Source organism: Trifolium pratense, linkage group LG2, assembly GCF_020283565.1.
Source record: "Trifolium pratense cultivar HEN17-A07 linkage group LG2, ARS_RC_1.1, whole genome shotgun sequence".
Classification (NCBI taxonomy): Eukaryota; Viridiplantae; Streptophyta; class Magnoliopsida; order Fabales; family Fabaceae; genus Trifolium; species Trifolium pratense.
In genome coordinates, this window is record NC_060060.1 from 66,462,124 (window position 1) to 66,530,742 (window position 68,619).

The 68,619-nt window shown below is 32.2% G+C and overlaps 8 protein-coding genes and 1 long non-coding RNA gene across 13 annotated transcripts; 6 read left to right on the top strand and 3 right to left on the bottom strand.

The window, feature by feature from the left end:
- The first annotated feature begins 1,721 nt into the window (after nucleotides 1-1,721).
- On the top strand, nucleotides 1,722-4,906 carry LOC123906371 (cytochrome P450 81E8-like). The gene is made up of 2 exons (XM_045956280.1): nucleotides 1,722-2,655; nucleotides 4,073-4,906. Exons 1-2 carry the CDS (start codon nucleotides 1,768-1,770, stop codon nucleotides 4,679-4,681), a joined length of 1,497 nt encoding a protein of 498 aa, XP_045812236.1. The 5' UTR covers nucleotides 1,722-1,767; the 3' UTR covers nucleotides 4,682-4,906.
- Nucleotides 4,907-12,574: 7,668 nt separating this feature from the next.
- LOC123906372 (cytochrome P450 81E8) lies at nucleotides 12,575-15,288 on the top strand. The gene is made up of 2 exons (XM_045956281.1): nucleotides 12,575-13,524; nucleotides 14,597-15,288. Exons 1-2 carry the CDS (start codon nucleotides 12,637-12,639, stop codon nucleotides 15,203-15,205), a joined length of 1,497 nt encoding a protein of 498 aa, XP_045812237.1. The 5' UTR covers nucleotides 12,575-12,636; the 3' UTR covers nucleotides 15,206-15,288.
- Nucleotides 15,289-19,560: 4,272 nt separating this feature from the next.
- Nucleotides 19,561-21,997, top strand: LOC123906373 (cytochrome P450 81E8-like). Its single transcript, XM_045956282.1, has 2 exons — nucleotides 19,561-20,500; nucleotides 21,108-21,997. Exons 1-2 carry the CDS (start codon nucleotides 19,601-19,603, stop codon nucleotides 21,717-21,719), a joined length of 1,512 nt encoding a protein of 503 aa, XP_045812238.1. The 5' UTR covers nucleotides 19,561-19,600; the 3' UTR covers nucleotides 21,720-21,997.
- A 4,152-nt stretch (nucleotides 21,998-26,149) lies between these two features.
- On the top strand, nucleotides 26,150-28,428 carry LOC123906374 (cytochrome P450 81E8-like). The gene is made up of 2 exons (XM_045956283.1): nucleotides 26,150-27,296; nucleotides 27,413-28,428. Exons 1-2 carry the CDS (start codon nucleotides 26,403-26,405, stop codon nucleotides 28,022-28,024), a joined length of 1,506 nt encoding a protein of 501 aa, XP_045812239.1. The 5' UTR covers nucleotides 26,150-26,402; the 3' UTR covers nucleotides 28,025-28,428.
- A 53-nt stretch (nucleotides 28,429-28,481) lies between these two features.
- Nucleotides 28,482-29,781, bottom strand: LOC123906375. Of its 2 annotated transcripts, none has more exons than XM_045956284.1 (3): nucleotides 29,378-29,781; nucleotides 28,989-29,150; nucleotides 28,482-28,676 (listed from the first exon to the last, which is right to left on the bottom strand). In XM_045956284.1, the coding sequence occupies exons 1-3, from the start codon at nucleotides 29,723-29,725 to the stop codon at nucleotides 28,635-28,637; spliced, it is 552 nt and encodes a 183-aa protein (XP_045812240.1). In that variant the 5' UTR covers nucleotides 29,726-29,781; the 3' UTR covers nucleotides 28,482-28,634. The 2 variants fall into 2 exon arrangements, with proteins under 2 accessions (XP_045812240.1, XP_045812241.1); XM_045956285.1 differs by lacking the exon at nucleotides 28,482-28,676 and adding an exon at nucleotides 28,830-28,926 and having other exon boundaries at nucleotides 28,961-29,150.
- Nucleotides 29,782-33,299: 3,518 nt separating this feature from the next.
- LOC123906377 (cytochrome P450 81E8-like) lies at nucleotides 33,300-35,612 on the top strand. The gene is made up of 2 exons (XM_045956286.1): nucleotides 33,300-34,480; nucleotides 34,597-35,612. Exons 1-2 carry the CDS (start codon nucleotides 33,587-33,589, stop codon nucleotides 35,206-35,208), a joined length of 1,506 nt encoding a protein of 501 aa, XP_045812242.1. The 5' UTR covers nucleotides 33,300-33,586; the 3' UTR covers nucleotides 35,209-35,612.
- A 68-nt stretch (nucleotides 35,613-35,680) lies between these two features.
- LOC123906378 lies at nucleotides 35,681-37,132 on the bottom strand. 4 transcript variants are annotated; one of them, XM_045956288.1, is made up of 4 exons: nucleotides 37,026-37,132; nucleotides 36,577-36,899; nucleotides 36,188-36,349; nucleotides 35,681-35,875 (listed from the first exon to the last, which is right to left on the bottom strand). In XM_045956288.1, the coding sequence occupies exons 1-4, from the start codon at nucleotides 37,048-37,050 to the stop codon at nucleotides 35,834-35,836; spliced, it is 552 nt and encodes a 183-aa protein (XP_045812244.1). In that variant the 5' UTR covers nucleotides 37,051-37,132; the 3' UTR covers nucleotides 35,681-35,833. The 4 variants fall into 4 exon arrangements, with proteins under 4 accessions (XP_045812244.1, XP_045812245.1, XP_045812243.1 ...); XM_045956289.1 differs by having other exon boundaries at nucleotides 36,577-36,896; nucleotides 37,026-37,113; XM_045956287.1 differs by lacking the exon at nucleotides 37,026-37,132 and having other exon boundaries at nucleotides 36,577-36,959.
- Nucleotides 37,133-58,853: 21,721 nt separating this feature from the next.
- On the bottom strand, nucleotides 58,854-60,560 carry LOC123906379 (transcription factor MYB44-like). Its single transcript, XM_045956291.1, has one exon. The coding sequence runs from the start codon at nucleotides 60,283-60,285 to the stop codon at nucleotides 59,239-59,241; it is 1,047 nt and encodes a 348-aa protein (XP_045812247.1). The 5' UTR covers nucleotides 60,286-60,560; the 3' UTR covers nucleotides 58,854-59,238.
- A 3,564-nt stretch (nucleotides 60,561-64,124) lies between these two features.
- Nucleotides 64,125-64,690, top strand: LOC123906380. The gene is made up of 3 exons (XR_006808866.1): nucleotides 64,125-64,229; nucleotides 64,348-64,430; nucleotides 64,648-64,690. It is a non-coding gene; the product is annotated as an uncharacterized LOC123906380 (long non-coding RNA).
- The last annotated feature ends 3,929 nt before the right edge of the window (nucleotides 64,691-68,619 follow it).

Below are 68,619 nucleotides of genomic sequence, written 5' to 3' on the forward strand. Positions count from 1 at the left end.
TTCAAATATATAGCATTAAGTAGTTTTATTGCAAAAAGATAAGAGTAATTCACACCCTTAAAATACAAAAAGAAAAACAGTTAAATAAAAACGTTACATCTAACGTTAAAATTAAAGACTCTTATAATGGGAGGGGAGGTGTGAGATTTTAATTAAATATATGTTTAGTTTATATGGGGAGAGAGAGGTTTTAAACACAGAGGTTTAAGGAAAAAAATTCATCCACCCCTACAATTTAATTTGAACGAACCAATTTGCCCTCGTATACAAACCAAAACGTTACTGGAATGGAGTTAAAACCCGGTGCCACTCTGTCGTGATATAGAATCTGGTATGCTAAAATGCACCCCCACTCCCCCCCAGAAAAAAAAATCTATGTTTCTTTTAAACCTACAGACACATAGAGACCATTCGCCTATATATCTTTCATGCCTACCTGGGTGGAGATATAATACGGTAGTTAATATGGTTTAATATATGTTTCATTGCACAATCATATTATCAATCTGCTCTTTCTTCACAGTTTTCGTTCAAAAGAATAGGTAATGTGTGAAGTTTTAACCTTTTTCAATTGTTATTTTTGCAATTTTGAAAGTTGTACTACGTGGTACCGATTTATATCTTCCGATGGGCTTAAAATAATTTCTTTTCCATTATTCTATTGTTCTTTGTATTTTAACTATTTTTTTAATCTTTGATATGTGATTTATTTTAGAGCAAAAAACTTATTTCGTTTCATTCATAATAATTGAATAAATACATGTTAAAATATCAATATAAATATGGAAACTAGCTAAATATAGAGTCGTCTTGGCAAGTCTATCAGCAGTTTTATTTGATTGTCTCCTAATAAATCTAACATGTGAGTTCACAAGAGTAGTTGCTAATATAATCTACTTCAATCTAACTCTAACTATAGCACCAAGGTCGGAAACATAGTTTTTCTTGCTATAAAGCCTATCCACCGTCCGTTTGCAATCAACCTCAAAATCCATATCCTGTATTCTGTCCGGTACAATCCTGTTCTTTGAATTTCCTAATTTTAAGTTAATCCTCACAATAACCAACGTATGAATAAGTAACATGTCTATTTTAGAAGCTTAGAAAGAAGAAACAAAAGAACCTAACTTAATAACAGAGAAGGAAAGAAAATATAGTAAATGAGTTACTAAAATACAAAATACTCTTTAAAGGGGAAACAAGGTTAAAGCATAAAGAACCAGCTGTCTAAACTTTTTAAAGAAATTTCTTTGTCATACTATGAAGAATGAAGAAAATAAAAAACACAGGAGAAAGAATTGGACCTTATGGTTCTTTATTAGTGTAGAATTTTACTTGACATTGAACATATGTTTGATCAAAAGTTAAGTCCCTATTAATAGAAAATTGCCTGCACTTCTACATGGTAATTCTTAAGTTCACGTTTTCACCAACGTTGTTACCTAGATCTCTAATTTGAATCTAACATCCTTTTTTGGTTATCCTCTCTAATAATGTTTATGATAGGTACAAACTGTAAAATTTATATAAAAAATAAAAATAAATGTCTTGGATCTATTTTTTTTTATGGAAATGAGCATTAGCTTTTATCTAGCATTCCTAATCCCTTCAAATAGAAAGAAAATTACGTAAGCTCATACGTAATATGGAGTAAAATTTAATAGAAAAGAAAATTACGTAAGCTCTATATATATATTACCATATACTTTACAAACTCCTTCATAATTAATAAACTCAATCTAAGTGTTACACATAATAAACAAAAAAATGTTCACTCTCTATCTCCCACTTATCTCTTTCCTTTTCCTTATCATCACTTTGAAGTTCTTCATCCACACAACAAGAACTTTGAAAAACATTCCTCCGGGTCCACAATGTCTTCCTATAATAGGAAATCTTCATCAACTCAAACAACCACTCCACCGTACTTTCCACACCTTGTCACAAAAACACGGCAAACTATTTTCGCTTTGGTTTGGTTCTCGTCTAGTTGTTGTTGTTTCATCCTTAGAAATCGCACAAGAATGTTTTACCAAAAACGACATGGTTTTAGCAAATCGGCCTCATTTTCTGAGTGGCAAATATATTGGTTACAACAATACCACGGTGTCACAATCACCTTATGGTGATCATTGGCGCAATTTGCGCCGAATATTATCAATTGAAGTGCTCTCATCTCATCGTTTGAATTCCTTCTTAGAAATTCGAAGAGATGAGATTATGAGGCTAATACGAAAACTAGCACAAATGTCATACAATGGTTTTTCGGAAGTGGAACTTCAACCTATGTTTTTGGAAACGACATTTAATACTATAATGAGAATGGTGTCGGGGAAAAGATACTATGGTGATGATTGTGATGTTAGTGATGTTGAGCAAGCAAGGGTGTTTAGAGAGATAATTAAGGAGTTTGCTATTTTAGGAGGAGCTAATAACGTTGGTGATTTTTTGGGGTTTTTAAGGTGGTTTGATTTTGATGGTTTGGAAAATAGGCTTAAGAAGATTAGTAAGAAAACTGATTCTTTTTTACAAGGGCTTATTGATGAACATCGTATTGGAAAGAGGAATACTAATACTATGATTGATCATCTCTTAACTCAGCAACAATCACAACCTGAATATTATACGGATCAAATCATCAAAGGACTTATTGTGGTAAGTAATAATACTATATGATTGATCATCTATACCTGAATTTTAATTATATTTTTATTTTTGTAATTTAATAATATATAATTTCGTGCACGGCTATTGTGGATAGTTTAATTAGAGTTTATCATGCATTTAATTAATTTTATTTGATTAAAATTTTAACATTATACCACAAAATTTGATCTTAATGGAACAAATGCATAAGTTAATTTATTAAAATAAAAATGAAAATGAAAATACATAAGTTTAATATACAGTTACACAAGGTTATTGGATAAGTTTGAAATAAAATATAGTACTAAATATGTTTTTAGTCCAATTTAAATATATAAAATTTTATTTTTAGTCTTTTTGAAAGGTCCCTGTTTTTTTTTTTCTTTTCAAAAGTTAGTGTATCATATTCGTGATGACTTTTTTTGAAAATATCTCACTATTAAGACTTTATAATACTATTAGTTCGATAATTTAACTATTTAGTATTTAATTTTTGTTAGTTTATCAATAATTTCAATTAAAAATTAAATTGTTAAATTAAATATTAAATCATTAAACTAATAATATTTTAAGGTCTTAATAATAATATATTTAAAAATAAAAAATCATTTATAAGTTTATAACACACAGTATGTGAACTTTTGAAAAAAAGTAGGTGTTTGAATTGAAAATTTAAAGCCTAAATTTGAAAAAATAAATAAATAATAGAACTAAAAATGAAATTTTCTATATTTTAAAGTACTAAAAACATATTTAATACTAGAATATATAAACAAAATCAAGAAAACATGTAAAGATAAGAATGGCATTAACTATTGCAATGTTGATGGGTAAGTGCCACACTCTCTTGCATTTGTGTTAGTGACCGATACAGAGAGTATTGTCGAGAAAAATGCATGGATTGGTCTAGTTGTATGAGTTTTATAACTTCTTTAAGTAAATGGTTAGAAGTTTGATCACAAATTCTTGTGTATAAAAAAAATTATTAAGAGGGGAGAACTCATCCTGTATATTTTACATAGATTAATCACTAATAAATAACGGTAAAAATTTTGTATCAGTAATATGGTAATCGAAAAAAGAAAGAGGGAAATATTCATACTTTCATTAGATCTTTACTAAATTGGACTAAAAATGCATAAGTATTTACTCATTTGTAGTATTATAATTGTTGAGTATGGTTCATATATGCAGGGGTATTTACGACATTCTATTATTATTATATATACCGCTTGTAACACTGAAACCCTAATTCATTCTTTCATCTAATAGAAACGAGCTGTAGCGAATTCTGCAGCCGGAGACGTACCTAAGGGGAACTCCGTTATCAAACTTCTTGTGTTCTTATTGTTTGCAATTTCGTTATTATTACCTTCTGTTACTATTTGTGCACAACAATATTGATTTTTTTGTGGACTTGTTGTAGGTCATGCTACTTGCAGGATCTGACTCATCATCTATAACTTTAGAATGGGCCATGTCCAATTTATTAAATCATCCAGAAATATTGAAGAAGGCAAAAAATGAGTTAGACACTCACATAGGACAAGACCGCTTAGTAGATGAGCCAGATATTTTAAAACTTCCTTATCTTCAAAGCATTGTTAACGAGACCATTAGACTACATCCAGCAGCTCCATTATTAGTGCCTCATTTCTCTTCAGAAAAATTTACCATAGATAAATATAATATCCCACAAAACACAATTTTGTTGGCCAATGTTTGGGTGATTCATAGAGATCCAAATTTGTGGAGTGATCCTACATGTTTTAAGCCCGAGAGGTTTGAGAAAGAAGGTGAGACAAATAAACTACTTACATTTGGGATGGGAAGAAGAGCTTGCCCGGGACAAAATTTGGCCCTACGCAATGTGAGTCTTGCTTTGGGCTTATTAATTCAATGTTTTGAGTGGAAACGTATAGGTGAAGAAACAATTGACATGACCGAAGCAAAAGGAATCACAGTGGGAAAGAAAATCCCCTTCAAAGCAATGTGTAAATTGCATCATCCACTAAGAATTAAGGATGTTTTTTAGATTTTTTTTAAGAGTCAGAAGGTTAACATCAAAATAAAAAGAAGTGTGTTTTATTAGTTTATGAAAGTTTTTAATTTGTTGAAAACATGTGCATAATGGAAACATTTGTTAGTTGTCCAACATAAGCACATGTGGTGTATTCCTTTAAAAGAAAGCCAACATGGTGTATTCCTTACAAAGAAAGTTATGTATATAAAGAAGTACTAGCAACACTCATATTTTTAATGAATACTTTGTCATTTTAATACACTATTCCTATTGTTCTAAAATTACTTAATTTTTTATTTTGTAGTTTGAAATATAGAAAAATTTGGTTTTATTAAGATGTGAGTTCGGTTCATTCTTGTGTTTGTTTACCTATAAATATGTCAAGACACTATAAAAAAATTGCTTTTTAGCCACGGTCAAAATCGTAGCTAAAAACGGTATTAACCGTGGCTAATAGTTTTTGCAACGTAAACATTGAGGTGGTTTATCCCGACGTTGCTAAATTTAGCCACGGTCATATTAGCCTTTTGTCACTCTTGAGTTGCTTGATGAACATATCTTGTGACTAAAATCAAAATGATTTTCATCAAAAAGAAATTAACACGTTATTTACTTCTTAAATAAATATAAATATAAATTCAAATCCCTATATCTTGTAAAAATGGGTAAAATTGAAAAGTGAATTACTACAATACATTCATAACTCGGCCATTATTTTCAATCTACGCCAAATTAATATTTACTAGGGTTGAGCTAGGGATGACAATTTGACCCATATCCAGAGGGTACCCGCAAAAATTACCCACAACGAGTATGGTAAAAACCCGCATTTTGGGTACGGGCACGGGTATGGGTAATTACCCGCAAAAATGAACGGGTATGGGTGCGGGTACGGGTACCTTAGTACCCACCCAGCCCCATACCCGCATAATATATATTTATTTATTTTATTTATATTATTATATTATAATATATGTAAATCAATTTAAAACAATACAACTCTACTAAACTATTACATATTTTTAATAAAAATGTTTATTTATAACATAATATAAAAATAATGTGAATATTTAACATAAATATGAACTTTAACATAAGGTTAGTAATAATTTTGTTTATAATTTTCATTAGTCCATATTAAAATCTTTGAAATTTTTTTAATTCAATTAAAATTATATGATATTTTATAATTGAGCAATTTATTTTTAGTAAAAATGCGGGTAACAGGTACGGGTATGGGTATGGGTACCTAGGTACCCATAGGGTATGGGGACAGGGGCAAAAGTTGTTACCCACGCGGGTATGGGGATGGATACGGGTATTTTTTCAATCCGCGGGTATGGGAATGGGTAGTATAGTACCCTACCCATACCCTACCCATTTTCATCCCTAGGTTGAGCAAGAGACAAGTTGAAATGAGTTATAATCAACCTTAACTATTTTTTAAATTTTGATCGGACAATTTTGAAGATCCTAACTAAACCCTAAACTTAAACAAACATGAAAATCTATGGATCAACTTAGACTTATTTTATTTATGATGAAATCGATTGACCCGACCCAAAAGGTATGTAGAATATTTTTTGCTATTGTTTTATGCAAAAAATTATTTTAAGTACAATTGGGTTTGGATAAGTACTTTTTCTTTAGAAAGGGTTTGTATAAGTACTTTACTTTTAATGTTCTTGCTTCCGCTTTAATTGCTTCGTTGCTACCTCTTTCTTGCTAAGTTGTTGTTGTTGTGACTATGTCTTTGTTCTCCTTTATGACATAGTTATGAAGTCCCGATATCAGACACGATATCGATACGATACGATACCGATATGGTGATACGGAAATTTTTTCAAAATACTTGATACGATACGGCCGCGATACGTTATTTAAAAATTAAATTTAAAATTAAATATATATAAATGCACAATATACAAACATAATTAAAATCGATAATGATAAAAAATTAACATTCAAATGACTCAAATTGAGCAAAAAAGTAACAATTACATATCTTAAGTTAAGTATTATGCAAAAAGGGGAGTGGGATGGGTAACTTAAGGAGTTGGAGATCCAAGGTTCATGTAACATCCCGAATTTTTATCCAAGATATTTCTTAAAAATCATATTTAGTTAGAAAATGTGGCGCTATTTTTTTTTTCTTTGTCAAATAAATAGTTATAAAATAATTCAAATAGAATTCTTGGAAATATAAACTTAATTAAAAATGAGCAATAGTCTGAAAATTCCAGCGGAAGAAAATACAACGACGAATTATTTATTACATAAAAATTCTCAAATTTACAAAACCCAATTTTTCTCGTACGTACGCGCTTCAAGCATCACATTCAAACATGTCTTTCTCCTTTAGTACCTAAAATGTTGGTCGTAAGGGTCAATTTCCTTATCCATATTGAATCATACTCACCACAAGAAAATGTCATAAAACAATAACAAAACACTTCACCTTATGAAAAATATAATTATTAGTTTATTATAAAAACTTTTGGTGATACACATATACAAACATAGGCAGCATATAATTGTTAAACGGTAGTAATAAACAAAGCAACATAATTACACATATTACAAATTGCACGGCAAAATCAAATGAAAGAGGAGAAGGCAACGATCACCGCTTTACCATGGACTACTGTACTTTTTCTTTGTTTTTATTATAACTGTAATAATTATTTACTATTGTATTTTTTTTCTCCCTTTCTATATGCGATGCAATGCAACTAAAACAATCCTATACGAGACAATGATTTGGATAAGAAAATCTGCCACACAGGCTTCTGCCACACAGGCTAAATAGTAAATTCTGCCACACAGACTAATAAAAATAAGTTCTGCCATACAGGCTAAAAGTAAGTTCTGCCACACAGGCCCTAAAACTTGCCATAAAGGCACTTAACTGACTCTTCTATACTTATATGATGTATGTCTCTATGACATAAGGAAATCCTTTTTCTTAAACCAACCCAAGCTACCATATAACCCGTCCCCACATTTTTTTATTCATACTTTCCTTAGTTTAATCAACGAGAGCCGTTGACTATATTTACTTATTTAGGTATACTAGACCCTTACCTTACCCGTGCACGGGTATGATGCGATTGTTTTTATTTTACAATTGCATAAAACTGAAACATTAAATATTATCAAAATAATAATAATAATAATAATAATAATAATAAAATAGAGATGTGACAAAATCTAAGTCACACAATTGACATATAAAATAGTGACAGAATTAGAAAAACTCAAATAAAACAAATAAAATTAAAGGGTACATACCTTTTAAAATTATTCCAAAGGGACATATGTGAAGAGCATCAACCTCACAGTTCAGTTCTTTTGAGTAAAAGATGATGACCCAAAGCTTAAAATCAAAAATTATAAAAATAAGTATATCAATAAAAAAATGAACAAATAAAAAAGTAAAGGAAAGTAAAACAACTATTACATAATTCAATTAAAAATAAAGTATATATTATTTAATTTGTATCATAATAGAAATATGAATACACATATACAGAAGTACTTAACTAAACCTATAAATCCTTAAAAAAAAAAACTAAACCTATAAATGACGTGCAACACAAAAGTTGAATGTATGATCTGCAACAAACAAAAAATGTCAAATTCTCTTAATTTTATTTGTTATGTAAAAAGTTAATTTTAGTAAAAAATAAAATAACTACAACAAATCATGGTTTTAGAAAATAACATAAGTATTTATACCTGATGCACAAAATATGAAGAGGCAAGATAATGGAAAGAGAAATTGCACATATAAGACATGAAAAAATATATTCTCACATTCAACCGAAAAAACAAATGGTAATCTTGTTAAACACATGATTGAGCATCAGGGGATGCAAATATTTGTTTCTAACATTCGTAATGGTTAGTTAGGAAAATATGAATAGGATACAAATTAAAACAATTGTAACCTATATATTAAAATATTGGTAGAAGAGTCCAATGGATGAAAATTGAATGATGACTTAAGAGATGAAAAATATATTACCGGGAGTTACAAAGTTAATTAATGTGTATTTTTGTATTCTCCTTATTATAATATAGTAAGCAAAAGTTATTATATTCGCCAAAAAAAGTAAAGGCTAAGTAAAGGTTTGAGTGAGTGTATATTAAAAAGCCATAAGTATATAAATGTAGAATATGAAAAGTATAAAGATGACAATAATAATAATAATAATAATAATAATAATAATAATAATAATAATAATAATAATAATAATAATAATAATAATAATAATATAAGTAGAAATGATGTGACATTGTAGAGTGATTTAATTGGATTTAAATGGATGATGTGGCTAAATTAAACAATTTGATTGATCTAAGTGGATTAGGGTTAGGAGAACTATTTAGGAATTATATATATAGATAAAGTGATCAAAATTTTATATCCTTTACACTGTGGTAAAAACAAACGAGGTACTCACACATAATTGGATATTTTACATGGCAAAATTAAAAACAAGCAACCGGCATACCTGATGACCTATTCGCAAGTATACGAATTCGCCACGTAGTAATAAAAAGAGTTGTCGATCCACAGGGATTGCGCGACTAAACAAGTAGATTAGTGTCTATAAACATAATGCAATAAGCAAACATAAATTGGGGGTTTGGTTGAGTAATTTGACGGTAAGAAAAACGTGCTAGTTCAATTGATAGAAAAGCGAGGTAGAATCATCGGAATCACCTAGTCTATAGCTAATCACATGCAATCTAACATATCATATAGAATCACTCAAGTATTCACAACTAGATCAACAATATGGTGAATCGCAATCTCTTGTCAAAATTCACCCTATCCGTTGTCGATACTCCTCCGATCTCTCGGATGTAAGCTACCGACAACGAAGTATTTGAAAACGCGTTGATCGTTCGCTACACTCTATGTTTCAATCTCTCGACCGGAAACACTCAAGTGCCTAATGCAATCAGTTCAGAAATTAAATCAATATTCTCATACGTGATTCAAATCTAAGTTCATTATAAAACTGATCAGGAATCATAAAGCATTAAACATAGCATTGCATTAAGTTAATACTGTTACAAGAGCAATTCCACACAAAATATCAGATTACATTATGATTCACTACATTCTAAGCTATCCTAGATCCTACCTCTATGAGAAGTTTAGCTCCTCATAGTGCTTCGATCCGCTCCGAGCTTCAACGCCATGGCTTGAGAATCCATTCAGTTGAGATTCTTGAAGCTATCCAGTGTGTTCCAGGATCCAAAAGGTATAAACGCTCCGAATCAGAGAATGGAGATGAATAGTAGCAGAAAATCCGAACCCTGAACCAGAAAAATGCAGTTTCTATATATAATAAACGCAACCACGTCGCACGCCAGATCTACTACGCCGCACGTGGTTGCAAATCTCCCACTACATCGCGCGTGTAACGGCATCACGCGGCGCGTGATCAAATCTGAGGCTACTGGTCTTCAACTCTAGCTCATTTGCGCTGCGCGTGATGGCTCCACGCCGCGCGTAGTTCAAATGCTGAAAATCCCCTCTCTGGTCCATGAATTACGTCGCGCGTGGTCAGGTCCCCACGCCGCGCGTAATTGTAGCAGAAAATGGTCTCTCTGGTGCAAGCTTCTACGCTGCGCGTGGTACATCACGCCCCCAGCGTAGTACAACTCTGTATTTTGCTGCATATTTTTCTGCTTTCTTGAAAAACAAGTAATCATGCTTCCGAGTAGATTTCTCTTGAATTTATTGCTTAAAACCTACTAAAATGCATCTAATGTTACTCAAATAGGCATGGATTAGAGAGTGTGACGATACGTCATCAATACCAAACAATCAAAATAAACATAGATTATCCCACAAAGCAAATAATGGTACCAACTACTAATAACATATACCATTCAGATAATAATAAGCATACTAAAACATAGTTAAATATAACATGTATCAGCAGGATCAAACATTCCTTAATACTGTACCCCTTTTATTTTCGATCTTTTTCTGATTAATTTCATCAAATAATATATTTTTTTGTTTATCTTTATTTTATATAAGATTGATTCCTTTGCTTCGTTTTAAACGACAAAGGTTCCACTATCATCTCACAACATAAACTTATGTAGTATGAATATATAGGGAAAGAACCCTTACCTCAAGCGTTTTTCTATTCTAACACGAAAGTCCTTGACGCTTTAGAGTCATCACGCATTCGAACGATTTAAAGCTCTTCCTTTTAAGGTTACACAAAATTGGAGTATAATTGGAGAGGTTGATAATAGTACTTTTAAGACAAAGGCACAATCTCAAAACATCGCACAACGATGGTCGATGGAGAATAAAATATATGGAGTTGAGTCATATGAGGTGAGTGATGGAATATACATTGGCATGAGTTTTTTTAATAGAGACTTGATATCTTCCTCAATATATGTGGCAGAGCAATGAACTAATAGAATGGTCTAGATTAAATAGAATAATGGTAGTTTAAGAGAAATTACTATAGCTTAATTGCCTTGACCTTATATAAGGAATGGAAAATAAAAATGTATGAATTTGGTCTCATCAAGAGAGTAGGAGAATGGTTGCCGGCAGCATAATGACTTAATAATTAGTATTCACAACTTAAGAAAGTAATTAAGGTGCTAATGAATTAATGATCATGGTTGGCCAATATTCCATAACTGATACATTGGATCTACGTGTGACATATTTTGAATACTATGTAAGGCAAGGCTTTCAATGTTAAGACTAGCTAGTGTGGACTATTCAACCTTAAGGTAGCCAAAGTTGATTTGATTATTTCATAATTCAATACTAAAATACTAAAATAATTAAAGAATATAAAATAATTAATATTGATATTACTATAAAATTTATTTATCAAATAATAAATCAATAAAGTGCATATATAAAATATTGGGGTGTTACAGTTCAAGTCATGAAAAGAAGAATAACTAAAATAACAATATAATATACTAGCAATTTGCTTATAAAAAAAATACATACTACCCAAAGAAATAGTTCGTAACTTCATACTCTAACATTCAATACTTAAGAGAAAACACAAATTGTATCAGTCTCATTTCCTACATTTTCATCATCAAAGAGCATTAATTGTCCGATATTTTTCCGATACGTTTATCGGAGAAATATCCGACACGTATCGGTTATATTTTTTTAAAAAAATCATATTAATTTCCGATACTTTTCCGATACGTGTATTAGAGAGTATCAGACGAATATCGATATCGAGTATGTATCGGACACGATACTTCGCCATTTTTAAAGTATCGGGACTTTATACAGTGACACAGCTACCATTCCCCAACAACCCCTCTGCTTATATGTTAGCACAAGAAATTTAAAGGGGGCCCATGGATTGAAATTTAGGGGGACTATAAGTCCAATATACTTTATTAAAGAAAATGAGTGAATTCTTTTTTTAAATCCTTGGAGTGCCTTTTCTTTTGCATAATTTTATAGTACTGATCATTTTAAATTAAAATCCTGTTCAAAAAAATTAAATTAATTAAAGTCAATAATTTTTTGAAAAAATTTAGAATTAAAATTGTTAAATATAAAATTTATTCACAAACTCAGTCATTAAAATATTTCAATCTTTACATCAAATTTAGTCATGAATTAAAATGTATCTTTTTAATATTATATACAATGAAAATTATTAAATATGTAAAAAAAATCTTTTTAATTAATTTTTATTTTTTTTATTAGAAACTCATTTTTTTAATATTCAAGCAGATCTCTACAAAATGGGGACAGATCCTGCATGCACATTCTCATCTTTTCTAATAGTAGGAAAAAAAACGTAAGCTCATACGTAATAAAACTCAATATTATTTGCACTTGACAAAACTATATATAGTATATCACAATACTTCACATATTCATTCATAATAAACTCAAGCCAATTAGTGTTACACATAATCAACAAAAAAAAATGTTCCCTCTCTATCTCCCACTTATCTCTATCCTATTCCTTATCATCACTTTGAAGTTCTTCATCCACACAACAAGAACCTTCAAAAATCTTCCTCCGGGCCCACAATGTCTTCCTATAATAGGAAATCTTCATCAACTCAAACAACCACTCCACCGTACTTTCCACAACTTATCACAAAAACATGGCAAACTATTTTCACTTTGGTTCGGTTCTCATCTAGTTGTCGTTGTTTCATCCTTAGAAATCGCACAAGAATGTTTCACCAAAAATGACATTATTTTAGCAAACCGACCTCATTTTTTAACCGGGAAATATATTGGCTACAACAATACCACCGTGGCACAATCACCTTATGGTGATCATTGGCGCAATTTGCGCCGTATATTATCAATTGAAGTACTTTCCTCTCACCGTTTGAATTCCTTTCAAGAAATTCGAACAGATGAGATTATGAGACTAATACAAAAACTAGCACAAATGTCATGCAATAGTTTTTTTGAAGTGGAACTTAAATCTATGTTTTCGGAAATGACATTTAATACTATAATGAGAATGGTGTCGGGGAAAAGATACTATGGTGATGATTGTGATGTTAGTGATGTTGAGGAAGCAAGGTTGTTTAGAGGGATAATTAAGGAGATTGTTAGTATAGGAGGAGCTAACAACGTTGGTGATTTTTTGGGTTTTTTAAGGTGGTTTGATTTTGATGGTTTGGAAAATAGGCTTAAGAAGATTAGTAAGAAAACTGATTCTTTTCTACAAGGGCTTATTGATGAACATCGTTTTGGAAAAAGGAATACTAATACTATGATTGATCATCTCTTAACTCAACAACAATCACAACCTGAATATTATACGGATCAAATCATCAAAGGACTCATTGTGGTAAGTAATTTTAATCATATTTATTGCTGCAAGCTATGAAAATGTTATTTAAACACAATTTTCTTACAAAAATATAACAAAATTACACCTTTTATTTTTCTTAACATTTTTTGGACACCTCAGTATCTATGCTGTGAATGAAGGGTAGGTCTCGTATTTTTGTCCGGACTTCTTGTTCATATAGCATATAAGAGGAAATATATGTATAATCTCTTCTTTTTTTCTCACTCTATTATTTTTGACCAATAGAAAGAGAAAAATATAAAATTATCTAAAATTGTCACAAAATAATTGTTGAAATATTATTATTTAAGTTTAATATACAGTTACACAAGCTTATAGGATAAGTTTGGGATATATAGAATATATAAACAAGGAAAAGAAGAAAAAAATGTAAAGATAAGAATGGCATTAACTATAGCAATGTTGATAGGTAAGTGTCACTCTCTAGTATTTGCGTTAGTGACCGACATTGAGAGCATTGTGATGTAATATCATTGAAGTGCTATCCACGACCACGGACATAAATACGTATAGTTATCTTCTACTCGTGGAAAACTAATTAATCATCCGAGTTTAATAAAATTCTCTAAAGTACTTCATAGATTTTGATAAAAAAAAAAAAAAGTAACTGATCAGAAGTTCGATGACAATCTATTGCATATAGAATATTTTTTATTGAGTGGGAAGAATTCAACTTGTGTTTTCCGTGGAAATTAATCACTACTAAACAATAATCTTAGAATTGAGTATTGGGTCTAACTCATTCTTACAAAACCGGCTTGTAAGGTGAGGATTGCCTATAGTATATAAACACTTAGTCAGACCATCTCTCAACCGTTACGGGACTCTTAACAAACAGTATAAATTTACTAGAAACATGGTATTTCAAAAAAGAAAGAGAAGATTATCTACTTTCATTGATCATTTTATGCAAATAAAGTATTTGGGCCAAATTAGGTGTGCGGAAATCATATCCATTAATGATTTACTAGATTGGATCACTAAAAATGCATCAAAGGGTGTATTTACTCATTTATTGTACATTGATATTTTTGTGAACTTTCTGTAGGTCATGCTACTAGCGGGAACAGACACATCATCTGTAACTTTAGAATGGGCTATGTCCAATTTATTAAATCATCCAGAAATATTAAAGAAGGCAAGAAATGAGTTAGACACTCACATAGGACAAGACCGCTTAGTAGATGAGCCTGATATTTTAAAGCTTTCATATCTTCAAAGCATTGTTAATGAGACTCTTAGGCTACATCCAGCAGCTCCATTATTAGTGCCTCATTTGTCTTCAAAAGATTTTACCCTAGAAAAATATAATATCCCACAAAATACAATTTTGATGGTCAATGCTTGGGTCATTCATAGAGATCCAAATTTGTGGAGTGATCCTACATGTTTTAAGCCCGAGAGGTTTTCGAAAGAAGGTGAGACAAATAAACTACTTTCATTTGGGTTGGGAAGAAGGGCTTGTCCAGGAGAAAATTTGGCACAACGCACTGTGAGCTTCACTCTGGGTTTATTGATTCAATGTTTTGAGTGGAAACGTATAGGCGAAGAAAAAATCGACATGACTGAAGCAAAAGGACTCACGGTGGGAAAGAAAATTCCCTTAAAAGCAATGTGTAAATTGCGCCATCCACTAAGGATTGAGGATGTTTTTTAGCTCTTTTCTAAAAATGGGAAGGTTAACGCCAAAATTAAATAAATAAATAAAAGAAAAAAAAAAGAAGTTGTTTTCTTAGTCCATGAAAGTTTGAAATTTGTTGAAAACATGTGTATGATGGAAACATTTGTGGATTTTAATTTTTCTCTTCTCATCCCCACGTTTTTTTTCTAATCCAAAACACGCAGAAAACTTCGGAAAACATTTTTCAAAAAATATTTCAAAAAAATTTGGAAAACATTTTCTGAATTTTACTGCGTATTTTGGGGTTAAAAAAGAAATGTGGGGGTGGGGAGAGAAACTGTCAATATTTGTTACTTAGTTGTCCAACATAGGCACATATGGTGTATGATAGAATAATACAATTGATCCTATGTTCCTGATAACAAATAAAGAACAAGATCAATAAACCAAATGCGGAAAATTAGAGATTAGCAATTACCTCCAGCCATTGTTACAGTTGAGTTGTGAGTGAATTGCTCTTTTAGTCTTCCAAGCTCTTACTCTCAACAATATAGATGGTGTATATTTTCTGAATAGTGAATTGAGAGAGCTTAGGGACCAAAGGCCACTTTATATGCTTGATTCTACCATCAAGAAATCATGAGCCATTACCACCCAAATAATGACCATTAAAAAATTGATAATGACCATTAAAAATTGAGACCTTCCTTATCATGACTCATAAAAAAAATCAATGGACCACTTAATAGGTTTTTACTAGTAACTAGACGTTTACCCGTGCGATGCACGGGTCTTTCTATTTTATATTATAATGTCAAAAAATTATTTGTATAAGTAGTAATTTCAAATTGAAATATCCTTCAAAAAAAATTCAAATTGAAATAATTGGTATTATCAAAATAATAGTAACAATAAAAGTTATATGAATGTGATATAGATGTTAAATATGTGTTTATACATTTAAAAAACTTATTTATTTATACATCACATTTGAAGTTACTTTGGTATTTTCTTCGTTAACATTGGTTAGCAATATCTTTAACTCATTCTTTAAAATAACTTTGGAAATGACAACATATAATTGACCATGAAAAACAATTGACGTTTAATAAGGCATGATTATGAGTTGGATAAACTACTTTATTATTGAATTTGTCATTTATATTAATTTGAAACTCATTGGAGCAACGATAAACCAACTTAACTCATACTCAAAATCGAATATGATAAAAATCATGCGGTGCATACCAACCATTAGTATTTTTTTTTTTTACTAACATTAGGAAGTAGTCCTAACAATCGACCAACTCCTTATATACACAAAGAATAGACAAATTTTGAACATTAACTATTTTGAAAAAAAAAAACAATAAAATACGCAAAATAATAAAATTTAAAAAAATTAAAATGGATAAAAACCCAAAACAATAATAATAATAATAATAATAATAATAATAATTATTATTATTATTATTATTATTATTATTATAATTATAATTAGTACCACACATTAAATGGATGTAAATGATGTGGCTAAATGAAAGGTTTTGATTGGTTTGTGGATTAGGGTTTAGATAGACAATTGGACAACTATCTAGGATTTATATATATAGATAATGTGAAAATCGTTATAGTGTATTCATTTGGAAGAAAACCAACATAGACGCATATCGTGTATTCTTTAGAAAAAAAGTCATGTTTTTTTTTGTTAGGAAAGAAAGTTATGTGTAAAGAAGTACTTGTAACACTCATATTTTTAATGAATAATTTGCCATTATACACTATTTATTTCATATCTTGATATTTAGAAAAGTTTATCATTCTATCAATTTTCTTTTATTAAGAGATGTGAGTTTGGTTCATTTTTGTGTTTGTTTACCTATAAGTATGTCAAGAGTTTTTCGATGGACATGTCTTATGCTTAAAATAAAAATGATTTTCACTAAAATGAAACTAACACGTTAATATTAATATACTTCTTAAATAAATTTAAATTCGAATTCTTATATTATGTAAAAATGAATAATATTGAATAGTGAATCACTACGATATACATTCATAAACTCGACTATTATTTTCAGTCCACTCCAAATTACTATTCATACAGGTTACTAGGGTTGAGCAAGAGACAAATTAGAATGAGTTATAATCAACCTTAACTATTTCGTAAATTTAGGTCGGGCCATTTTGAAGATCCTAATCCAACCCTAAACTTGAACAAACTCAATAATCTATGGATCAACATGGGTTAGATTTATTTAAGATGAAATTAGATTGACCTGAAAGATATGTAAATCATTTTTGAATAAATTTGTTACTACTATTTTTTTTTTTACTCAAATTTCTTTTTTAAATTGATGTAAGAAGGCTGGCCGCACTGGATTGAAGATGAAATGACGTGTAAACGAAAATAGTGTAGATATAATTTACTAATTTTAGATAGATTTATTATTTTTATGTTTTGGCTAGATTTATTATTTTTATATTTTAGCTAGATTTTTTATTTTTATTTTTCATTACTATTTATGTTAAACTATTGTAGTCTTAAAGACAACCTTTTTATTCAATAAAAATATAGATTCCAAATGAATTACTTTTCTAGTGGATTCCAGATAGCTTTATCTGATAGGTTTGTCGTTTGCAAACATGTATTTTGTTATAGGATTATCGTTTGTTGATCTTTCTCGCTTCCGTACTGCGTCATAAATTTAATCAACACATTCAATTTTTTTAATCAATCAAGAATTTATTATAACAAGGGCAAATCAAAGTACAATTGAGTTTGGATAACCATGTATATTTTTCTTCAAGCCAAATCCTATTACACTTGCTGTGCGAATTTTATTGTCAATGTTCTTTAATGTGGCACTGTCAATCTACATGTTTAATTTGAAATGTCAAAACAAAAACATAAGCAATATATAAACTAGGACGATGTCACCAGCTAAAAAATAGAAAATGAAAACATAAAAAAGTACTTGTGGTTGTTGTGTGAATGGAATGAGGAAATGAGGAAAAGTACTTGTGTGTATGAGTAAGTTCGTTAGGACACCTATTTTGTTTATTTGTCTTGTGTTGTGTGAGAGATAAAAATTGATTTTTATTCTGTAAAGTAGGCGAGCTTTGATTTATCCCTGCAAAAAAAAAAATGGATTACTTTCTGTAATGTGAAGATTTCCTCATGGATTCCACTGCGTGTTGTTATCTCAATATAATCTTGGATTGAAATATCTTTGTATTCATAGATTTTGAGTGTGTTTGATATGCTAAAAAAATAGAAATCGAATATGATAAAACATTCTAGTTATATTATGTTTGATTTTAAAAATCATGTTTTTCTTTTCGAGATTGGACATATTGGAGAATAAAAAATTGGACAAAAATTATAATTTCTGTCATTCACTAAACTACATGACAACTTTTTGTCATAAATACAGGTTGTTTAAAATATTAATATAATTTTTTACCCACCAAATATTATATAAGATAAAAATTTGTCCAAGGTTACCTTATTTTATTTTGTATTGTATATATATTTTGCAGATTAAACATACTAGAACCCTTTAAAATTTCCAATCATACAAACTTGATAAATAATTGCAAATATGTTAGAGATTTTTACTTTTATCACCCTATTAATTTCTCGTACTCCTTATGTTTTTTTCATTTTATCATTCCACTATTTAAATAGATAACGTTATAAAATGTAAATTTTTTGAAAAACATCGTCTGCTTAAGTAGCAAATATTATAAAAGTACAATTTTTTTGGAGGATGTCTACTACCAAAGTAGCACCTTCTTGACTCGTTGCTCAATCATGTATATCAGTCAATCTATGAAATTGGACATAAGTGAAAGTTGCTTCCTAAGGGGACCCAAACTAAATTTGGCAGCCCACGCACATGCATTCTTTAAAAAGCAATGTTGAATTGTATTTTCTTTGTTGGGTACTAAGATAAAGGAAAATTGACTTTTTTAACACCCATAACTTACATATAAGGAGTAATTTGAATATTTTGTCTAGTCTCCAAATTAAAGTCAAAGAAAACAATAAGACAGCAACACTACTTTTAGACTTTTATAAGGTCATGCTAACCGGTGCGCTCAAAGCACGAATTAAGAAAAATCTAAATTAAAAATAACACTATGTTTCAAAAAAAAAAAATTTTTTTTAAACTTTTGAGAAGTTCACGATACAAACTCCAATACTATATTACTTTATTTACTTCCTAAAGAGTGCCATTTTCCCTTTTATAATATGGGAATAGTCGTTGCCTCCTACACACTTTACTGCATAAATTAATTTGAATCCATAATATTATATAATTTTCTCATAAATAAATTGAGACCCTAATTCACCAAATTTTCTATATATACACATGTCGAATTTGTATATTGAATTCATTCACCAACAAATATTTTACTCTAAACATGGAAGGATACAAGTTTCTTATCTGCATAATTTTTCCTATCCTTTTTCTTATACCTATAAAATTATTATTACTCTCCAAAAGAAGATTTAAAAAACTTCCACCATGCCCACCCTCTTTTCCCATAATCGGCAATCTTCATCAACTTAAACAACCACTACCAATCCACCGTTACTTTCACAATCTCTCAAAGAAATATGGCCCAATTTTCACTCTTAAATTCGGTTCTCAACTTGTAGCCGTTGTTTCATCGGCATCAATTGCAGAAGAATGTTTCAACAAAAACGATATTATTTTTGCAAACCGTGTAACCTCCGTCAAAACCAAGTATCTTGGTTTCAACAACACGAACATCTTTAACTCGTCGTATGGAGATCATTGGCGTAACCTACGTCGTATAAGCTCACTAGAAATACTCTCCACTAATCGTATCAACTCCTTTTCAGGCATCCGAAAAGATGAGACCATGAGGTTGATTCTAAAACTTTCTGAGAACTCTCATAAAGGCTTCAAAAAAGTTGAGCTAAGACCCTTGCTTTTAGAACATGCATTTAACACAATCATGAGAATGGTTTGTGGTAAACGCTTTTACGGAGATGAATCTGATGGAACAACTGCGGATGAGGCAAAGAAATTTCGAGACATCATGGACGAGATTCAAAAGTTTTCGTTGGGATCCCGCCTTGGTGATTTTGTGCCATTATTCATGTTTCTTGATTTTAGTTATCGTAAAAAGTTAAAAATGGTTGGAGAGAAGATGGATGCACTTTTTCAAGGATTAGTTGATGATCATCGTAAGAACAAAAAGGAAAATAGAAATACTATGATTGATCACTTACTTTCCTTACAAGAATCACAACCTGATGATTACAGCGACAAAATTATCAAAGGGCTTATTATGGTTAGTCATTTATTATTACTCCTCCCTCCATGATCTTTAGTCTTTTAAATGATCAATTTTTTCTATTTTTTTTTTATTTTGACAAGAAAACATATTTTTCCTAACTCTTTTTTGGCAAAACTAAACAAATTCGGTCTCCGTGAGCTTAACTCAGTTGGTAGGGATATCGCACTATATGTGCAGGAGCTCGGGTTCGAACCCGGGACACTCCACTAATTCATCTTTAAAATGAATTTTCTAGCCACTATGCTATTTGACCAAAAAAACTAAACAAATTCATTAATTCATTAATAATCGAATACATCAACTCGAATCATATTATTATACTATCTCAAATACTCATATCATTAATTAAGTGATTGAACTCAAGTGATTAATGCACTCTCATAAGAATGAATCATTTGAGAGAATTTGAGTTTAATTTTAGTAGACTTTACTTATCTTCTAGCCAAATAAACTAAAGTTTTGAGACAAAATTAAAAATCTAAAAGAATTAATGAGTAGGGTTGAATGGAGTGTTGAATTAAATGAATAAATGGTGTGGATACTCAATAATAACTAAACATTATCATATAATTATGTGTAATGTTTCTTTTTTGTTTTCCAGGCATTGATAGTGGCGGGAACAGAAACTTCCTCTATAACATTAGAGTGGGCGATGTCAAATTTGTTAAACCATCCAGAAATAATGGAAAAGGCAAAGATTGAATTGAATAATCAAATTGGACAAGAGTGTTTAATTGAGGAAGCCGAAGCTATCAAATTACAATATCTTCAAAATATCATCTCTGAGACTATGCGGTTGCACCCACCAGCAACAATGTTGGTGCCACATTTATCATCTGAAGATTGTATTGTGGGAGGATTTGATGTGCCACGTAACACAATGTTGATGGTGAATGCGTGGGCTATTCATCGGGATCCTGATTTGTGGGCTGACCCGACGAGCTTTAAACCTGAGAGGTTTGAGAATGGTCAACAAGCAGATGTACGTGGCTTCCTTCCTTTTGGGATGGGGAGGAGGGCATGTCCTGGGTCGGGGTTAGGCCTAAGAACTATGAGCTTGACTCTAGGCTCGTTGATTCAATGCTTTGATTGGAAAAAGATTGGCAAGGAAGAAATTAACATGGTCGAAGGACATGGAACTTTGGTTCCCATGGCCATTCCATTGGAAGTCCAATGCAAAACGCGCTCAATAATCAATAAGATTTTCACATAACAATTGTATATTAATTTGTCAAAGAATTAAATGATATGAGCCAAGTGAATAATGTTGAAGAAGTGGAGAAGTTGTTCTTTGGTGCCAAGGTCATTCCATTGTTTATTTTTCTCAAAAAAAAAAAAAAAAAAAAAAAAAAATTCAAAAAGCTGAACTAAATTTTATCTTTAATAAACTATGAGATCATTTTATCTTTTTCACAAAGTCTCTTAGCTTCTTTTTTCCAATGTTAATTCATCACTTTAACAATAAATAATTTAGGAAAATATAATCTTCTTGTAAAATTGAATTGGGATGCAAGTGTTTAGGTTCAAACTCAATTTTAAACATACACAAAGTAGGAGATGGTTCAGTGAAATCACAACCATCCATTTATTTTAAAATAAAATAAAATTATAGGAGTAATTTTAATAAAAATGAAAGACTGATATTTTACTGTACATAAATTAAGTGCACGGAGAGGATCAACTCTCAAAAAGTAGACAATTCAATATTTAGTTGAAAGTTTTATTTTTTCTCTAATTTTACTTTTATGTCATTTACGTACAAGTCTTTTACATAACTACAACTATTACTTGTGCTTTACTCAATCAATTAACCCTTACGTTTTTCAACTAATTTAAACCTTAAACTTAGACTAGTTTGAGAGACATTTTCAAAATTATCACTCCTTCTACACATAAGATTATCAAATAACTTGTTCGGACTCACACGACCATAGTGATTAAACATTTCTTTGTGTTTTTGAATTGGATCAATTTTTTTATTTTAAAACTTGGTATCCGACCCTAGGGTCGACTAATCTAAGAAGACTAATTTCACCGCCCACTTGAGAGGGTCTCATTTAAAGCCAGAATTTTTTTTTTCTCTGTATGGACCAACCTGTTGAAATTGGCACCGGCGGAAATCAAATCTGAAACCTTGAGAGGAACATACTCCAAGAACTCAAGTCAATACCACTAAACCAACCCAATTGAGTTTGAATTGGATAAATTTAATTTTTATCATTAACCAAAAATCACCGTAAACACCAATCCATCCAAGATCTTTCCAAAGGACCACATTCGCAGACATTTTATAGTGATCCAATTTTAAAATAAAAATTAAGTTATAACTAAATTTTTCATATATTATATCTATTATTTATATATTTAGGAGTTTCTCTCTCATGGTCTTATTCTTATGTGGCACAATTTCCTTGATCCATGTCTTATGTGGCATTCTAATATTTCTCCAATTCCTATGTGGCTAACTATGAAGGCCTTTGCAATTTCTCTAATACATGATGATATCATTTTACTTAGAATCTTTGGCTAATTTGGAAATTCAATCATTTTTTAATTATTGTTTATAAATTGAATTTAATGCACCTATTAAAAATAATTTTAAAAGGAAATAATTGACTATTTTTGTACCAATTTCGTCAAAAAAAAATTATTTTTGTACCAAAGCAATTGTTTTTAAAAAAAAATTTATGAAAGGAAGATTGTCAACTGCATATAATAATTAGGTATAATTGTCAACTGGATATAATAATTTTTATGGTCTTCAAATTCAATTAAAAAAATATTAAATCTTTATGGTCTCCAAATTATTCTCTCACAAATTTTTTTCTAAATGGTCGTGTATCAAAATACTAAGGTCACACACACACACAAACACACACACACACACACACATATATATATATATATATATATATATATATATATATATATATATATATATAGTATTACGGTAAAAACAAAATTTATTATATATTTTCATAATTTTATAATTATATAGAGTCACATAATATAATTAATATTTTATTATTATTTAAAAAAATTGGAATATGTGTGTTATATTCATGTGCATTAATTTATTTAATTTATTTATAATATAATGGAATATGTCTTATTTACTAATTTACTAATTTCTAATTTACTAATATATTTTTAAAATTAAAAATGGAATCAATATATTTGACTTTTAATGAATTTAATTTCATATTAAAGACAAAATTACTCATTTGTCCATTTTTTTTTACTATATATATAACATTTGTCTGAACTCTAAAACTCACAATTTTTCAATCTTCATTATCTCTTATTCATCTCTCTCGATAATCACTATTTTTTCTATATATCGTCACCTTTTTAAATTTCTTTATTTTTTCTTCTTTGTTCGATATTTCTTATATTTTTAATATATTGTTTGTTTTACCTTTTAGATTATTTTCTTTTGGTCATCTTTTTATTTATTAATCCTATTTATTTTTCGTGACAGGGAAATAATTGAGAGGCAAGACGAAATGCATCACATTCTCACAAAATGGATTGAATTGAGAGCTCGGAGTCTGTTTTAATAACTGTAGTTTTGTTTTTTTTTAGAAAATCTTGCTTATAGCACTTTATCAATATCAATGATGTCTTGGATTCAAGTTGGAATATCAATGATGTATTTACTTGATGAATCTATCAACAAATTAATCAAATGATGTATTTTTCCAATAGTATTAAGTTCATCATTATTGTATATTTTTCTATTGCAATTTTTATTTTATACTTCTTTTTTTTTAAAAAAGGAGATCTTTATTTTTGTGAATCTATTATCTATTATTTATATGTTTAAGAGTTTTTTTCTCAAGGAAACAAATTTACGTGTCACTTTCTTATGAACTTTAATTTTTATTAATCCAATGTGGCATCCTCTCATTCATCATTCTCTTAGGTGGCGTCCTCTCATTTCTTTTACCGGTCAAAATCTCACGTGACAATGTCTCAATTCATTTTGCTAATATGTCATTCTTCTATGTTTTTCCTTTAGTCATTAGTGCTCAATTATAAATATAGAAATTGTTCAATCAGGTTTTATGAACAAATGTCTATATATTAATATTTTGATACAATTGAAATTTTACATATGGAAACTTTTGATTATTGACCAACTCATTTTTGGAATATATATTGATTAAATTAAATCAATGCTGAAATGTATGGAAATTTCAAAAATTAAGGACCAAAAATCTACTATAGTTTCTATATATATACGGGTCAACATGTAAGAGTGAGGGTCATTTAGTGTCTCAGCGCCCCTTCTCTATTTTCTCTTCTCACCTTCACTGAACAAAAATACTTATCTTAAAAGGAATATAAAAAAAAAAATAGTAATTTAATTGTTCACAAAAAAAGTTATTCTTAAACTTCATACTTATCAAACAGAGAAAATGGTGTGATTGTCTGAAATATAAAAGGAATGAAGTAATTGACTTCATAGATTATTTTTCTATTTTATTTTATTATTTTATTAATTTTATTAATAAAAAAAAGTTACATAGTGATTTATACCAAACATAATATTACAATAGGGGGTATTGATAAAAAAATAATCTACTTGGAGGTATTAAACAAAAAATAACTTACACGGGGTGAGACATACATTTGTAGATTTTATTATATAAAAAATACGATAAATATCAATTGAAAGTAAGGAAAGTAACAATGATTTTATATATAAAAAAAGAAAGAATTAAAAGTAATAATATCATGTATTACTTTGTTTTTTATTTTCCAAACATCACTGTAAGATAAACAAATAGATAAATTTTTTAAAATTTGCACCATTAACAAATGAGATATGCATAAAAAAATGATATAATTTTTTTTTGTGGCAAGCAAATGACAAATAATTCTACTGTTCATTACACAAATGTGAAATTTTTTCACACGGGGGCATGGGCTAAAATACTCCAGAAGAAAACAAATGTCTAAAGGAGAGAGATGACGATTAAGAACTAATATATATTAACCGTTAGATTAGTTTTTGCTTAATGACATTTTTTTATGAAAATAAAAGAACAAATATACGAACATGTGGGTTGGGAACGAGGAGTGGAGTATCACTCCCTGTTCTACCATTTCTACTTAAAATCTCCAAAATTTGGATCATTTATCATATTTAAATAAATTATTACATTAAATATAAAATTAATTTTACAAATAATTAAAAAAAATCACAATATTAAAATTTTAATAATCCATATTTTTCATGTGTGAAAAAAAATGATCTATATTTTTCATAGAACATTAACCCGGGCGATAGCACGGGTAAGTTATCCTAGTATATTTATATAACTAAATTGAAATTTTTTAGGCTTTCTGTTTTTTCAAAATTTTGAGGTGTAAAGCTCTCTCGGTCACTATTTCATAAAAATTGCATCATTTATTTTTTTTGTTACCATGATTATAAATTTTCACCGTCATTTGAGATAATTAATCTTCATCGAGAAACCTGTGCGATACATAAAGTGAGTTCTCTCCAATCGAATTTTCTTCATACGCATTAGCCAGGATTCAAACATCTAACCACATGCTTAAAGGACCAAAACTTTCACCAATTGGACCAAATAAAAATTGCATTATTACTTGAAGAAAATTCCATTATGTGTCGGGTCCATTTTTTTGTGTACCACAACTATTCCAATCCAACCCCTTCTTTTTTGGTCATAATATACAACGCCGTGCCTACTCTTCTGTGTGTCGGGTCCAACTTTAAAGCTAGTACAAATCAAAGAAGAAATTAATGCTGACCTTTCTAAGAAGATAAAGGAATTTTGAGACCCTATATATGCCACACACATGTATTCATATATGGTCAGATTTGAATTCATAAATCATCACCTACAAAGATTTTAATCTAAACATGGAATACAACTTTATTGTCAACATAATTTTCCCTTTCCTTTTTCTTATATCTATAAAATTATTATTATTTTCCAATAGAAGACTCAAAAAGCTTCCACCATGCCCACCTTCTTTTCCCATAATTGGCAACCTCCATCAACTTAAACAACCAATTCACCTATATTTTCATGAACTCTCCCAAAAATATGGTCCTATTTTCACCCTTAAATTTGGGTCTCAACTTGTAGCAGTAGTTTCATCGGCGTCTATTGCCGAGGAATGTTTCACCAAAAATGATATTATTTTTGCAAACCGTATACACTCTCTTAAAACCAAGTATCTTGCTTTCGATAACACAAGCCTTATTACCTCATCGTATGGAGATCATTGGCGTAATTTACGTCGTATAAGCTCACTAGAAATTCTCTCTACTCACCGTCTCAACTCTTTTTCAGAAATCCGTAAAGACGAGACCATGAGGTTAGTTCGAGAACTTGCTAAGAACTCTAACAAAGACTTCACAAAAGTTGAGCTTAGATCTTTGTTTGCTGAGCTAACATTTAACACAATCATGAGAATGGTTTGTGGTAAACGCTTTTATGGTGATGAATCTGATGGAACAAACGCCGATGAGGCAAAGAAATTTCGAGATGTCATGAATGAGATTCAAGAGTTTGGGTTGGGATCCTATCTTGGTGATTTTGTGCCTTTATTCAGATTGTTTGATTTTAGTGGTTATAAGAATAAGTTAAAAAGGGTTGGAGAGAAGATGGATGCACTTTTTCAAGGACTAGTTGATGATCATCGTAAGAACAAAAAGGAAAATAAAAATACCATGATTGATCACTTACTTTCCTTACAAGAATCACAACCTGATGATTACAGCGACAAAATTATCAAAGGGCTTATTATGGTTAGTCACTTATTATTACTCTTCCCTCCATGATCTTTAGTCTTTTAAATGGTCAATTTTTATTTTATTTTTACAAAAAAAATATTATATTGATTGTTTCTTATTTTATTTTGTAGTCATTGATAGTTGCTGGAACAGAAACTTCCGCTATAACATTAGAGTGGGCGATGGCTAATTTGTTAAACCATCCAGATGTATTGGAAAAGGCAAGGATTGAATTGGACAATCACATTGGACAAGAGTGCTTAATTGAAGAAGAAAAAGCTACAAAATTACAATACCTTCAAAATATTATCTCTGAGACGCTGCGATTGCATCCGGCGGCACCAATGTTGATACCACATGTATCATCTGATGGTTGTAACGTGGGAGGCTATGATGTGCCTCAAAACACAATATTGATGGTTAATGCATGGGATATTCATAGGGACCCTAATTTGTGGGCTGATCCAACGAGCTTTAAGCCTGAGAGGTTTGAGAATAGTCAGCAAGCAGACATGCATGGCTTTATTCCTTTTGGTATGGGGAGGAGGTCCTGTCCTGGATCAGGATTATCCCTAAGAACTTTAAGCTTAACTCTGGGCTCGTTGATTCAATGTTTTGAGTGGAAAAGAGTTAACAATGAAGAAGTTAACATGACTGAAGGACGCGGAACGGTGATACCAATGGCCATTCCATTGGAGGCCCAATGCAAAGTGCGTCCAATAATCAATAACATTTTCTCTTAGCCCATACAGAGTTTTGCTCTAGCTTTAAAAGATACCATCACAAGTGGACGGTGGAATCAATCCCATCAAATTAGTCGATCATTGAGCTGGATACCGAATTTTAAAAATAAAAATAAAATATTCTCTTAGCAATTGTGTGTTTGTCAATGGTTCAAATTATATGAGACTTATGAATAATGAGTGGCAAAGTTTTTCTCTGGTGTCCGAGGCCATTCAATTGTTTACTATTTTTCATTAGACAAAATATAGTTTCAAAAGCTGAAGAAGTGTTTCTAGAACAGTATAAGATGTTATGTTACTTAGATTTTTTCTTTATGTATTGTTGACGTTAGTGTGTATGTATGTAACTATGTATAAAGAATCATTTAATTATATTGTAGCCAATGTATTATTTTGAATCTTAATAATTTAGTCGGGATGGATCAAAAGTATTTTAGGCGTTGAAAATGCACTGACATCACGAAAAATGTTACTAACATTATGAAACTCCTTCATATTATTACAATAACATAGAGTGTTGCATAGTAGTTCCACCACCAAACACCATGACCATCCACAAACAAACACCAAATTAGAGTGTCGATCCTCTTCATTTTCTCTCTTCACAGATTTAAGTGCTCTCACTCCTATTCGGCTTCGACGATACAAAGTCCTATTACAAATTAATTAAAAATACCTATTAGCACAAAATTCAAAAATCTAATAACTAAATTAAGATAGCCACAAAAATAATTAAGATTTCTCTCTATCTCTAAATTAATACTAATTCTAGTCTTTTTACAAAAGATATACGAGTCAACAAAAGTCGATAAATATGAATCAAATACATCAACTTATAATGAATCAAATACATCAACTTCTGTTAACTCGTATATCTCTTATAAAGATGATCTGCGAGAGTAATACATCAACTTCTATTAACTAGTATGTCTTTTATAAAAAGGAGCGGATATATCTCTTATACCAGATGTTCATGATCAAGGTTGGGAACCCAATCATTTGTGGCAGGATTGCTTTTATAGTCTCTAAATTGGTTTTCACCAACATCAACACCTCTTGCAGGTAACTGAATTTCATATCCATCTTCACCTCCTTCTCTAACCGCTTTTATAAACCCACTTCCTGTCTATTTTCATTTCAATACAAAAAATAAAAACATAATTAATTTATTTTTTATCAAATAAATGGCTAGAAATTACATGTGGATAAGTGTAATGGCCGGGGTTTGAAACCCAATCAGCTGTATTTATAATGCAATGTCTGCCAATTGAGCTAAACTCACGGGACAAACCATAATTATTAATTACAACAACAAAAAATGCATAATTATAGAAACAGAGTAAAATCACGAACCGTATGATGTTGTTTATCAATCGACAACAACTTGTTATAATACTGAGTTTCAACAAATTCATGTTGTGCATCAACTAATCCATCCTCTGAAGGAAGAATCTGAGAATTTGATTGAAGAGATTGAAGTTTTTGAAGCTCTGGTATGTTATTGTGTGAAGAGAAATTGAAGTCAACGACGTCGTTTTGTTGTGTTTCAGGTTCACTTCTGTTGGGTTTGATGGGTCGTTTTGGTGTTATAGCATCAAATTGAGCTTTGATTTGATTAGTGATTCTGATTTGTTCTTGGATGTCTAAAACGTCGTCGCTTCGACTTGGTTTTGTTGTTGTTGTTGTCAACTGTCCTACCATGATGTTTGTTTTTTTTGGTTTGTGGTGAAATGGGCTAAAGTGGTGTTTGGAGGATTAGTACTAGGATTTATAGAGAGGGTAGGAAAATGAAAGGGATAGATCAGAGGGAGAAAGTGACATAAAAATGGTAGTATTAGGTTAGTGGGGTAGGAAAATGAAACAAAACTATGGGTCTTGAAAAACCGTGGATTCTATACCTGGATTTGTTGGTTTACCATGAATATTGATCTCGGCCATTAATTTTACATTAATTAGATGGTCCAGATTATTTACAAAGTCGAATAATCTTATTCATCAATTTATATCGAATGATCTATAGTTGTAACTGGGATAGGGGTTCAGTGAATTCACTAATATACTAACTGCAGTGCAGCAGTCAGCCACATTTAAATCGTAGGGGTTCAGTGAATTCACTAATATACTACAACAGAAAATTCATTTTCGAATTTTCTATATACAAGTGGTTATTGTTACGTTGGACTCTAAAACGTATACTCCCTTCGTCCCATAATATAAGCAAAAAAAAATATTTTCATACTTATTAAGAAAAATAAAATATGATAGTTTTAAGGATGACTTCTTGTGTTTTTGTTGAAATAAATTTTATGAGAAGATGTAAAAAGAGTTTTTATTGGTTATTGATTATGGAGAAAAGAAGAGAGAGTAAGTTAAGTTAAGTAATATGGGACGGAGGGAGTATATTATTAATGAATAAAATGTTATATATTTATTTTTCTAGTATGTTCTAGTCTATGTTTTTGGTTGATGAATTATAAAAAAATAACTACATAAAAGAAAAAAAGTAAGGTCTAATTCTAATAATAATAATAATAACCAATGGAATATGTGTTGGAACAAAATTAATTTAAAAATGTTTGCCCCTAAATCTATTAAGGTTTTGATGATAACAAAGTATTAATAAACAATTGGAATGACTAAAAATTTAATTTAAGTGCGCAGGACTTAGACTCAATTAAACTCTGATTGAAGATCAGAAGATAAGGAGTTCAGAAGTTTGCAAGCGTTCAGAAGATTGTGAGACTCAGAAGTTGTAATCTTCAGACGATAAAGTCTTCAGAACTTCTTAAGGTCTAAGCTTCATCATACTCTGATGATCTTCTTGAAGTTTGTAAAGATTCTCTTTTGCAAGTCAACTCTTCTACCAATGAAGAAAAAGACCTTTCAAGCCTGATCAGAACAGCTAATCTCTTTTTGTCTGTCCTCTTTTGAGAACGTGGGTCATCAGTTGTGTTAGCTGAATAAGGAAAGTCTTCTCTGCAATAGTCAAAGTACCTGAAACTCTTACTCAGTTTAGATACAACCAAACTGCATCAAGACAGGCTGCTTGAAGACAAAAGGTTATCTACTTCAACGGTCATCTTTGCAACGACTCTTTTCTAGTCATATATATACTAAAGGAATCAGTTGTAATCATATATCAAGGATTATTATTACGCACGAACAAACTCTGAATTCCTCATACAAAGCTCTGAACCTCTGAACTGTGTTGTTGCACTTTTAGTTCAAATATTTAGTATTTGTTCTTCTAGGTTCTGATTAAGAGCTGTTGTATTCATTCTATTATTCATTACATTTGTACTTGAGAAGTCTCTTGCTTGTGTGCTTGAGCATTGTGGTGAAGTCTCTTGCTTGTGTGCTTGAGCAGGTGTAATCTTGTGTGATTATAATGAAATCCCTTGGAAGTGCAAGGGGACTGGACTACTCTCGTTTTGTGAGAGGAACCAGTATAAAGTGCTTGTGTGATCTCTCTCTATCTCTTAACTTATTTTATTGTGTTATTTATCCGCTGCTGTTGAAGTTAAGTTAAGAACTTGAAAAAGTTTTAAACTTGACTAAAACACAATTCAACCCCCCCTTCTTGTGTTTTCACACCTTCAATTGGTATCTAGAGCACTGGTCTGTTACTTTCACTTAACAGTGAGACAGTAAAGATCTTGTGAGAACACTATGTCTGGAGGAGACGATAGTAGCACTAGAACAACCGGTGAAGCCGGTGATGCCAGTGGTGCTGGTGGTGGTCCTAGAAATGCTTTTGGTTTTGACTACTTGAGTAATGAATCACATGAACATAGTGGCAACAGAAAAGCCCCTATATTCAATTTGGATCTATAATTCACCAAACGGCTACCGAAGTGACCGTAATCGAGTTAGCTTTCCACATAATCAAACCCCACTAAATTTGGAGTTACAGAGAGAGATTAATTACCGTTTTAGTGAAGGTCTGTCCAATTACTAATTCTGCAGAAATCTACTTGTGATCTTCAAATTCAACATCGTCTACCGAAAATATCGTAACTCCAAATTCGACGAAATTGAAATGCCAACAAGGGTAATTTCGTTAGATTTCCATACCTGTAAATAGTATTAAAAAATGAGCTACAGGGTGAGAGGAATGACGAAAATACCAGTAGTAGTTTCATACGATAATTAATTTGAACAGACATTCACTAAAACAGTAATTAATCTCTCTCTGTAACTCCAAATTTAGTGGAGTTTCATTATGTGGAAAACTAACTCGATTGTGGTCGTTTCGGTACTAGTTTGGTGAATTATTGATCCAAATTGAGTTATGTGCGAAGCTTTGAACTTGAGGCTCAGAAGCAGATTTTGTGCAAAATTTTGGTGGGGGGCAAAATCCAACAAATTATAAAATAGGGGGGGTAAAATTCCGCATTTTAAAATAGGGGGGGTAAAATTCCGCATTTTTTAAAATAGGGGGGTAAAACTGCATTTAAGCCAAATAACTTTTTATACTTTCAATGTATTGAATGCACGAGTTTCAAGATAAAATTTCCTTATTTATGTGTTTAACTAGTGCATCAGGTGCACTATTTAACATTTTCCTTATTTTTTATTTAGTAAAAAATAGTTTCAAAAGCTGAATTAGATTTTCTAGTTCTATATAAGATAATATACTTTTTAGTCAAGTACTGTTAATCGTTAAAATTTCACTTAAGGTAAATGAGTTTTTCTTACATTCTTAAATTCACCTAATAGTCTACAAATTTTAAGTTTTCAAACGCACATCACAAAATTGTCAAGAACAATATGAGGCCTACATCTAAACCAACTAAGCTAAAGAAAACATTAATTAATTTTTCATATTATATAATATATAGAGAGGAGTATACTTATATAATTAAATTGAAATTTGTTTAGGCATTCTTTTTTTTTCAAAATTTTGAGGTATAAAGCTCTCTCGGTCACTATTTCATAAAATTGCATTTTTTTTTACCATGATATAGTTACAAATTTTCACCGTCGTTAGCGATAACTAATCTCCGTCGGAAAATCTGTGAGACACATAATGTGAGTTCTCCTCTCAACCAAATTTTCTTCATACGTATTAGTCAGAATTCAAACCCCTAACCACATACTTAAATGGACCAAAACTCTTACCAATCGTACTAATTCGTTGGTCATAAAAATTGCATTATTACTTGAAGAATTTTCCATTATGTGTCGGGTCCATTTTTTCCTGTACCACACACCCATTCCAATCCAATGCCTTGCCCATTCTTCTACATTGAAAATACGACAGAGACAAGGAACTGTCTTTTGAGAAAAATGTGTCGGGTGTACAACGCCGTGCCTGGTAAAATACAAATGGACTAAATGTGTCGGGTCCAACTTGACACCATTCTTATTGACTATGTATGACTAGTAATAAGACGTACTCCATACAATGAAAAACCTGAGATATGCCAAACTTGATTAGTTGTATCTTTTATGTCTTCTTAAAAATTTTGAGACCCTATATATACATGTACACATGTATATATTTCATATATGGTCAGATTTGAATTCAATCATCACCTACAAAGATTTTAATCTAAACACATGGAATACAACTTTCTTGTCTACATAATTTTCCCTTTCCTTTTTCTTATATCTATAAAATTATTATTATTTTCCAATAGAAGACTCAAAAAAATTCCACCATGCCCACCTTCTTTTCCCATAATTGGCAATCTCCATCAACTTAAACAACCAATTCACCTATATTTTCATGAACTCTCCCAAAAATATGGTCCTATTTTCACCCTTAAATTTGGGTCTCAACTTGTAGCCGTAGTTTCATCGGCGTCTATTGCCGAAGAATGTTTCACCAAAAATGATATTATTTTCGCAAACCGTATACACTCTCTTAAAACCAAGTATCTTGCTTTCGATAACACAAGCCTTATTACCTCATCGTATGGAGATCATTGGCGTAATTTACGTCGTATAAGCTCACTAGAAATTCTCTCTACTCACCGTCTCAACTCTTTTTCAGAAATCCGTAAAGACGAGACCATGAGGTTAGTTCGAGAACTTGCTAAGAACTCTAACAAAGACTTCACAAAAGTTGAGCTTAGATCTTTGTTTGCTGAGCTAACATTTAACACAATCATGAGAATGGTTTGTGGTAAACGCTTTTATGGTGATGAATCTGATGGAACAAACGCCGATGAGGCAAAGAAATTTCGAGATGTCATGAATGAGATTCAAGAGTTTGGGTTGGGATCCTATCTTGGTGATTTTGTGCCTTTATTCAGATTGTTTGATTTTAGTGGTTATAAGAATAAGTTAAAAAGGGTTGGAGAGAAGATGGATGCACTTTTTCAAGGACTAGTTGATGATCATCGTAAGAACAAAAAGGAAAATAAAAATACCATGATTGATCACTTACTTTCCTTACAAGAATCACAACCAGAATATTACAGCGACCAAATTATCAAAGGGCTTATTATGGTTAGTCACTTATTATTACTCTTCCCTCCATGATCTTTAGTCTTTTAAATGGTCAATTTTTATTTTATTTTTACAAAAAAAATATTATATTGATTGTTTCTTATTTTATTTTGTAGTCATTGATAGTTGCTGGAACAGAAACTTCCGCTATAACATTAGAGTGGGCGATGGCTAATTTGTTAAACCATCCAGATGTATTGGAAAAGGCAAGGATTGAATTGGACAATCACATTGGACAAGAGTGCTTAATTGAAGAAGAAAAAGCTACAAAATTACAATACCTTCAAAATATTATCTCTGAGACGCTGCGATTGCATCCGGCGGCACCAATGTTGATACCACATGTATCATCTGATGGTTGTACCGTGGGAGGCTATGATGTGCCTCAAAACACAATATTGATGGTTAATGCATGGGATATTCATAGGGACCCTAATTTGTGGGCTGATCCAACGAGCTTTAAGCCTCAGAGGTTTGAGAATAGTCAGCAAGCAGACATGCATGGCTTTATTCCTTTTGGTATGGGGAGGAGGTCCTGTCCTGGATCAGGATTATCCCTAAGAACTTTAAGCTTAACTCTGGGCTCGTTGATTCAATGTTTTGAGTGGAAAAGAGTTAACAATGAAGAAGTTAACATGACTGAAGGACGCGGAACGGTGATACCAATGGCCATTCCATTGGAGGCCCAATGCAAAGTGCGTCCAATAATCAATAACATTTTCTCTTAGCCCATATAGAGTTTTGCTCTAGCTTTAAAAGATACCATCACAAGTGGACGGTGGAATCAATCCCATCAAATTAGTCGATCATTGAGCTGGATACCGAATTTTAAAAATAAAAATAAAATATTCTCTTAGCAATTGTGTGTTTGTCAATGGTTCAAATTATATGAGACTTATGAATAATGAGTGGCAAAGTTTTTCTCTGGTGTCCGAGGCCATTCAATTGTTTACTATTTTTCATTAGACAAAAGATAGTTTCAAAAGCTGAAGAAGTGTTTCTAGAACAGTATAAGATGTTATGTTACTTAGATTTTTTCTTTATGTATTGTTGACGTTAGTGTGTATGTATGTAACTATGTATAAAGAATCATTTAATTATATTGTAGCCAATGTATTATTTTGAATCTTAATAATTTAGTCGGGATGGATGAGAACAATGTAGATCAAAAGTATTTTAGGCGTTGAAAATGCACTGACATCACGAAAAATGTTACTAACATTATGAAACTCCTTCATATTATTACAATAACATAGAGTGTTGCATAGTAGTTCCACCACCAAACACCATGACCATCCACAAACAAACACCAAATTAGAGTGTCGATCCTCTTCATTTTCTCTCTTCACAGATTTAAGTGCTCTCACTCCTATTCGGCTTCGACGATACAAAGTCCTATTACAAATTAATTAAAAATACCTATTAGCACAAAATTCAAAAATCTAATAACTAAATTAAGATAGCCACAAAAATAATTAAGATTTCTCTCTATCTCTAAATTAATACTAATTCTAGTCTTTTTACAAAAGATATACGAGTCAACAAAAGTCGATAAATATGAATCAAATACATCAACTTATAATGAATCAAATACATCAACTTCTGTTAACTCGTATATCTCTTATAAAGATGATCTGCGAGAGTAATACATCAACTTCTATTAACTAGTATGTCTTTTATAAAAAGGAGCGGATATATCTCTTATACCAGATGTTCATGATCAAGGTTGGGAACCCAATCATTTGTGGCAGGATTGCTTTTATAGTCTCTAAATTGGTTTTCACCAACATCAACACCTCTTACAGGTAACTGAATTTCATATCCATCTTCACCTCCTTCTCTAACCGCTTTTATAAACCCACTTCCTGTCTATTTTCATTTCAATACAAAAAATAAAAACATAATTAATTTATTTTTTATCAAATAAATGGCTAGAAATTACACGTGGATAAGTGTAATGGCCGGGGTTTGAAACCCGATCAGCTGTATTTATAATGCAATGTCTGCCAATTGAGCTAAACTCACGGGACAGACCATAATTATTAATTACAACAACAAAAAATGCATAATTATAGAAACAGAGTAAAATCACGAACCGTATGATGTTGTTTATCAATCGACAACAACTTGTTATAATACTGAGTTTCAACAAATTCATGTTGTGCATCAACTAATCCATCCTCTGAAGGAAGAATCTGAGAATTTGATTGAAGAGATTCAAGTTTTTGAAGCTCTGGTATGTTATTGTGTGAAGAGAAATTGAAGTCAACGACGTCGTTTTGTTGTGTTTCAGGTTCACTTCTGTTGGGTTTGATGGGTCGTTTTGGTGTTATAGCATCAAATTGAGCTTTGATTTGATTAGTGATTCTAATTTGTTCTTGGATGTCTAAAACGTCGTCGCTTCGACTTGGTTTTGTTGTTGTTGTCAGTGTTTTAAAAACCGGACCGGTCATCGAACCGGCGAGGGTACTGGGTCACTGGTTCATTGGTCGAACCACTAGATCACTGGTCGAACCGCATGACAAACCGGATTAAACCGAATTACTTGTTGTTGTCAACTGTCCTACCATGATGTTTGTTTTTTTTGGTTTGTGGTGAAATGGGCTAAAGTGGTGTTTGGAGGATTAGTACTAGGATTTATAGAGAGGGTAGGAAAATGAAAGGGATAGATCAGAGGGAGAAAGTGACATAAAAATGGTAGTATTAGGTTAGTGGGGTAGGAAAATGAAACAAAACTATGGGTCTTGAAAAACCGTGGATTCTATACCTGGATTTGTTGGTTTACCATGAATATTGATCTCGGCCATTAATTTTACATTAATTAGATGGTCCAGATTATTTACAAAGTCGAATAATCTTATTCATCAATTTATATCGAATGATCTATAGTTGTAACTGGGATAGGGATTCAGTGAATTCACTAATATACTAACTGCAGTGCAGTCGGCCACATTTAAATCGTAAGGGTTCAGTGAATTCACTAATATACTACAACAGAAAATTCATTTTCAAATTTTCTATATACAAGTGATTATTGTTACGTTGGACTCTAAAAAGTATACTCCCTTCGTCCCATAATATAAGCAAAAAAAATATTTTCATACTTATTAAGAAAAATAAAATATGATAGTTTTAAGGATGACTTCTTGTGTTTTTGTTGAAATAAATTTTATGAGAAGATGTAAAAAGAGTTTTTATTGGTTATTGATTATGGAGAAAAGAAGAGAGAGTAAGTTAAGTTAAGTAATATGGGACGGAGGGTGTATATTATTAATGAATAAAATGTTATATATTTATTTTTCTAGTATGTTCTAGTCTATGTTTTTGGTTGATGAATTATAAAAAAAATAACTACATAAAAGAAAAAAAGTAAGGTCTAATTCTAATAATAATAATAATAACCAATGGAATATGCAGAAGTATACGATTAAGGAATATATTTTTAAAAAATTTAATTATTTTTTTACACAATTCAAAATTTAAATTTATAAATCTTGAACTTTGAAATTATTCTTATAAAATGGGAAACAAAATTTTGCAATGTATATAGTATTTTTTAGGCAAAATTACTCTCGTAGTATATGAATTCAAGTAACGATTGGGTCTTTTAACTTTTTTTCACGTCGTGTCTTTTTTTATCCTTCATCTATATTTGCATCTGGTTTTTTAAGCTTAAAATATATGATTTTTTTTTATTTGAGCACGACATATGTTTATAATTGAGAGCATGTGAAAAAGAAAATCATAGATTTGAACCTTAAAATATATATCCAAACATCAAAAAGAGACTAAGAGTATGTTTAGAAACTCTTATTTTCACAGCGTAACTCCAAGACAAAGCAAAAGCTAATCTTTTGTAGCTTCTGAAGGTGTGAAAACACAAGAAGGGGGGGGTTGAATTGTGTTTTAGCTAAGTTAAAACTTTTTCAAGTTCTTAACTCAACTACGTTAGCAGCGGATAAATAACACAAATAATAACAAGATAGAGAGAGAGAGAGATCACACAAGCAATTTTATACTGGTTCCTCTCACAAAACGAGAGTAGTCCAGTCCCCTTGCACTTCCAAGGGATTTCACTATAATCACACAAGATTACACCTGCTCAAGCACACAAGCAAGAGACTTCTCAACAATGCTCAAGCACACAAGCTTAAGACTTCACACTTAAGCACACAAGCTTAAGATTTCACACTTAAGCACACAAGCTTAAGATTCCACACTTAAGCACACAAGCTTAAGTTTCCTCAAGTAATAGTAAGGTATATGAAAAATATACAAAAGCTCTTAGATGAACCTAAAGAGAGCAAATACAAATAGTACAGAGTATTTGGCTAAAGTGCAAAAACACTTGATAAGAGGTTCAGAGCTTGTATATCTCAGAGTTCAGAGTTTGTTCAGCGCACGTTCAAATCTTGATAATTGTATATATATCTTTTTGTAGCTGAAACTTCTAGTATATATATATGCCACTAGAAAAGAGTCGTTGCAAAAAGGAGCCGTTGGAGTTGATAATCTTTTGTCTTCAAGCAGTCTGTCTTGATGCAGTTTGGTTGTATCCAAAACTAAGAAAGAGTTTCAGGTACTTTGACTACTGCAGAGTAGACTTTCCTTATTCAGCTAACAAAACTGAAAACCCACGTTCTCAAGTTAGGACAGACAAAACGAGAGTAGCTGAACTGATCAGGCTTGAAAGGTCCTTTTCTCCATTGGTAGAAGAGTTGACTGGTGAAGGGAATCTTCACAGCTTTCAAAGAGATCTTCAGAGGTTGATGAAGCTTTAGTCACTTATGAAGTTCTGAAGACTTCATCATCTGAAGGTTGTAACTTCTGAAGTCCAACATCTTCTGAGCGCTTGTGAACGTCTGAATTCACATCCTCTGAACTTTACTCAGAGCTTATCTGATGCTTGTATCTGCGCACTTAAAATAAATTTTTAGTTCTTCCAATTTGTTAATTAATACTTTGTTATCATCAAAACCTTTATAGATTTAGGGGCAAACATTTTTAAATCAATTTTGTTCCAACAATCTCCCCCTTTTTGATGATGACAAACATAAGTATTAATTGACAATTGTTGTTAAATTAACTTATCATGTTTCTCTTAGGTTTGTGAGGTTTGCAAGCTCCCCCTAAGATTGATACTCCATAAAGTCTGAACTTTATGTTTTATCCATGATATTTTAATTTAGTATAAGATTAAGATGGTTTGAAATAAAACAAGTTTCATATCTTTCTTCAGAGTGAGAGGTTTGCAAGCTCTCCCCCTAAGTCTCATAAGGCTAAGTTAAAATTGCACTCTTAACTTATCCTTACTTATGAAATTTATTTTAGTTTCAACTAACTTAGTCTCCGCATTAAAATACGTAAAACAACTTAAAAGTAACAACTTTTAATTTAACGGATAAAAGCGAGATAAAAGGCGTGGTTTCAGTTTTTGGAACTTATCAATTAATGCGTAACTACTCCCCCTTTTGTCATTATCAAAAAGTAAAAAAATAAAATTATATAACCAAGACAGTCAAAGAAAGAAGAGTGGTTGTTACAAAGGTGAATTAAATTCAAAGACAGAAAACAACGCGCTTAAAAGGTTATAAAACGGTGAACGAGTTAACATGCCTGCTTCACGTAAAAACAAGAATAAACAAGTGAAGCAAGAGAGATTTGGAATAATGAAAAGATTTAGTCTACGCATCGCAGAGTTTAAAAGAAAGAAAGACGAAGAGAAACGCGAAAACGATGAAAAAGATAAAGAAGACAACAAGATACCACAAGATGCTGAGATAATAATCATCTCATCAGATTCTGAGGCTGAAGAGAATGAAGATGATGCTGACTATGTTGAGTTTCTGGCTAGCTATGTTCCAGAGGAGGAACAAGAAGAAGAAGAAGAAGCAAACCCAGATCCCATAGAGATTTCATCAGATGATGCTGAGGAGAAATCAGAGATTTCTTCTGAGTTTTATCCATCTGATTAGGATTAGGTTGTCTCTTTCTTTTTCTTTTTACCAATGTACTCAACATTGTTTGATCATTAATAAAAATTTTCGTTTTAAAAAGCATCTTGTGTTCTTATGGTCTTAATTAACAAAGAAAATTAGCACAAGCAAAACTAACAAAACATATAACAAACCACATAATCAAGAAAAACAAACAAAGCTTAAAAGAAAATTGTTCAGAGGATAAACAGAAAATAAAAAGAAAGCTTAAAACATGTGCATAGAATCCTAGGGTTTCTTAAGAAAGGCTAAGAGCTGGTCGAATTTATCATTCAGAGATCCCACGTTGGAAACCAGACCATCCACTTTGGATTCCAAGTTGAGGTGAGCTGTCCTTTGCCTTTCCAAACCTTCTTGCTGCTCCCTCAGAGCTTCTTGAAAGATCTGCAACTGATCAGCCACAACAGGAGCTTGATCTTGAACCAAAGGCACTTGTTCTTCAACCAACGGTGCCTTGCCTTTATCAGAGGGTTCACCTTCCTCTGGATAGTCAATCATCCGCACATCCTCTTGATTCTGAGAAGCCAGCACATCATCTTCTGAGATATCCTCTTGTTGCAACTCATTTGCCAACTGGGCAACTCTTGCAGCAGCTTCTTCTAACCTTTCAGACTCAGACCTCTGATCTTCAAGACTCTGAAACAGCTTGGAGTCTATCCAGATGACTTTGAAAGCATTCAGACGATGTTCAGCATCAGCAAGTGCTTCCAGCTTAGCACGTTCAGATTCAGCATGATTAAAAATGGTTAACCTTTTCAATGCAGCCCTAGCCATACTCTCCCTCATGAAGCTTATCACATCCAGATCTCTTCTTCCAACTACAGCCTTAATTTTCTCAGCAGCACCATCCAAAGCATTGCAAATCCTTGCCTTAATGCTTGAAACTTCCAAGTCCACATCAGAAGGACAGACTAGAAACCTGTCCTTAAGCAAAGATAATCTAACCAAGTCTTCATGAAACTGAGTGGATAGATTACCAAAAGGGTTGGATGATGAGGGTGAAGGATTGGGTAAGGTAGAGAGATTGGGTGATTCAGTAGCAGGGTTGTCAATAATAACAACTTCTGCCTCTGAAGGCTTGGGGGCACAAGTATGAATACGCTCAGGAGAAGCATGTTCAGCACTTGAGTTAGGATGGGGTTCAGGGGTTGGTTCAGATGATGAGATGTCAGAAGTTGATTCAGGGTAAATATGTTCAGGAGATGGTTCAGGAGATTTGTGTTCAGCTGTTGGTTCAGGAGAGGGTTGTTTTGTGGGAGAGATTGGTTTAGTGACAGGAATAGGTGATTTTGGTTCAGATGATGGAATGGTAGGTGATTCTTTTTGGGGTTGAGGTTGAGGTGATTTAGGTTTGGGAGGTGATGAAGGCTTCTGGGTGAAAGTTTGATTGTTAAGAGGGTCAGGGCTAAGATGTTTTTCTAGTTCAGATAGGGGGTTATCAGAGGTTGGAATATCAGAGGTTGGTAAAATAGTTCTGAGAGGTTTGGTGTAACCTATTCCAATCTCATTTTCATTAAAGACATACTTAATAGACTTACCTTTATCTGTAGAAACAGGAACAGGTCTTCTACGAAATCTTTCAGCAAGTGTCTCTTCATCAGACTCAGTCTCATCTTCAGACTCAGATTCTTCAGATGAACTGTCTTCCTCAACAACAATAGGCTTTTTGGAAGCTCCTTCAGCAGCCTTGTTTGCAGTTTCTTCATGCTTCCTCTTAGTTCTCTGTTCAGCCATAGATTGCTCAACCTTAACCTTCTTCTGAGCAAGAAGATCTGGCTTAACTTGCTCATCCTGAGAATCAGCTTTCCTCTTTGGTTTCCTCTTAGGCTTATACATATTTACAGGAGCTGGAGGAACCATACTTCTATCAACAACAAATCCTTCTTGTCTGAGCACTTCTAAGTAGTCCTGAATCACATGCTCAGCATCAGCTTCAGATATAACTGGGTAGCCTTCTACATACAGACGATCTTCAAGTCTAACTCTAAATTCTTGTTTAGGTTGAACCAGCTTGGTGTTGATTAAGTGCATCTTTGTTAAGAAGCTTGCATTCAGAACTTCTGGCGAGAGCTTCTGAGCCATAAGTTCTGGATAGAACTTCTTCAGATTCTGAACAATGTGACCTTGGTACAGAAGATCTGAAAGTAATCTAGGATAAACAATGGTTGTTTTTCTCTGAGACTTGCTTTGGAAGATGGCTTCACAGATCCTCTCAAAAAAGTATTTACCCAGATTTACTTTCCTTTCAGTCAGAAGAAAGTAAATCAGATGACGATGAGGCCACGAGATAGTATCAGTACCACCAACTCTTGGACTGATAGTTGACAAGATAATCTTGAATAAAACCCTGCACTCATCTGTCAGACCTTTAACCTTTCCCTTCAACTTCATATCAATGCACATCCTGTGCAGAAGTTCTTCTCTGAATCTTGTATCCTTTTCGAAATCATCCAGCACCAAACCAGAGTTGTCCAAACCCAACAACGCATTGAAGTGTATTGGAGAAAAAGTAAGATTGATACCACAGATGTTAGACCTAATCTGTGTACCAGTGAACTCCAAAAGACCCATCTCCTTCCTAGTTTTTCCTTTCAGACTAGGATTTCTTTCGATAGCGGCAAGTTCTTCTTGCTTAGCTTCATACTTAGAGAAAACTCGTGCTTTCATCCAGAATTTCTTCAAAAGATCTGGATAGATTGGACCATTCAACATGTCGAAGTACTTGTTCCATCCTTGAGCAGAGAAGTACGGCTTCACATCATACCCATTTTCTTTCAAACTGTCAAAGTCGACCATCTTCTCAGGTAGTAACGTTAGTTGCGATTCTGGGAATTCCATTTCATTTCCAACAATCTGAAGATGTCTAAACATGAACGGTGGAATCTTTGATGAAGACGAAGAACCAGCCATGATGAAGTTTAGGTAAGGGTAGGAACTAATGAGAGAGAAAGAAATTTTGTTGGAGGTTTAGAGAGAATATGAAAGTGTAGGTTGTGAAAGTGAGAAGTGTGCAAGTGTATTGTGTAAGTTTTATTTAAAAGCACACAGTTAACACGAAAATAGCAAATTTGGGAAGTTACGCTAATTGACAGAAAGTTGAATACCAAAAATCATCATTAACCACCCACTACCTGACACACGTAGACCACGTGCAAAAATTTACTTGGTAACTGCTATTTTAATGGACAACTGTTCAGCAGTGAATACTAAACGTTTCCCACTTAAATAGTTCAGAGCCTCTGAGTTATTTAAAATTCTTTATCAGAGTTAAGTATTTCAGAGCTTGTGTGTCAGATGTTCTGAACCATAAGTTCTGATATACATAACCTCTTACACTTTAATTGCCAAAGAAAATTTTTCATTCAGAGATTGAAAACATGTTCAGATGTTTCTTTATAAAATCAAATCTTTCAACAGATAAAGCTTTAGTAAATATATCAGCCCATTGATTTTCAGTATCAACAAACTTAATATCTATAATGCCTCTCTGAACATAATCTCTGATAAAATGGTGTTTAATTTCAATATGTTTGGCTCTAGAGTGTAGAATAGGATTTTTAGATAAATGAATGGCTGCAGTATTATCACAATATAAAGGAATATTGTTACTGCTTACCTGATAATCTTCTAACTGATATTTTAGCCAGAGTAGTTGTGTGCAACATTTAGCTGCTGAAATGTATTCTGCTTCTGCTGTAGACAAAGCTATAGTAGTTTGTCTTTTACTAGCCCAGGAGATAAGGTTTTCACCAACAAATTGACAATTGCCACTTGTGGATTTTCTTTCAATTTTATCTCCAGCATAGTCAGCATCACAGAATCCATTTAGCACATAATCATTGGATTTCTTATAGAGAAGTCCAAGATTAGTTGTTCCTTTCAGATACCTAAAGATTCTCTTTACAGCAGTAAGATGAGATTCTCTGGGATCTGACTGGAATCTTGCACATAAGCAAACACTGAATAAAATATCTGGTCTAGAGGCTGTCAGATAGAGTAAGGAACCAATCATACCTCTGTAGACCTTTTGATCTACCTTTCCTTCATCATTTGACTTGCCCATGTTGGTAGTTGGATGCATAGGAGTATTCATTATCTTGCAGTCATCTAGATTGAATTTCTTCAGAAGTTCTTTAGTGTATTTTGATTGATGAACATAAGTTCCTTCCTTCTTCTGATTGATTTGAATACCAAGAAAGAATTTCAATTCTCCCATCATGCTCATTTCAAATTCATCCTGCATTATCTTAGAAAAGTTCTTGCACAAAGCAGCATTAGTTGAACCAAAAATAATATCATCAACATAAATTTGAATGATTAAAATGTCTTCTTTGGTTGTTTTTCTAAAGAGTGTGCAATCAACCTTTCCTTTCTCAAAGCCCTTTTCAAGAAGAAAATTACTGAGTCTATCATACCAAGCTCTTGGAGCTTGTTTCAGACCATACAGTGATTTCTTTAGTTTAAAAACATGTTCTGGGTTTGAGACATCTTCAAAACCAGGAGGTTGCTTAACATACACTTCTTCAGAAATGAAACCATTTAAGAAGGCACTCTTAACATCCATCTGATATAAGGTTATTCCATGATTAACAGCATAAGATAGAAGTAACCTGATTGCTTCAAGTCTAGCAACTGGTGCAAAGGTTTCAGTATAGTCAATCCCCTCTTGTTGACTATAACCTTGTGCAACCAATCTAGCCTTGTTTCTTACCACTTCACCTTGTTCATTCAGCTTGTTTCTGAATACCCATTTTGTTCCAATAATGTTCTTGTGTGAAGGCTTAGGCACTAGAGTCCACACATCATTCCTTTGAAATTGATTCAGCTCTTCTTGCATTGCTACAATCCAAGCATCATCTTTCAGAGCTTCATCAATCTTTGAAGGTTCCATCATTGAGATAAGACCAACTAATGATTCCTCATTTCTCAGTTGAGATCTTGTTTTCCTTGGACTATCCTTGTTGCCTAATATCAGTTCCTCTGGATGTGATGATTTGTATTTGAAAGTATTTCTTGGGGGCTCATCATCTTCAGACTCATCAACATCAGGTTCAGCAGTTGCTTCAGTTCTTTGTTGTTCAGAGTCTGTAGGAACTATTGTGTTTAGAGGTTCTTCAGAGAATGGATGTTCTGAGTAGTTTGGAATATCTGAATATTGATCCTCTGATACCTGAAATCTAGACAAACCTTCCACAAGCTCTGACACTTGGTCAGGCTCTTTGTCATCAAATTTGACATGCATACTTTCTTCCACAGTATGTGTTTCAGAAATATACAGTCTCTATGCTTTTGAGCGTTCAGAGTATCCTATAAAGATACCCTTATAGCCTCTAGCATCAAATTTCTTTAGATGGACTTTGTTGTTTAAGACATAACATGTACATCCAAACTGATGAAAATAAGAAATGTCAGGTTTTCTTCCTTTGAACAATTCATAAGCAGTTTTGTTCAACTTAGATCTGATATAGATTCTATTTTGAACATAACATGCTGTGTTTACAGCTTCTGCCCATAAAAACTTAGCTACATTAGTTTCATGCATCATGGTTCTGGCCATTTCTTGCAGAGTTCTATTCTTCCTTTCAACAACCCCATTTTGTTGAGGTGTTCTAGGAGAAGAGAATTCATGCAGAATACCATATTTTTCACAAAAGTTTTCAAAAGGTTCATTTTCAAATTCTCCACCATGATCACTTCTAACTTTTAAAATAGTGTAGCCTTTTTCATTTTGAATTTGTTTGCAGAAGATGCTAAACTCATCATAAGCTTCATCTTTTGTTCTTAGGAATTTTACCCAAGTCCATCTACTATAATCATCAACAATTACTAATCCATACTTCTTTCCATTGATTGAAGCAGTGTTAATTGGTCCAAAAAGATCAATGTGCAGAAGTTCCAATGGTCTTGAGGTAGAGACAATGCTCTTAGGTTTAAAAGAAGATTTTGTAATCTTTCCTTTTTGACATGAACCACAAAGTGTGTTTGAGTGATATTTGATTTTAGGTAAACCTCTGACAAGGTCAAGCTTACTAAGCTTAGAGATTAACCTCCAGTTAGCATGGCCTAACCTCTTATGCCAGATCCATTTTTCTTCACTCAAGGTCAAAAGACACATCACTTTTTGTTCATTCAAATCAGAAAGATTAATTTTATAAACATTGTTCTTTCTCAGACCTTTGAATATCATGGAGTTATCAGATTGTTTAGACACAGTACATGATTCCTTATTAAAGACAACTACATAACCATTGTCGCAAAATTGACTTATGCTCAATAGGTTATGTTTGAGTCCATCTACTAACCAAACATCATTAATAGATAGGGAAGAATTACCTACTGTACCTGTACCTATTATCTTTCCTTTTTGATTGCCTCCAAAGTCAACAGATCCTCCTTCTTTCATAGTCAGTTTAGAAAATAGTTGTTTGTCACCAGTCATATGCCTTGAACATCCACTATCCAGATACCATGAGTGTTTCATGATATTTCTTTGAGTGGCAGGCTGTATGAGAAACAACTTTAATCATTGCGATAGAACTCTTCATCAAGGTTAATGATAAAGTCATCCCAATATTCTTCCTCTTCATTTATCAAGTTCTGATTGTTAACTTGAGAACTTGTCAGCCATTGGTCTAGGACATAAGCCCTTCTTCCTTTGCATAGGACTTGTTTCCATACACTAGGTAGGACATATCCTTTCCTAGTTGGTAAATCTGAATGATACATAATTTCAGCTTTTGGTACCCATCTTCTGGGTCCACGCTTGTTAGTCCACAAATGCTTATTATGTTGTCTAGTGTTGAAGAAAGATCTTGGTTTGGAATAATGACCTTTTTGAAATCTTTTCTTTTGAAATCTGTTATTATTCCAGGATTTGGATTGTTTATGATTCCAGGGTTTGTATCTATTACCAATCCCATGTTCTGATTGATTATATCTACTGACTCTAGAATCATAAATAATCTGAGTCCTGTACTCCATCTGAGATTTAGAATTTTTTCTTTTAAGAACTTCTGATCCTTTAGATTGACTAGCTTCAGGTACTGAAGTTCCTTTGGATCCAGATTTTGAAGTTTCAGATGTTGAAGCTTTCAGAGCTTCTGAGCTAATGTTCTCAGGTTCTGAACAACTTCTATCTTCTGAACTTTTCTTTCCAGATCCTGAGGAACTTGGTTCCTCTGAGCTGTCAGCTTCTAAATCACTCAGATCATCTTTGTCATTTTCATCACTACCAGGATTCTTTCCCTCTTCACTTTGCGGAACAACATAATAAACCCAAGATTTTCCAACCTTTTTGGCAGAGGTCTTCAGCTTTGAATATGTTCTACCATATTCATAGCCAAGTCCCTCTCCTCTATGTCTCATGACATTATAAACAAGATTAGCAGCTTTGCTCTTACCAAGGTTGAGATGCACAAACTGTTGAAGAGCTATTTCCTGCTCATCAATAGGTTTGTGACAAACAGCACAACCCTTTTCAAAGTCATTTACTCTATTCAGAGTTTCTTGATACAGACCTTGAAAATGTTCTGCTTGTTCAGTCAGAGTGTTAAGCTTTTCTTGTAAAACTTTTTGTTTACTTAACACTCTGAGATGTTTCTCAATGACCTTGTTAAGTGCAGTTATAAGTTGAGATTTAGAGCAGTCAGAAAATACCTCATCAGTTACTTCAGAATCTGATTCTGATTCTGATTCATCGTCTGAGTCTGCATCTGAGTCAGCTGAAGCCATCAGGGCTAGATTTGCCTCTTCTTCTTCCTCAACTTCTTCCTCAGATGATAGCTCTTCAAAAGTAGCCATCAGACTCTTTTTCAATTTGCTCTTGAATTGTTGCTTCTTTGAGCTGTATCTTTTGCTTTTGTCTTTAGCAGACATTTCTGGACAATCAGCAATAAAGTGTCATGGCTTCTTACAGTTGAAGCAGTTCTTCTGATCATCCTTTTTGCTGACAAAATTTCTGGAGCTGTTACCTCTGAAATTTCTTTTGTTAAATCTGTTCCATTGCTGAAACTTGGTGAATAAAGCAAACTCATCCTCATTCATCTCATCCTCTTGACCATCAGCAGAAGATTCTTCTTCAATATCAAGAAGCTGAGTCTTAAGAGCCTTAGAAGTAGTCTTAGTTGACTGTAAAGCCACTGACTTGGACTTCTTCTTAGTTTCTGAGTCAGCATCCAGAACCATCTCATGGCTTCTGAGATTGCTTATCAGAGCTTCAAGACTCAGAGTCTTGAGATTTTGAGCTTCCTCTATTGCAGTGACCTTGGGTCTCCAAGCAATAGGAAGACTTCTCAGAATCTTCTGAACATGGTCATAGGTGGAATAACTTCTCTTAAGAGCTTTAAGACCAGATACAAGGATCTGAAACCTTGTAAACATAGTCTCAATGTTTTCATCTTGTTGCATAGTGAATAGTTCATATTGTCTTATCAAAAGACTAGCTTTAGCCTCTTGAACCTTTTCATTACCATCATAGGTAGCACACATAGAATCAAAGATAGATTTAGCAGTAGACTTGTTCTCTATTCTGACATAATCCTCATGTCTAATAGCACCAACAACAATGTCCTTTACTCTATGATGCTTAGTGTAGATTTTTAAGTTAGCTGGTGTGAGTAACTTTCTATGCTCAATGGACAATCTTCCATGTTCATTTAAGTTTTCAAAAGTTACTCCCAACTCAACCAAATCCCACAACTCATGATCAATAGCAGTAATATTGCTATACAATCTCTCTTTCCACCACTCAAATAATGAAGCATCACCATTGAATATAGGGGCTTTTCTGTTGCCACTATGTTCATGTGATTCATTACTTAAGTAGTCAAAACCAAAAGCATTTCTAGGACCACCACCAGCACCACTGGCCTCACCGGCTTCACCGGTTGTTCTAGTACTACTATCATCTCCTCCAGACATAGTGTTCTCACAAGATCTTTACTGTCTCACTGTTAAGTGAAAGTAACAGACCAGGTGCTCTGATGCCAATTGAAGGTGTGAAAACACAAGAAGGGGGGGGTTGAATTGTGTTTTAGCTAAGTTAAAACTTTTTCAAGTTCTTAACTCAACTACGTTAGCAGCGGATAAATAACACAAATAATAACAAGATAGAGAGAGAGAGAGATCACACAAGCAATTTTATACTGGTTCCTCTCACAAAACGAGAGTAGTCCAGTCCCCTTGCACTTCCAAGGGATTTCACTATAATCACACAAGATTACACCTGCTCAAGCACACAAGCAAGAGACTTCTCAACAATGCTCAAGCACACAAGCTTAAGACTTCACACTTAAGCACACAAGCTTAAGATTTCACACTTAAGCACACAAGCTTAAGATTCCACACTTAAGCACACAAGCTTAAGTTTCCTCAAGTAATAGTAAGGTATATGAAAAATATACAAAAGCTCTTAGATGAACCTAAAGAGAGCAAATACAAATAGTACAGAGTATTTGGCTAAAGTGCAAAAACACTTGATAAGAGGTTCAGAGCTTGTATATCTCAGAGTTCAGAGTTTGTTCAGCGCACGTTCAAATCTTGATAATTGTATATATATCTTTTTGTAGCTGAAACTTCTAGTATATATATATGCCACTAGAAAAGAGTCGTTGCAAAAAGGAGCCGTTGGAGTTGATAATCTTTTGTCTTCAAGCAGTCTGTCTTGATGCAGTTTGGTTGTATCCAAAACTAAGAAAGAGTTTCAGGTACTTTGACTACTGCAGAGTAGACTTTCCTTATTCAGCTAACAAAACTGAAAACCCACGTTCTCAAGTTAGGACAGACAAAACGAGAGTAGCTGAACTGATCAGGCTTGAAAGGTCCTTTTCTCCATTGGTAGAAGAGTTGACTGGTGAAGGGAATCTTCACAGCTTTCAAAGAGATCTTCAGAGGTTGATGAAGCTTTAGTCACTTATGAAGTTCTGAAGACTTCATCATCTGAAGGTTGTAACTTCTGAAGTCCAACATCTTCTGAGCGCTTGTGAACGTCTGAATTCACATCCTCTGAACTTTACTCAGAGCTTATCTGATGCTTGTATCTGCGCACTTAAAATAAATTTTTAGTTCTTCCAATTTGTTAATTAATACTTTGTTATCATCAAAACCTTTATAGATTTAGGGGCAAACATTTTTAAATCAATTTTGTTCCAACAGCTTCAACTAAACGTATGTTTGATAACATACCACCATGTATTCAAACACACTATAAAATGTTGTGGAAAGAAATAAAAGATTAAATCCTTACTTGAAATTAAATTAAAGGACTCTAAGAGTGATGAAATTCATCCAATTTTACAAACTTATATTTTAACACACACAAAACCTGTTGATATTGAAAGCCTGAAAGGAGTACTTATAGAACATTTAAATATAAAATGAACATATTATTAATACACTATTGTTTTTATTAATTTTAGTATATATGAAAGCCATAAATGATGCTTACATAAATATTACAGTGACAGACTGAGTAATAAGAATATGATGCTTCAAAGGGAGCAATAATTTGCATCCTTTGCAAGAACGAAGGGGTGTTTGAAAAGTTAAAAGGTCATACATCTAAATTGCAAAAAAAAAAAAAAATAATAATAATAATAATAATAATAAAGGTGTGATAATAGAAAGTATCAATATTTGAGAATTGAGTTCACCTTCTGAGTCACTGTTTTTCATACTGATATACAATGGAAAAAATAAAATAGATACATATAGACACCAATATATTGTATAGACAAAAATTTACATATCTATGTCATTTACAAAGCTGATCTATTATACGAACTTTTTTTTTTTTTGATAGTATCTATTATACGAACTTAAATGTAAACTAGGCACTAGTCAGTAGTAAAATATGATCCTCAATTGTTTTCTTAAAAGTCACACCCTCTAAATTTGATAATCTGGACGAAAATAAATACTAGCTTTTTCTCGTGTCCAGATAAGTAAATTTGAACGGGAGCGGTATTTAAAACATATGGGAGGTGAGAAAAGAAACTCGAATCAATGACCTGGGCCTTTTTCACTGGGCCCTGAAGTCATGGTATGGACTTGGTTACCAATCAAAACCCTAAAAACATTGTTGGCCTTCTCTTTCATAATATGAAAATTAAGCCCTTTGATAGGTTCATCAATGGTCTTTACTTGGAAGGGGTGGACTCTACAATTTACTCTGTTTGGCCTTGTCACAGCCAACACAATAATGAGCACAGTAAGTAAAATAGAAAGCCTCATTCTTGAGTTAGCTTCAACCCTATTCCTCAAGTGCTGGAAGTATTTATACCCCTAAATTAAAGAACGTGTGGGGCTAAAAAGATTACTTTGGCATCTAGAATGAGCAAGCTAAACCAATGGTCTTTACTTATTAACTTAATGAACGGTGAAGGGCTTGTTAGGGTCATGGAGTGTGGGACCTATTAAGGTATATTTGAATGAATGTATGAGATATTTTTGTATAAAACTAATAATATAATATTATTTTTTATATGTTGTATTAGACTTTATTTTATTTATTTAACAGGGCCTAAGTCTGAAAAAGTAAAAAAATTAGAAAAACACGTTTCGAAATTTTTTCGCAAGAGCAAAAAAGAAATTTCATGGGGGAGAAAAGATATGTGGGTGACGGGGAAAAAGAAATCATCGGAGAAAATACTCCCATTTTCTTGACTACTTACATTTGCAAGAACATACGCACATCGAGAAATACATGCATGTTGTTCACCTCCCATTGGCCTTAAGCAGCTCCCTAATTATCTTCATAACCATTCTCCCCATAGCACCCCCATTTTAATAACTCCCCTCCTCTTTGCAATGCTCAAACCTAAAATGATACAATAAAAACTAGATTAAAATAAAAAATAATACATTCAGTTTATAGAAATACATTTAAGATCCAAAACAAAAATTGATATATATATATATATATATATATATATATATATATATATATATATATATATATATATATATATATATATATATATATATATATATATATATATATATATATATATATATATATATATATTACATAAACCAAAAACATAATAAAGTAAAATAAAATCTTTTTTTCATTCTAATTACTCCCTCCGTTTCAAATTATTTGACATTTTAGAGAGAAAAAAATAAGAAATTAAAAAAGTGTATTTTTTGCATCTTATTTTTCTATTATACCCTTATTTTAATTCACCAATTTTTTTTCACACACTTTCTCTTTCCTATAAATTTAATACATTATGTACCAAAAAAAAATTAATATGTTATGTACCAAAAAAAATTAAAAAAAACTTTAGTTTTTCAAATATATATTAAATATTTTTCGGTTTCAACAACTACTTCTAAATATTTGGAATTTACATGAGGGTATGATAGACAAAATATAAACTTAAATTATCAAAACGACAAGTAATTTGAAAAAAATAAAATTTTCTAAAACGTCAAGTAATTTGAAACGGAGAGAGTATAAAAGAATATGATATTTATAAAAATAAATATCATTTTGTAAAAAAAAAATTAAATAGAAATTGACTTCTTCTTCTTAATTATCAAAAAAAAAATTCTAATCTAAAGTGAAATTTTATTCATTTGTTTTTTTTGCAAAATTCTCATTAAAAAAACAGTAGTTCACAGAAACCTTTGACAGCATATAAAATTGACTCAAGAATATTTCTTTCTATATTGTTTGGGAAGCAAGCAGTATCTACCCTCCAAGTTTTTGGTGCAAATGTTTGAGGTAGAAAATGAGGTCCAGGTGCAAAAAGTCAAAGCAGAATCAATGGACATGCCAGGGTGAAGTGATTACCTATTACGGCGGAATATTATATTTCAAAAAGACACTATATATTTTAAGTTTAACAAAATGCATTTGGACCTAATAACTAGGTTTTTAAATTACTAAATTATTGCACCGTCACATTTTCAATTATCATATGTTTATAAAAACATTTCCGTGACAGTTGATTCTAATTTTATTTTATTTTTGTTTATAATGAGCTGAGAATCGAATTCATGACCTATAACATACTATCAAAACTAACCAAACTTAGTGGCTTCCTGTTTGAGTCTAATTTAACTTATTGCACTCTTCAACATCTCATTTTTTTATCACATACATATCATATTTCTTTCTTTTTTTTGGTCAACCATACATATCATATTTCTATTCTGTTTTTTCTCTACACCATCAAAACAAAAATATTAAGTTGCATAATTTATAAACACACACCAAAAGAATACTAATGGTTTTAATATTCTCGAATCATCTAAAAAATCTTTGGCTTCCGTAAAAAAAATATCTAAAAATCTTTGGCATGCACACTTGTTTTGTTTATTCCATTTTAATAACTTTAAACAATTGACGGACAACAAAATGGTTGCATAAAGCTCAAGACAACTAGAATCCTCAATTGATGGTCTCTAGTCATTTTCTAAAAATGAAGGGGATTTGACAAATGTCATTTTTTTCTTTGCTAGGCAATTTGGAAAAGCTACAAGTAATTCTTTTACTACAATAAAAGACAAGTCAGAGGAATATGTATTCTCCTATGAACTGTCTTCTACTTGTAACAAAACTTGTTTTTTCATATAATTGATTAATGAGAGATAGTGAACCTTCAAATCCTTTTAGAGCTTTCTAGCTGGTCCGATATTATCTGTTTAAAATAAACTTTTTTTTTATAATATTGGCAATGATGATCGAACCTAGAACCTCATGCATACTACATAAATTTCTCACCACTGGACCAAATCAGCTTTGTTTAAAATAAATTTGGTAGACTATTTTACGGGTGTCTGTCAAGCCCGCATAGGTTTGAACTCGGATAAAATTTGAAGCTTGTTCAGGTTGGTTCGTTTAGGGTCAAGTAATTAGTTTTGACAACTTTAATACTTGGCATGTCAACATGGCATCTCTTGCTTCCATCCTTTCCTCTTTCTTGTTTCCCCCTCAATGATTTTTTTTGGATGCCCCCGATCATGTTGGATGCCTAGGGTCCCCGCAAAGACCCGTTAACATAAAAAAAAATATTATAATTAATTTTAAATCAACTACTATACACATATTTAGTAAATGGCCGGGAGATAGGGTCATCACGGAGTCGGAGTATGATCCTCATCCCTATCTCCAAACCATATTCGGGCACTTTCTTCCCCATTTTCATGGAGGGAGAATTCTCACCTCGTTGATACAAAATTAACAAACCTCGTTGATATTCATACTTATGTTTGAGCTAGGGAAGTCACAATCATGTTACTTGAAAAATGTTTGTCAATATGGCTCTTCTAATTTAGATTTAGAGATTACTATGTTCCTCTCGAACTAATTGGCCAGACCTTCTTATCCATTCGTGAGAGAAACACTTGTACACTGTGAAGACTCATCCATAAGACTACACATATTCAACTTGTTAAATGTAAATTTCTAGTTAGATTTGTTGATTATAGTTAGATACTTGAGTCAAAAGCTTCTCCATGTATTTTTGTTTGTTTGTCAACAATGTGTTTTGGTGTCTTGCAAGTGTGAGAATGCAAATGTTGGGTTTGGGCTGGAGTTGGCCCATTTCTGTAATTCCTATGGAAATTTGGGATTGACCATTTTTTAAATTCTACCAAGTTTTGAATTTTGCATTATAGTCCCTCTATTGCTCTTAATTAGGTCCCTTAAAATTCCATTTTACCCTTAAGAACACTTCGAAAGTTACATTCCAAACTATATGTTGGTTCAAAAGATATCTTTCATATTAAGAAGTGATACTACGATGGACAATTGGATAAAAATTGTTGCATACAAAAGATAACTTTCGAACTATGCTTAATTGCTTATGGATTGGAACGCAACTTCCAAAATATTTTTTAGTGTAAAATTAAAATTTTAGGAGGACTAAAGAGTAAATTTCCCAAGATTTATTTCCATTCCATGATAAAAGAAAGGTGTGAAGGGATTTAAGAGGAGTTTTTCAAAAAATTTAATCCTCTTAGCGGAACAATCCCGATGAACGGATCTTGATTAAACCATTAATCACAAATCAAAGAACACAAAACCACAAGTTTACGTGTTTACCTCTTGAAGTGCAGAACCTTTGAAGTAGAAATTGTTTCTGATCACGAGCAAAGCAAAGTAGCGATGCATCTACTCAGTCCACACGAACAGAACTTCTCCGATGACCGGTGCTAGCCAATTCCACCAGAGATTCAGAGAGAATAAGGGTTTAGAGAGCGGCGGCTAAGTTTCACTTTGTGAATTAGGTTAAGCTCTTCAAACTTCATCACAACGGTTCTATTTATAGAACCACTTGTGTGGTCATCAAGCCAAGCACTGCACCGTACCTTACGGTGGACCGCATTTCTCTATTTTCATAAATTAAATAATAAGTCATACTTAATTATTTAATTACTAATAAGTCCTACTTATTGTTTTATCAATAAGTCTTACTTATTTATTTCTCTCATCTATCTGTCCTTTGTGTGTGACCCTAAAGGTTCTCGTAACGTTGGCAATAGTATTAAATCACATATTTAATATTATAAACAATGAGCGGTATCTAGCAACACATCACTGCTACCCAAGTGACGAGAATGTCATGTGATCTGACGAAACCTTTCCGTGATAACGATCGTGTGTATAATTACCCCTTTGCCCTTATATCTATATTGAACACAAGACATAGATCGTGTCACCCTTGTATGGTTCAATATCTTATTTCTTGATCCCAAAATATACTGAGCAACGAATAAGCTCAATATCTCATATTGACTTAGTTCGGCGTGGCCACGCATTTTATCAGTCATATTCCATCAAGAGGCCTACAGATATTGCTCCTGTTATGTAGGAGGGGCAATTTCCATCTAGGTCACTCATGTCCCTCAGCATGATTTGTGCAGTACCCATCAACCGACTTTATAGTCATCCTGTTACGGACAATGTTTGAACGGCAACTAAGCACTCTACTCCACATCTAGGGTCCATAGTGGTTTCAGGTCGAAGGGTGGTATACACCATTATCACTATGAGAATAACTTATGACATTTTTCATAACATACTATGTAGTATTCTCATGGCGGGTCAATCCAATATAAATATTACTCCTAATATTTATATCTATGTGAAGACTTGATATCTCATCCATGACTCGTGAGATTAAGTCATCAGTCTACTCACATAATAGTCTCTATGTTTTACTGTTATTCCACATCACAGTAAAACTTGACTATGGATACTTTAAGAATAATGTCCTTATGTTTAATGGAGTCTCACTATTAAGTCACACTTAATGTTCCATTTATTAGACTAGCTATTCTAGGGACTTTATTAATTTGAAACAAACATAATAAAGAAATATTTTATTATATATATATATATATATATCAAAGTCACCATACAAAAGACGATTCTATCAAAATCGATTGGCTTTTAGGGCTTACTCCAACAAGGTGTTGATCCCAATCCGGTTGAGTTGCCCCAAACATATTCATAGACATGAAAATTGTTGCGAAATATATGAGAAGCAATTACGACACAAGCCAACTACCACACGAGGTAGAGGTAGAGATTGAGCACCGAAAGCATATTGCTGTGGATTTACCCTAAACATACACAAACACCACACAAATACTTTCTTTTTTGGGGTTAAAACTCAATACTACTCTACTTTTGGAAGCACTCTTCAACATGATTGATTAATTAGGCCGTGAAGGAATCATTATTTTCACATGTTGTAAATAAAATAATAACAATGGAATGGCAAAACAAAACTCGTCATCTAAGTGGCCCCCAAATTTTGGGTTTATACTTTTGTGAATAAAGATTGGACACCTTCTACATTCTTCCAAACCATTATTACCTAATTTCTGGGCCACTTATAAAACTTAGTGTAAAATAATCAAGACATTAGGCTAGGGGTTAATCAACTCAAAATCGATTTATAATAGGTTCAATTTTTAGTTAGACATTAACTTACATTACGGCCAAACTCCAAATCACTATAACTCCCTTCAAATGAGAACCAGAACAATAATAAAAGAAAAACTTAGTGTAAAATTGTTTAATTGATTTTAAAACCATTAAAAATACTTTAATTTTAAAACTACCCAACGTTTATACTATTTCTATCAAAATCAAGGGAAGATAAAATCCAATTGATCGAGTAAAAAATGAATAAATCCATTTGATACTGGAGTAGTAGAAAATACTCTTATTTGACTATTATAAGCAAAGAGAGGCATAAAATTTGGTCACTATTATATACCAAAGTTAACTATTTTTGAGCTATTTAATACTAGTATTTTAAATTAAGTAAAAAAAAAAAATACTAGTATTTTTAATATACTTTATTTGAACGATCGAGATAGTTGGCCAAATTGGAGGAACGTTTCATTGAGTTGGGGGATAGATGTAAATACTCAAACGATAAAAAAATAATAAGAGAACAAAGAGTGAGTCTATCTATTTTAGCCGTGGAAAAACGTATACGTAGGGCTCAATGGGGATCCATTGGAGAGTAATAAAGGACCGTTAAGAACATCAACTTTCGTTCGTAAAAAAATAAAATACAACACCTTTCAATATCGAATCTAATAACCGCTGAGGCATAAAAACCGCTAAGACGTTGTATATCCAAGGGGATCCAAGAACCACTATGAATCATCCTATTGTTTTTGCCGGACGGTCTTTGCCAGTAGTGTCATCCTCCCCGCTGGCTGTATGGGCGGGTTGTCCCGCGCAGCTGCGTTATGTTATGTTAGGCTATGGATTACATGAACAAATGTAATTGAAAAGCAGGTTACACGTTCCGCTATCCAAGAGGATCCGAGAACCACCGTGAATCGTCCAATTTAAAATTAATAGCGGAGAATGCTATGTCTTCATTTTATGAAAGTGCACTATGTATGAACCCATAAATGGTTGAGATCTTATGTGTATGTGTGTAACTTGAGATTGTGCTGAGCAGTGGATTTTGATCCACAACTTCAAGTTCAACTACCGGTTCTTTCAATTTATTCAGGTCAATGCCTTTGTTATGTGCACGAGGAAAACCTCTTCCCTAAACTGTTCCATACAATTTCTGTCAGCTCAACTTTATCTTAACAAGAGATGTGACCTGCTCTATTATTGAACCGTTCTTTGTTGAAACTTTGAAACATTAAGCTTAAATTAATAATTTTATTTTAGAAACATTAGGCTTATTATAATTAGATTAGAACAAAATTTAGTTGTTAGTTGAATAAAGTACTAAACTAGAGATCTATATATTTTGGGTCCCCCCTACATAGAAACTTCATACATATCTATAACCAGCTGTCCACCAACTAATGTTCCCATCACTAAACTAACTTAACTAATTTCAAAATCTGTTAACAGTTGTTCTATCACTGTTTTCAGATTCAAATTCAAATGTCAATCAAATTTTACCATTACCATTGCTTAAGCAAAAACAATGAAAATAAAAATTATAACAAGATTTGAAATTTTAGATTTTTTTTTTATTCTAAACTTTTTTTTTTCTTCTTCTTTTTGGACTAAACTAAGCCTGGAGTTCAGGTCTGCAGAAATAACATCTATTCCCCCTTTCGTTCCCTCCACTTCTTGGAAATGAATTTCATTCACTAATCCCAACAACTCTCTCTAACAACTTCTCTCTTTGTACATTAATCAAAATTATTACTCCTAATTAAAATGTAAAAACGGGATTAAAACGAAAAGGGTTCATTTTTTCCCCAATTTGCGATCATAATCATCATCATCGTCATCATCATTTCATTCTCCGATAATATTTACGAATCGATCCTGCTAATTCCAATTCGCTTCACAGAAGCATTCCTAAATCCATCATCAGCAATACACATCCCATTCTGCTGCTCCAATCCCGCCATGTAACTTCTCACTTCCGTCCTTATCATTTCCTGCATCACAGTCAACAACTCCGCACTAAAATTGAACGGCACCGCTGATCCCGATCCCCTCGCCGTCGCCGGATCGTTAAATTGCTGCATCATCGGAACCGCCATCGGAACAGAAACGGGTACAGCTGTCGTCATTATCGGAATCAAAGGAATCGCACTTGGCAGTGCTGGTGGAGGAGGCGGTGGAGCAGAGTTCTTCACAGGCGGCTCAGTCACACGGTTTGAATCTTCCGACGAAGAATCGACTCCGGGAAGTGAAAGTGATAATGAAGTTGGAGGATCATTTGATTTTGGAGATTTTGGTGATTTTGAAGATTTAGAAGACGACGTCGTTTCTACGGGAGGTAGAACCGTAATCGGAACAGGAACCGGAAGCGTAACTGTCCTCGTCGGCACCGGACGATAAACATGAGAGGAGTTCACAATAGGTACGCTGGACTCGCTCACATCGGATCCAGAAGGAGAACCAGGTGAAGAAGGATTATTAATATAAAGACCGGTAGAAACAGGTATAGCAGCACCAGCACTAACAGATCTTTTCAAAGGTGGAGATTCATCGACCATACTAGAACAACACTTACGTTTCAAAGTAGAGTTCCAATGATTTTTAATAGCGTTATCAGTTCGGCCCGATAAAAGCCTAGCAATCGTAGCCCATTTATTACCAAATCGAGCATGGGCTCTGATTATAGTATCATCTTCTTCAGGTGTAAAAGCCCGATGCTCAACTTGTGGTGAAAGCTGATTACACCAACGAAGCCTGCACGATTTCCCAGACCTCCCTGGAATCGATTTACTTATAATCGACCAGTTTCTTGGACCGTGCTTTTCAACAAGCTTTTGAAGTGCTTCATCTTCTTCAGGACTCCATGGACCTTTGATCCGATCCATTTCTTTTCTGGTAATGGGTGTGTTCATAATTATTTTTGTTTAGGTTTTGTTGTTGTTAGTTATGGGTGGTGGTGGTGGTGGTGGAGAATAGAGAATAGAATTGCATTGGTTTGGTTTAAGGGTATTGTGTTGAAGCGGTTTATATGTGAGAAGGTAAAAGGAAACCGGTTGGGTAGGTTAGGTTTTGGAGTTGTGATGGAGCGTTATGGGCAATCGGTACCGCTTATTGTAGGGAAGCGGTTAGCTTGGGATTTGGGATACAGCTGTAATTAGACACGCGTCATTTCTCAGCTGCTCCCAATTACACAAGTCATCTACTTTTTTTTCCCTATTTTATCCTTTTCAAATTGACAATAAAAAAAGCAACCGGGGTTTGTTAAGTGGTGAAGGGTTTGAGTAGTATTTTATAGGTTTTGTGTTTGATCTCAGATCATTGTAAAAAAATTGATAATAAAACCAATTTTAACCCACTTGGAGTTGGTCTAGTGGTGTTAACCTGGGTCCTTCGAGTATGCTCATCTCAAGGTCTCAGAATTGATTCTTTCTGGTGCCAATTTTGATGGTTAAGTCCATACAAAGCAAAAAAAAACTCTGGCTTTAAATGATCCCGCAAGTGAGCGGTGAGATTAGTCCTTTAAATTAGTCGGTCATAGAGTCGGAGTCGTAGACCAAATTTTAAAAAAACAATAAAACCGATTTTTTTTAAAAAGCGCGTTAGTTACACGCAGGACGCTCTCGAATAGTCATGGTTAAAGTGCGTTTCACGTGATGGAGAAGAAAGTGGGATAGTTATGTTATAAATGAAACAGTTAGAATATTTTTGAAGTTAAAAATAGGAAATTAATTGGATTAAAAAAGAGAGAGTATAAAAAACGGAAAGGGAAGAAAATAAGATAACGATGATAACGGTTGGGTGAGGTTGGTTCGTTTGCTTTTTAATTTGGTTGTGCTTTGGTTTTGATTTGAGTTTGACTGAGGACACACTTACAGGCTGTAGAGCATAAGGATTTCGTGTGGGATTTTGAAGTTTCGTCTTTTTGTTGGGAAATGGGACCCAGTAGTTAGGATGATGTGGAAGAAAACGACAAGATCGGTCGCCGAATCGGAGGGCGAATCATTACTGCTTTTCTGTCAGTCCAGCCTGTATTCTATACCTGCCACCCCCACCACCATATCATCTTATAACGGCCAATTCTATCTTAACCTACACCTGTCGGTTACATCTATTCTTTCATTCAAACTAATCCTGTACGGAGCTTATGTTAGTAAAATAGATAATGCTAAATATAGTAGTTTCTGCCTCGTTAGTTATTCCAGTGGTGATTGATGTTGTGCTTGGTATGAATGAACAAGTTTCGATCTCCCATAATTATGATTGAAGGGACTGAAATCATTCAATATCATAACTAATCTCTTAATCAGATTAGGCAGTTCAGTGGACTGAAAATACTAGTAGTAAAAAAAATACAGGCTTAATTAGTAAAATGGTCCCTTAAAGATATTTTTGGTTTCAGATTGGTCCCTTAAAAAAAAAAGGTCCAAATAGGTCCCTTAAAGAAAAAAAAGTCCGAATAGGTCCCTTAAAGACATCTCCGTTAATCAGTTTGGTCCCTAAAAAGAGGTCTAAATAGGACCAAACTGATTAACGAATATGTCTTTAAGGGACCTATTCGGACTTTTTTTTCTTTAAGGGACCTATTTGGACCTTTTTTTCTTTAAGGGACCAATCTGAAACCAAAAATATCTTTAAGGGACCATTTTACTAATTAAGCCAAAAAATACAATAGTACCTTAAACACAAAGAAAAAAAATTAATATTGAAAAAATAATTTCTATATGTTTAAATTGTTAAATAACTTTTTTATTAACATACAAGTGTTAAGATTTTTTTTTATAAAATCACCATTAGACTTAATAAATTGTATGAATTTTTTACCCAAGTTTTGAGCCTCTCCATATTTTGATCTCACGATTCACGCATACGGCATATCTTTCGGAAGGTCTCTTTCATATTCTCCGGAGGAATGCGGCCAAAACTTTCTTTTTTAGAAAATAGTTTCGTTTTCTTTTTCTTTTTTTGTCTTTTGTTGTTTCGTTTAACCTTGTAACAAAAAAAAAAGTGAATATATTTGAATCTTGGAGTGAGTTTCTCGTCTCGAGTTCAAATTTTTTTAATGTCCTTATTTATATTTGTTGGATTATGCAAAGTAAAATTCTAACATCAAATTAGCTTATGGACTCGGGAATGAATATCTTTCAAATTAGTCATTTACTCGTATTATTTAAAGTAAAACTTCATATTCTATCAACAAAAATAAAATTAAAAATTAAAAATTAAAAAACTTGATAAAATCACAATCTCCAATGCTGAGGCACTTTCCTCTCTACTTCCCTTTCTGCTGTTCAGTATTCATAATTGTTTATTTTATTGTTAAAAGAGGATAAAACTCCTTAATCTTTGCGATTTTTGAATTCATTTTATTATCAAGCCCACGTATTTGTCAGTAAGAAAATGTTTTAAAAATGATTAATTAATGAATAATCTGGAAGTGGAGGTGGATTAAAAAAAGAGTTTAATTGTTATGCACTGTCAGTGTAAAGTTATTTTACACATGCAACCAATAAGAATGATTTAAACTTCCATGTCATATAAAGATAGTGGGGTAAAATGGGGTGATGTGGCGGAATACATGGTTGTTATTGGTTGACAGTGTAAAATTATTTTACACTGTCAGTGCATATAAATTAAAGGGTCATGCTAAACAGTGCCCCCGGGGCACTTGTTAAGCATACCTAAAAAGGAAATAAAAAATAAAATTTATATTGAAAAGACAACTTTTTGTACTTTTGAGGCATTGAATGAACGCATTTCGAGACAGAATTTCTATTTTAAGATGCTTAACCAGTGCCCGGGGGCACTGTTTAGCATTTTCCTAAATTAAATCCTTAAAAAAAGGTATAGGAAAAGGGCGAAAGAGGAAAATGTCAGGGGGAGGTGGGTTGGATTATTCAATTGGGAAAGCAAAGATATGATCATAATTCATAATTGAGATCAAACAGATCTGTATCGATCCATTTATGTTTCTGTTACTCGTACGACGTACTGTACGTATATTATCTACGTGCGTGGACCTCTTCCTTCCTTCATGCTATTTTTGGATTTGAAAAACAACTTACAAACCTCCATTCTTCTTTTCTTTTTTATGTTGACCTTTTAGTTTTAAGAGAATTTTTTTCGATATTTTAGAATTCGATTGTAAGATAAATAAAAAATTTCAAAAAATAATTTTCACAAAATTAAATTCAAATTTTTTCGAATGATTCTTCATAGATGATGCTCATTTATTGATTTATAGCATAAGTGTTCGGGTATAAGTTTATAGTATATATTATTTGTATAGTAAAATATAAAATTAAAATAATATTTTTCTTATATTATTGGTCAGCCATATAACACTCGTTCTATGGGTGAAACATCTCACATGTCCCGATGAATGGGAGGGGGTTTTTGAACACTGAAAACTCGAGTCCTTTGTGAATTCTCTCTATCGGGATGATTATTTTGTACTGCTTTATTTTGTTTACTTTAGGGGTTAGGTCTAGCCCTCTGTACATATTTTTTTCTATTTTTATTTATAATAATATGAGATATAGGTATAGGATGAGAGTGTTTAGATGTGCCAACGAAGTTGACATATGTCTACTCAGTCCTTGATGTCTAGATACTCTTAATTTATAAAAAAAATAAAAAATATTTTTCTTATATATATAATGAACTTCTTTATATTAAAGAATTTATGAAAATAAGTTAAAAAAATATAAATTATTTTTATAAGTACTTTAAAATTGTCTCATAAAATGTATGATGGAAACACAATTCGAAGAGACCCAAAGACAGCTTGAATAACCGCATGGAGAAGCAACTTGAGGAAAAATTGGCACATATTTTTTTTAGAAGGAATCCTTTTACTGTAAGTATGGATTAAATAGTAAAAAATAATAATAAATCAACATTTTTTTACAAGTTTATTAGTTTAGTATTTTTAATCTTTCATTGATCTTTGTGTTTTGATTTGAACATTTATATAGGCTGGACAATTTTCTAGTGTTAGGAACAATGCAGCATACCATGATCATAGAGTTGAAAGTACTGGTAACATATGGGCACAAAGGTATTCTTATTTTCTTATTTTACTCTTTTTTTTGGTACATTTTTTATATTACTCTTAATTTGTATTAATAAGTGCATAAGTTGAGTTCTATAATTATGTTATTTAATAATTTAATTGTTTTTGGTAGCTGACTTTTTTTTTTTTTTTATATATTTACTTTTATACATTATTCATTGACATACTAAACTTGTAAAAATAATTTGGCTAAAAATTGCAGGGAAATCATGGAAGCTTCAACTACTTTACGAAGAGAGGGTCAATAGATAAATTTAAATAAGTTAATTCAATCAATCATTAGCTGGTGTAGTGGTGATGGACGTTGGACTTAGTATGAAGGACCACGGTTCGATTATCCGTAACTGCGATCGGAATAAGGCTAGAATCACTTGATGTCATAACTGACTCTCGAACCAGATTAATGCCACTAAATTCAGTTAACAACGTTCATATGCATATTAACGATTCAGTACGATACATGTCTCTTATAAGTGAAACATCGATATGCCTCTCACACAAATGAATTGGGAACCCCGGAGGAATAAAGAAAAGCATGTGATATTCATGCTCTAAGTAATTTTCTTTTTCTCTTCCAAATCTTCTCTATATATAAAAGTCGGACATCTAACATTTGACTACTTATTAGAGGAGATCAAATTCTCATCACTTAAACAAATTTATTATTGATATTTAATAATCTTTTTGACGTGGTCGATCAGCGAGATTGAATATTTTCTTAATACTAATATTAATTTTTTATTATGAAATGAGTGATTTAATTTGTGTATAAGACTAACTTGAGCACTAATTTAAAGTTTTACTAGGGATGCTAGTACTTACTACTATTAAGTATTGAGAAATGCTAAAGAGTGTGATGACGTTAATGGTTAAGAAATAAAAAATAGTAACATAATTTTGAAAGAAAAATAATAGAATAATAAATAGCCAATACTTATGTATTATAGAAAAATAATACTCCATTCATTTTTACTTGTCATTTTAAATTTCTGCACACATGTCAATGCATAACTTTGATCACTAATATCTTTAATTTTCTATTATAAAAAATTATGAAAAATTTATATTTTGAAAATACTTGTCGCGACAAATTGAACAATATCTTATATACTAATATTTATTTTTATATATTAATAAAAAATTACAGTTAAAGTAGATTATATGAATAGTATTACACAATTCCTAAACGACAAGTAAAAAGGAACGGATGGAGTAATAAATTATTAATTTTTGTCCCTAGATGGAAATATGGAATGATGCATATTACATAAAATTAACGCATAGAAAGTGTGAGATATCAAGTTCGAAATCGAGATACCACAAATATTCACCTAACAATTTTGATATCTATCAGTTGAGCTGAGACTTGCAACTAAATCATAGGTAATTCATTTTTTTTATTAACCTTTTTATTTCTAGGAGAATTCCGGCTACGAAGTAAAAAATTATTCAAACTATGAATCAAACTGGAAACGATTTGTTTTAGGAAAATTGATTAACCACTTATGTTCAATTGTTTTGTTAAAATTATAAACAATTATAGTAAATATAGAAAATTGAAAATAATGTAATCAAAACTCCAAGAGTTTGATATAGTGGCAAAAGATACGCCATAGATCTGGAAGTTTTTTTTTTTTTAAGAAGCTAAATTGACTCACTTAAATTGATACTGAAAAGAATCGAACTTGAAAACTTAAGAAAAAGCTTATGAATTCATATATTCCACTAAGAATTTGAATCATCTCTAATTTTGCCTCGTATTTTTTATTTTGTCAATTTTCCCTCGTACACTTGGAGGGTGGTAAAGTTTTCTCTCGCTTGCAATAGGTATACTCAGTGCTCACTATCACTCAGAATATATATAAGGCATGTGAAAAACGATCTATTGGTGCGAGGGTCCCGCGCACCCTAATCCAAAATGGACATGGACGCCAGTTGTTACGATAGCTCCATTGTTGAAACTTGAATACCTTTGTTCCATACTCATCCACGTGTGTATCAGACTTTGATGGATAGTTTTATTTTTTGACAAGGACTTTGATAATAGTTAAAAAAAACTATCGTTAAAAATAAAATAAAAAATAAGATATTGAACTCAACAAATTGTTCATGAAAATCGGAGTTTAATTCATGGTGGAAGTAATATTTTGTCTGACTTTACTTATCTCGAAATCGAATTCTGAATTATCAAACTCCTTCATTTTTTTTCTTTTTGATAAGACAAAATATATTAATGGGGGAATTAGTTCACAAGATGTGTTAATTCACTACTCAAAAAACGTTTACACCTGTGCATGTATATATATAAAAGACCTCCTATTCATATAGTATATATGAGCTAATACAAATAGCTAATTAAGCTACCAGAATCAATCACCAAGACTAAATGAAATAAACACAAAAATTCATGTTGACAGCGAATGCTTCTGATGCAAATCCAAGCTATTACTTTTGGGGTCATACTAACTAGTGTCTTGGGGCACTAGTTAAGAATACCAAAACAAGTAACTTTTTGTATTAAAATTAGTGTTCTTTAAAAATACATTGCAGATCTTTTATCTTTTGTTTGTAACATTTTAGTCATTTATCTTTCAAAAGGCCAAAAAGAATATGCTTTGGTCATTTTCATAAGTTTCATGCATAAAAATGCTGATGTGATGTGACTATCCATCTACAATTATCTTATTTTCTAATTTTTTTTTATTGAAAGGAAAAAAATCATAAAATGTATGAATTCATGTTCATGTTTTATTGTTCTATAGTTCTATTCTTTAATTTTATCATTTATATTGTGATTATTTGAGTAGATTCAAAAAAGATAGGAATAAAAAAAAGAGGAATGACAAAGAAATGAAGTATTTCCATTATTTGGAAATATAATGTACAGTATTTCTCCATAAAAGACAGGATTTATTATAAAAATAAGTTAGTGCTTATAAAAAATATAAAAAAGTAGAAATAAGCTAGCATTTGTGATTTTCCAATGTTGCCCCTCCCTCATCTATTTATCGCAGCAATTTATGGTTAGCACCTTGTTTTTTTTTTTCTTTTTCAACTTTCACTTTTATTTATTTCTATAGTCACTTAAAGAAATATAATACTACAACTATGGTACCATTGCCGTGATATACAAAAAATAAAACGCCAATGAATGTATGGAAGAGACTAAACAACCATTTTTTGTTGTTGTATTTTGGTGTATTTGGCGCACGCGATATAAAGGTATTTGGGAGAATAAACAAACGAACAAGTCGTGAATGATTTGTGTAATAATTGTTTGTATGCAAAAGAGCTTGACATTTTCCTCTCAACTTATAGTTTCGTTCTCATTTCTAATGTTAATTACAACATAGTTTATGTTATGGGGTAAACCAATAGAGTCTATCACAATCTTGCTAGAGCGTTTTTATTTTAGACTAGTCTCGGTATTCATCATTATTATTAAACTGATTTTATTTTTTCAAATATTATTTTGAATGAAATACAATGACTACGAAAAATCGTGCAGGATAGCGGGGTTTTTTTAGGAGATTTAGTGTAACCCCCCACACATTGTGTTAAAAAGTAGTAGTTATTTTGAAAAACACTTTGTTATTTAGCGGAGGTTTGAAACTCCTTCAATTTACTGATTTAATTTTTCTTATTTTCATTTTGCGCGATGCTTTTTCCCTCAATTTATTCTTATCTCATACAGTTATAGCTCTACAAAAAATTCATTCTCATCAATTTATCATAAATTCAGAAACGCTGAAATGAAGAAAATTTGATAAGTGAAGACGAAACTCTAACTCCACCGCGAGCTTCGCTCCTTCCACCATGAACTTCTGTCCCTCCACCGCTCATCGCGTCTCTTTCTCCACTGTTCAAAGTTGGATACCAGCGGTTCATGAAACCCCGCAGCTAATTTATGGGAACCTGTTACGCGGCAGTTTTATAAAATCCCGCAAAACATTTTGCGGGGGTTTAAAACCCCTGCTAAATAAAAAAACCCGCAAATTGCCGTGTTTTTTTTTGTTGTGAACTGAGTTCATTTTGCTTTAAAAAATATATTGGGCCGAACCTTAGAAATCAACGACACGGTTCTACAATCCTATAGAACATATAATTTTAAAATTAATGGACTCGATAATTCATCTTACATATCTATATTTTAACTTGACGAGACACCGAGATT

What these genes read in the sequence shown, in the direction of transcription:
- LOC123906371 (XM_045956280.1), top strand. Translation starts at nt 1,768, where the DNA reads ATGTTCACTCTCTATCTCCCACTTATCTCTTTCCTTTTCCTTATCATC. An exon ending in TCATCAAAGGACTTATTGTG is followed by an intron (nt 2,656 to 4,072) that starts GTAAGTAATAAT and finishes GACTTGTTGTAG; the next exon opens with GTCATGCTACTTGCAGGATC.
- LOC123906372 (XM_045956281.1), top strand. Translation starts at nt 12,637, where the DNA reads ATGTTCCCTCTCTATCTCCCACTTATCTCTATCCTATTCCTTATCATC. An exon ending in TCATCAAAGGACTCATTGTG is followed by an intron (nt 13,525 to 14,596) that starts GTAAGTAATTTT and finishes AACTTTCTGTAG; the next exon opens with GTCATGCTACTAGCGGGAAC.
- LOC123906373 (XM_045956282.1), top strand. Translation starts at nt 19,601, where the DNA reads ATGGAAGGATACAAGTTTCTTATCTGCATAATTTTTCCTATCCTTTTT. An exon ending in TTATCAAAGGGCTTATTATG is followed by an intron (nt 20,501 to 21,107) that starts GTTAGTCATTTA and finishes TTTGTTTTCCAG; the next exon opens with GCATTGATAGTGGCGGGAAC.
- LOC123906374 (XM_045956283.1), top strand. Translation starts at nt 26,403, where the DNA reads ATGGAATACAACTTTATTGTCAACATAATTTTCCCTTTCCTTTTTCTT. An exon ending in TTATCAAAGGGCTTATTATG is followed by an intron (nt 27,297 to 27,412) that starts GTTAGTCACTTA and finishes TTTATTTTGTAG; the next exon opens with TCATTGATAGTTGCTGGAAC.
- LOC123906375 (XM_045956284.1), bottom strand. Translation starts at nt 29,725, where the DNA reads ATGGTAGGACAGTTGACAACAACAACAACAAAACCAAGTCGAAGCGAC. An exon ending in TTGATAAACAACATCATACG is followed by an intron (nt 29,151 to 29,377) that starts GTTCGTGATTTT and finishes AAATGAAAATAG; the next exon opens with ACAGGAAGTGGGTTTATAAA. An exon ending in ACCTTGATCATGAACATCTG is followed by an intron (nt 28,677 to 28,988) that starts GTATAAGAGATA and finishes AATTTGTAATAG; the next exon opens with GACTTTGTATCGTCGAAGCC.
- LOC123906377 (XM_045956286.1), top strand. Translation starts at nt 33,587, where the DNA reads ATGGAATACAACTTTCTTGTCTACATAATTTTCCCTTTCCTTTTTCTT. An exon ending in TTATCAAAGGGCTTATTATG is followed by an intron (nt 34,481 to 34,596) that starts GTTAGTCACTTA and finishes TTTATTTTGTAG; the next exon opens with TCATTGATAGTTGCTGGAAC.
- LOC123906378 (XM_045956287.1), bottom strand. Translation starts at nt 36,933, where the DNA reads ATGACCGGTCCGGTTTTTAAAACACTGACAACAACAACAAAACCAAGT. An exon ending in TTGATAAACAACATCATACG is followed by an intron (nt 36,350 to 36,576) that starts GTTCGTGATTTT and finishes AAATGAAAATAG; the next exon opens with ACAGGAAGTGGGTTTATAAA. An exon ending in ACCTTGATCATGAACATCTG is followed by an intron (nt 35,876 to 36,187) that starts GTATAAGAGATA and finishes AATTTGTAATAG; the next exon opens with GACTTTGTATCGTCGAAGCC.
- LOC123906379 (XM_045956291.1), bottom strand. Translation starts at nt 60,285, where the DNA reads ATGAACACACCCATTACCAGAAAAGAAATGGATCGGATCAAAGGTCCA.